Source organism: Canis aureus, chromosome 9, assembly GCF_053574225.1.
Source record: "Canis aureus isolate CA01 chromosome 9, VMU_Caureus_v.1.0, whole genome shotgun sequence".
In the NCBI taxonomy this organism is placed as follows: Eukaryota; Metazoa; Chordata; class Mammalia; order Carnivora; family Canidae; genus Canis; species Canis aureus.
Window position 1 is genome coordinate 55998590 of NC_135619.1, and position 72089 is coordinate 56070678.

A 72089-nucleotide genomic window follows, 5' to 3' on the forward strand; every position below is an offset into this window, starting at 1 on the left:
CAAAACCTCACTTAGGATGGATAACCAGGATTAAATTTATTAGAGATTTATTAGCAATTTATTAGAGAAATTTAGTCCCAACTAGATCCCTAAAGAGGAATGGAATATGGAAAAAAAAAAAAAGATTGGTTTTTAAAGAATGAAAAAAAAGTTTAGTAAGAGGGAGCTAAAGAAAAATAAGGAAAAGAAGGATGGAGATTTATTGACTTATTTAGCTAATATTTGACTGGACGCAGGTACTGAAATGATGCCATCAGTCATTGGTAAAGCATCTCTTTCAGCTTTTCTTTCCTTCACATTGTCTTCAGTGTCATTCCTTAACTCCAGTGAACATTGGAATCTCTTCTTTCTTGTCCCCACCCATACATGTGTTACCTGAAACAGACATTCAGGCAGTTGATACTTAGTCAATATTTAATTGAAAAATTATATATATGAATTTAGTAAATAAACTTTCTTTTTAGCCATTTGAAACCAAGAATCTTGAGTAAAGAGACAAATACATGTCTTTTGTATCAACTGTAGCAGCTTGCATGTTATCTGTCACAGAGGTGATCAATATATACTAGATACACGGAAATTATATCAAATTATTCTTTAGGTGATTAGGATCTTGTATTCTGAGTAGGGATTAAGAATGACAATTTATAGGGGTGCCTGAGTGACATAGTCAGTTAAGCAGTTGACTAGTTTGGGGCTCAGGTGGTGATCTCAGGGTCTTGAGATGAGCCCCATATCCAGCTCTGTGCTCAGCATGGAGTCTGCTTAAGATTCTCTTCTCCTTCTGTCCCTCCCTTCTGTATGCACATGTTCTCTCTTTCTCTCTCTCTCTCTCTCTGTCAAAGAAATAAATAAATCTTTTAAAAAAGTGATAATATGCAATACAGATGTTGGGGTAAAGAGAGGAGACAGTGACAGATTGCATAAAGAATATAAAGGCACTATAATCATTTCTAGTAGTTTCAAGGCTTACAGGCTAAAAACTAGCAATAATGTAGATTTGTTAAATAACAAAATAGCAACAATGGATGAGAATCAATTCCTGGAAGAAGATAAATTCCACTTTGGACACCTTGAGCTTTAACAGCTGATGAAATATTCAAGTTGCTAGTTCATATTAACAAGTGCCTATGGGAGGGGCACCTGGGTGGCTCAGTCAGTTAAGATCCATTTTGGTTCAGGTCATGATCTCAGGATCATGAGATAGAGCCCCAAGTCAGGATCTGCACTGGGTTGTGGGGCCTGCTTAAGATTCTCTCTCTCCCTCTTCTACTGCCCCTCCCACCCTCTCTAAAATAAATTTAAAAATAAATCTTTAAAAACGAAAACAACAATTTCTATGGGAAATAGAAAGCAGATGACCATTTAGATCTGAAAATCTAGATTTGGGATTCACTGTCATTAGCATAGAATTGATGATAATAATGACTAGAATGGATAACATTCCATAAGAATGAATAGCAGCAAGTTTTGCTTTCAGTAATAGGATTGGCTATATATTCCAGAATAAAACATCTACCACAAACCCTGAGAAATTCTGGATAAAATAAAATAAATAAATAAAACAGATAGACTTTAAAATATATAGATAAATAACAAAAAAGTAAGAAAATTTCACAGATTAAAATAAGAAAAGCCTAAAAGTACATGAAACTGAGTGTAAGCAAGTGCTAAAGTCACAAACTGCTCAGGGGCATCTCCTGACAGTAGGAATCTAGATGCTCAGGTTTTAACACTCAAGATCTGGAAGGGTGAGAAAGACCTCAGTCTGAATCACACTAATAAGTCAAATCTGAGACTCCTACAGAAAATTGGGTTACTTGAAGGGACATTCCCTCCATAAAAATGTGAGCCAGAAAAAATTTCATCCACTGGAAAAGGGAGCAACAGAGGAACCAGTTTGCCGTAGGTCGTTGTGGAAAGGAAAAATGAATCTCCCCTGGAAATTCATAATGACAAGCCTGCCCTCTCAAAGGTTAGGGATTTGAACATTTGGTATCTTTGCATTCTAGTAAACTGCAAGCAAAATTAATTTTTAAGAGCTTCCAGGTTATTAGTGGCCCAGGACACCTGGCAGAAGGAAACACGGATCTTGTCTAGAAAAACATTTCCCTTAAACTAGATTCCTCAGAATCTCCATAAATTAATATCAGCCAAGAGGAAAAATAAAATATAAAATGATCAAAAACACAAGTAAACAATACACTAATAAGAGTCAGAGCAAAACAGCCCAAGGTCTTCAGATGTTAGAATAATCGGATACAGATTATCTTAAAATATGCTTTAAAAGTTTGGGGGAATAAGAAAGAATTAAAAGTAAGAAATAGAACATGGTATTTTCAAGAAATAACAAAGAACATTTGAAAAAGAACTCAAAGGAATTTTCACAAATTAATCATATAAATTTTGAACTTCAAAAATCAGTGGATTGGTTAAACAGATTGGATACAGCTGAGAAGAAAAATCAGAGCACTCACAAGAGAGATATGAGAAAAACAAAAGCAATGCAGAACCTTTGAAATAAAAAAGTAGGAGAAAAAAATAAAAAAGTAGGAGATCTGGAGAATGGAATATTGACATATATACATCTACTTGGAAATAACATAGGAAAAACATAAAGAAATCGAGGAGAATTGACATTAAAAGAATTAATGGCTTTGGATTTTTCAGATCCCCAAAAGTCATATATCTTCAATTCCAGAAGCACAGCAATACCAATAAGAGTAAATAAAAGGATATCCTAATTTCATTACATGACAGTGAAGTTTAAAACACCAATGACAAAAGGAAAATCTAAAAATGCAGCCAGAGAGATAAAAAACAAATGGATAATAGGCTGCCAGCAGATTCTCACAGCAATATGGGAAACACCAACAAAATAACATCCCCAAAAGGTGATCTATAATTATTTTCCTGCCTAAACTTTAATTCAAAAGTAAGAGTGAGAAAGGATATCCATAGGGAAAAAAAATAAAACATTTACCACCAGCACACCTTCACTAAAAGAAGATCTAAAAAACGTACTTTAGGAAAAAGAAACTCATCTCATGAGGTAGTCCTTCAAGAAGGATTAATAAACAAATAAATTGATAAATATGTAAGTAAATATAAATGAACAATGTATATGAAATTATAGTAAGTTTTAAAAAACTAAATTAAAAAATTTTAATTAAAAAAAACTAAATTATTACACTAAAATAACATGTCAGAATGTGTGAGAAATTCATTGAGAAAATTACAAATCTGAGCTGCAAAATATTAAAGAATATCTAAATAAATGGAAAGATATATCATGTTCATAGAAAGGTGTGATACTATGCAGATGCCAACTATCTCATAAAATAATCTATAAAGTAAAAAAACTTCAGCTAAGGTGCTAAAAATGTTCTTTCTTGGAACTTGGAAAACTGATTCTAAAATGTATATGAAAGAATAAAGTGCCAAAAATAATCAAGATATTCCTTAGAAAGAAAAGTATATGTGGGAAAAGTAGGGAGAGGACCTTGTAATAACAAAGCTTATTATGAAACTTTAGGGTTAGTTTTAATTCATAAGAAACTGACATTTTTATAGGTCAAAACCAAATATTGGTAACTTCTCAGCCTAGAAAGAACGATGTAGCTTACCGAAAGACAAATAGACAAGGCCAATCCAGAACACAAAGCATAGGGACAGACCCATGCATGCATAGAAACTTGTCAGAACTGGCATCATAGATCATTGGGAGAAAAGGAATAAAAGATGCTGTAATAATTAGTTACCTGATAGGAAGGTAAGGTCAAATTGTATTTCTTACCTAATGCCATAAACAAAATTAGCTTCAGGTGGATAAAACACATACTTGTGAAAGGCAAATATTAAAACTGCTAGAAGAAAATATAGTAGAATGACTTTACAAATATGTTTTCCCCCTTCTACAATCTAGAATTTTCAGATGGGCACATAGCTATCCAGAATAAAGACTGTATTTTCCAGCCTTCCTTGCAGGTCAGACTGTCTGGCCGAAGGGATATAAGTGGAAATGCCCATAAAGCAGTTTCTTAAGAATCTCCTTTTAAAAAGCAGGTAGACGCCTGCTTTGCCTTTGTTTCTCTTTTTTCTACTCTCCTGCCTGGGAGAGGGGTATATAATAAGGACTAAAAGGCATCACAAGAGTGGAGCAGAAAGTGAGAAAGAGCCTAGATCCCTAAGGACTTCATGGAACAGAGCTTCCTTACCTGTTGCAGATTGCCTACCTCAGAACTTTCACATAAGAGAGAAAGATAAACTTTCTGTCATAAGTATTTTAGGTCTCTGCTCCTCACAGGCAGACCTAAGGCTAACTAGTGCAATTTGTGATGACATTTCCTCCCTCCTTATTACAGAAAGACTACAAGAGGGAGAAACAGAATGTATAGGAATAATTACATGGGAACATCCACTTTTAATGGACTAAATAAGACTATGAGACAGTAAAACAAACAAACAAACAAACAAAGACTATGAGACAGTAAAAGAGAGAGAAGGTATAAAAGTTCCAAGTGCTAACTGCTGTGAAATACAGAAAGTGAGGACTGAAAAAAATTACCTCTGGACTTGTCTAGATTAGAAGGAGGTCACTGGTGACTTTAGAAGACTATTTCCAAAGAGTAAGAAGCCAGTGAAGCAACACAGCACTCAAAGGATTATTGCCACTCGCACGTTATTTGGAGGCCTTCCAACTCCAAACAAAACCAGCATACAAACACGTTTAGCGTTTCTGGGTGACTGGTGTAACTAGATGTACCTGAATCATCAAGAAACAGAAATAGCCTTTACCCTGAATAATGTTTTGACGTCCCTTCCACAACCATGGCACATCAATTAGGAATATGGTTGGTCCACACCATCTGGTCACTAGGACTGACATTTCAACTGGGATTCAACCTTTCTCCTTCAGTATGTGAGAGAATTCATTTTTATCGAGGGTTTAAAAAAATAACTGGTTTTTTTTTTCTTTTTGACATAGAGTAAAACACGTTACTATTAATGATATATTTATAGATGTGCGCATGTGTTTACCTATAATATAAAATGACAAAGCTTCTAAAGATTAAACTAAAATATTGGCCCAATATCCTTCACCAATCTCTGTGTAGAAGCCCTGAGCACTAAAACAGGGGAAAGAGTGAATGTAGGCCAGAACTTTGAACTTTGCAAAATAGAAGTGGGCATTCCTTGATGTACCCAAAGGAGGTACTTTTTGAAAGTCTGTGCAAATTAAGAGCACATACATCAAAAGAAAATTTTCCATAAGAAATAATGGTAAAGAATGAATTCAGGGGATTTCAGTCATTACAACATATGAAGAGGAGATGTTTGTCTCCCCTGATGATGACTGTAGGAAATGAAGGACTAGATTTGTCTAGTACCAACAAACTATAAGAATTCCTAAAATTCCCCTTAGGGTGTTTTTTTTTTTTCAATTTGAAGAAACTTTTCTTTTTTTTTTTTTTAATTTTTATTTATTTATGATAGTCAGAGAGAGAGAGGCAGAGACATAGGCAGAGGGAGAAGCAGGCTCCATGCACTGAGAGCCTGACATGGGATTCGATCCCGGATCTCCAAGATCACGCCCTGGACCAAAGGCAGGCGCCAAACCGCTGCGCCACCCAGGGATCCCTGAAGAAACTTTTCTAGTCAAACATTTACCAGGCAGTCCTTCTCCCATTAGAACTGGTAAAGCACATAAACTTTAAACACTTAAGGTAACAAAGGTCACCAAGGTGTCAATGCATAGAAACACAAAAGGTGATAAAAATGTGGTGGCTGAAGTGGGGTCACCTGATGAGTAACTATCCTGCAACATTAAGTGCACCTGCCACGTCCCATGGGAGTGGCCTATGAGGATACAGGCCTGTGGTCTGTGCACATGTCAATAAATTGCTTCAGTTGCCTCATATGTGCTACAGTTTACAACTCAAGATTTTTGCCTGAATTACAAGGGACTACACCAGTTATACAATCTACTCCATCCTAGCCCATCTCCATACTCACTGTAGTCAGGCTACACTGTAGTGAGGCTAAGGACTGTAGTCCTTATTGTTTTCTGAGGGAAAGGGAAAATATAAAAGAGGTAGCAAAGCCAGGGAGGAAACAGAAGTTAAACTCCCTTTTCTGAAGCAGGAGTGGGAATGGATGGGTTCCTGGATCCCTAGCATTCTCTCCCGTCCAATCTCCCTGGTTTGGACCAGTTAAAATGTCCTCGGTTTATCATTAGATACCTGGAATCTTTGCCACTGCTCTAATAGATAGCTACAAGACCCAGAATTATCACCCCCTGGATACCTAATCTACAAGTATCAGTATCCTCATGTGTTCCATGAGGAGCAAAACTCCAACAGGGCTCTAGCCAATCTTGGCTCCTGTAGGTAGATCCCTTGAATGTGTGTGCAGACTCACCCAGGACATTGCATTAACTTAGCAACAATAAACCTTGCACTTCCCTAATTAAAAGTTGCCAAGTGGGGATCCCTGGGTGGCGCAGCGGTTTGGCGCCTGCCTTTGGCCCAGGGCACGATCCTGGAGACCCGGGATCGAATCCCACGTCGGGCTCCTGGTGCATGGAGCCTGCTTCTCCTTCTGCCTATGTCTCTGCCTCTCTCTCTCTCTCTCTCTGTGTGACTATCATAAATAAATAAAAATTAAAAAAAAAAAAAAGTTGCCAAGTTTTTGCACTGGCATATGTTGGGCGTTTATTCTATGCATCTTTCTCCTATATACCTTTTGTCTCTTATACAAATCTAATCCATAGCAGTTGACTAACATGACTAAGCCACAGTGAATCCTCACCCATGTGAAAATTGGAAAAGAATTGTGAATACCTTTGCAGAATGCCCCAATAAAAGGCATTACACTAAGGAATTTTATTACAAATTTTCCTGGAATGTCTTTAAGAGCTCAATGCTGGGTAAAAGATTCCTTTATTTTTTAAGTGCCCTTTTTCTTCCCCCCTCCAATTACTTCTGAAGGTCCTTCTTGATGGAGTTAAATGGCAATACTTCAAAATTTTAAAGCTCGGTACATTTGGAGGCTGTATCTGGTACATTAGACTTCATGTTTAGATTTTTCATTTACTAACAAGACTGTAAACACTTAGTGTGGGAAACCATATTTCATACCATTTGTATATATACCCACCAAATGTAGTGTTTTGATGGATAGTGCTTTATTTACGACTTTTTAGGTGCTTAAAACATCCATTGGTGGTTGCATTTTAGATATTTAAATGTCTAATCATCCAAGAAAGGGAGAAATACAAATAAATAAATAACAAAGCTTCTATCCTCAGGTCTCTGAAGTGGATTGAATTTTTCCTTCTGAGGATGATGGTCATTTTAATGTCTTATTTTTTTGACTATTTGGCTTTCTTAGTCAATTTAATGGGCACTTTGTAAATACAGATTGACTTACTATTTTTTTTTAATTTTTTAAAGACTTTATTTATTTGACAGAGAGATATTGAGCACAATCAAGAGGAGCAGCAAGCAGAGGGAGAGGGAGAAACAGGCTCTCCCTGAGCAGAGAGCCCAATGTGGGGCTCAATCCTGGGATCATGACCTGAGCTGAAAGCACTTAACCAGCTGAGCTACCCAGGCAACCCCCAGACTGACTTACTAAATGAAAGATAATCTATCTTCCTCTTTCTAAATTTTACCCATTCTCTGAGGTCAACTCCTATTTAAACTCCACAAAGCCTCTGAGAGCTCTACCCAGAGTCCCATCCTTCCTTCCTCTGAACTTACTTATTCTTATTGATTGTATATATCCGATCATTTATGTAACCCTCATTATTAGGGAAATTAAAGAAATGGCCACTTCTGATACCTTCTGACAGAGTTAACTTCTGATACCTTTGGACATTCCCAGAACTTCTTGCTCTCCTTTTGGTAGTGACCCTGCTACCATTGCAACACAGCTGGCATGTAACACAAGCTCATCTAATTCAAGTCCTTCTCTGGGGATAGAGTCAAATTCTATCTGAAGCATCTTATAGTTAGAACATAAGTAATGTACAGCACAGTAACAGTAATACTGTGTTACATATTGGAAAGTTGCTAAGATAGTAAATCATAAAGTCCTCATAAAAGCTTTTTGTAACTATTTATCAACCTAAATAAAGTCAAAATTATCCAAAAGATGCCTTTATTCAGGAATAGCAGAGGAATTGTAATTTGGGACAAGCCAACTGCAGCAAGCTACAGGCAAGTCCTTTGAAGGTTTGGGGTAGCTGTGTTTATGGTAAGGAAGGGAGAGCTCAGTTCAGTCTGTTGAAATAAAAAACAAATGAAGACCAATTCTGAAAATTCCCTAAGCATACAAAACCAGTCCAGTCATACAAACAAAGCTCAATTCAGCTCATCTTGTGAGAATAACCTGATCTGGGTCATTTCTTGTTTATGCATCTAGAAACCATAATCAAAACTTCCCAACGTTGATTTGAGGCAACCTCTGACCAATTCCCTATCATTTAAGAAAATTCCAATATTATCAGTTTTCTGTAAATCACGCCTTTATGGGAAATTGTCTCTCATTCCTTGAGTTTTTGTTTTTCTGAGGGCACATGTCTGAATTTTCCCATTTTATATTTTCCAGTTCCATTTTAGGTTGAAGTTCTTTCATACTACACACAGTAACGAGTGTTAACTAGACTTATTGTGGTGATCATTACACAATATATACAAAATCAAATTGCTATGCTGTACACCTGAAACTAATATGATATTACAGGTCAATTATATCTCAATAAAAGAAAAAAGAAGAATATAAGTAAGGAATTCCCCCCAACCAGATCACCCAACATGAGAAGCTGATCTAAGAGAAAAAGGTAACACCCAAAACAAGCAGAAACCAAAGACTTAGCAAGCACTGGAAGTTTCTAAAGCCCCTGGATCCATTCAAGTATCCCTGAGGTAAATTTCGTCCCAATCATTTCTAGGGTTTGTTATATTGGCCAATAAATTCCATAAATTCTAAATTTTTGTAGACTAGTTTGAATTTGTCATTTGCAGAGCCTTGCCAAATCCATGATGGAACCCTGGAGGGAGTCATATCTTTGTGAATTTCATTTCATGACTTTTACACATCCCATTGCACCCAGTACAGGTCATGCCCTGTAAAGAATAGAATCTCAATCAATAGTTGTCAAAGTCAGGGCACCTGGATGGCTCAGTGGTTGAGTATCTGCCTTCAGTTCAGGTTGTGATCCTGGGGTCCTGGGATCAAGTCCCACATCAGGGTCCCCACTGGGAGCCTGCTTCTCCCTCGGCCTATGTCTCTGCCTCTCTCTGTGTCTCTCAAGAATAAATAAAATCTTTAAAAAAATAGTTGTCAAAGTCATGAGTCCTCAACTTTCCAATAAGATTCTGGCATATTACATAAGACACTATAAATATTAATGAAATTATTGTATGCAGGAAATCATAAGCAATTTCAGAGTCTCAACATATATTAATACATTGGTTGAGTCACCTGTTTTGGGGAACACAAAGCACATATTTAACCATGTTGCAAATATATCTCGTCATTAACACACCACTGCCTACAGAAACCATTCATAGCCTTTACACCTTTTCACAAGGCAAAGTACCTGATATAAATGTGTTCAAAATTTTTTCATTCCACATTAACACTGTAAAGCATATTTTGTATAATATATATATCTGTAAGTATATGTACACACAGATTTATAGATGATAGATAGATAGATAGATAGATAGATAGATAGATAGATAGATAGCTTTAACCAACTCCTGGAAAGTTTATTTATTGCACTTAAAAAACCTAGGGTGCAAATATAACAAAGTGAAACTATGCTCCACAGGCTCAATTAGGGCCCTTTCCATGAATTCTGTGTGTGACTTGTTCATGAATATGGAAAGTATCTGAAGATTTTCTTCTAACTTGTCTTGATTTCCTTGAAGACTCTGGCACACAGCATGAGATTAAAATAACCTGGCATTGCTGGCGTCTTTACCCACAAATACCAAGGAATAAATATTAGAATGATGGATTCTCTTTCCCTTGTCAACCATAAATGTGTTCCAGCCAGGGGCAAGGTCTAGAGAGTAATTTAAAAATAAACAAACAGAACCAAAGAGTAACTTTATTCTTTTATCCAAAGTTTATTAAAATACAAGAACAAATTTTAAAAGCACACGTACCACTCAGCACCAATATAATAACACTCTTTCTACTGATAATCTCCAAAGCATTTGTTTCTGCAACTGAGCAGCAGAGAAATACACACGTACATTCTCACCACATTTACCCAGTACCCATAGCATCGTGCCCCAAATATTCTCCTTGCCAGGGAGACAAAGATGGACAGAGGAAAACTAATGTGACTGTATCCAACCACTAACTGAGTCAGTGACTCTTTCATCAGTAGTTATCATTCGCACACTGGTCACCTCTGCACATCCCAGTCTCCCTCTCTGGGTGCCCGATTACTTGGGTTAGTGATAGAGTCTGGTGATAATGTGATGCAAAACTAAGTAAAACTGGCCAACATTCCCTACCCAAAATCTTTTAATTGCTTTGGTTATAAAGTACCGGATACTTATGTCTTCATACTCTTTCATCCTAATACACATAAAAAGTACATGGGCCAGTGATGTAGTCTGGAGAAGTCTTGAGAGAATTTTTATTTATTCCCCACCCCCTTCTTTCATTTATGTGTTTACCTGTTTGCTTTTGGGGAAAAGGGGGAGTTTTGAGCTCAAATAATGACTTCATTCAATATCTCTTGGGTCCTTGAGATCTCCTCAGTAAATATTAAATAAACTCCCTAGAGCTCTGGTGCTACTGCCCAAGATGGGCAGCAAGCCCTGACTTGCATGAGCAGTCTTATTTGGATATTTGTACATGTTTGCTTTCTATTGGTTCAGACTCACCTTAGAACACAGCTGGGTCTCTTAGGTCTGAGACGTTGCCTCTGCTGCTATCCAGAATATAAGGCATTAAGAAGTGGCCCAATATTGGTCTCATCCTAAAGTCATTTATTGACACCTAGGAGCCCTCTTCCACTGGTGAGAAGTTTCTTTTCAAATTCTCCCTAATCGGTAGACCAAATTCCCAGGGCCTAGTTCTTCCCAGTTAGCAACTTTCTGACTCTCCCAGGCCCTACTCCCTTCTTTCATGGAGGACCTCAAGATACTACTAAAAGAATGCTGATCAACAAGCAGGGACTGATACTCATCATGCCCCATTCTGGATGTACATATGAAGACTAAATTTGGAATCTATTTTTAAGGTAAAGAAGAAAGTAAGGAGAAAATTGCAATATAAAAACATTTTTGTTCTGATTTTTGGCAATATCATTTTAAGTTTTTGGAATTGGAATTCTTAATGTTAATCTCCACTGCTGAGAGACATGGCATTGGACATGTCCTGAAAAGCTCTAAGTGCTGGAGAGGTTTTCATTAACCCTTCAATGGGACGGAAATTGGTGTCTACATTTTCCCCTTTGCAATGGCCATTGTGATTCTAATTAAGCTTATTTTGCAAACCATCAATCTGATTTACAGAATGGAAAGTCCTGTACATCAATGCGTTCCTTTTGCTGTGGACATAACCCACAGGGCATGCTAAGAGCACCTTGTATCCAGCTGGGAATTCTCCCAAAGGCACAGATATTGTCTTTAACATGCCCCTCTGGTATTTTATGCAGCAAGGCGTACCCACACATGACCTCACCATATTTCATATTTTTTATTCACGAGCCCAAATAGTGACATATACTTCAGGCAAAATAAAAGACAGCAGGCTTTTCTTCTTTCCTTGGTCATAGAATAGGCATTTTCTGCTTAATGGCAGGAGAATTTAAATCAATAAGCCATTTAGAATTTGATATTACCAAAAATCAAGGGTACATTCTAAAACAAGGTGAAGACATAGTACCAGAGATCCAAAATATGAATATAAAAACTCATATAAGTTAAATGAATGTCAATTTAGTTATACAATGAAGAGTTACTAGTCTGCCTCTAAGGAGGTCAGTTACATTTTAATATTTATATCATACATTTCTACATTATTGTTCAGGCATTTCATTCATGCCCATTCAAGAAAGTCATTGTTGATTCACTAATATTTCCTCTAAGCAATAAAATAAGTTTGAATAGTTCCAAGACATAAGTCTTTCAAACACTAAATGTTTGAGTAAATCCAGATGCTATGATAAGATTTAAAATCGCTTGGAAACTATTTCAATAATAGACAAGCTAATTCAGTTTAAAAGGCTAAACTGATAGCTCCATGTAAACATAGCCTATGGAGGGGAGATATTTAGGTCTCAAAGTTTTATATATATATATATATATATATATATATATATATATATATACACACACACACACACACACACACATACACACACACACTACAATTGTTCAAAGGAACATATTTTACAAAGACAAAATAGGTGGGGTTGGTATTGACAATCTAATAATTTCTCTGAGAATACTAGCTAAGCATTGATTCTCCTCTACTTCAAATAATGAGTTCTTGTGATGTTCATAAAAGATACATCATAAGAAATCATAAAAAAATCATGTTGAGATAAATAGGTTACATAATTACAGGCCTATCATAACTCTGGTAACACCAAGACATTCTACATACTGTAGGATTCCTGAGCTTCGTCAATTCACTTTCTTCATTGGCCCCTAACTGCCTTTCTTCCAGAAAGTCTTCTATGTTCTATTGAACATATCTTTTTCCCTGATAGTCAGCCTATGCCTTTGTATATTTACTTCCACTGCTTCATTTTTCCATTGGAGTATCCTCGTGGAGAGGAATTGCACACACACGACCTTCTCTTTTCCTTAAACATATATCACAACTGGGTGCTTTTTCCATCATTCTTTTTCCCAGACAACTAGCACTGCCTTAGCCAAATCTCATCCCCCCACCAGCTTCTCTAACATCCTGTTCCATTATTGTACATGTAGAACAAAGGGGAAGTTTAAGGTTAACCGGGGGAGTGAGCTGCAACAAAGTTTTCATTTGATTTTTCCAGGGTATCACATAATTTTGACACCACTTTAAAGGTAAAATTCAACAGGGACCACTGAACAATCTGGAATATAGAGTTTAACAAATGAGAACTCTGAAATAATCTATTTTCCATGGGGTTTTCCATAATGTTAGATGATGCCATATTTTCAAAATTTGCTTGGTTTCTTTGTGGATGTGTATTATAGAATTTAAGACACTGGGAAGCTTAAATGTTGCTGTAAAGAAAATTACCAGTTAAAATAGTGCATTAATGTCTAAACAATAAACTAGTAATATGACTGATATATTGCTCCAGTTTTGTTTTTTTTAATATACTTTTGGTTCTTACACAATCAGTTCCCACCTTTTTCTTATGTCAGGCAACTAGTTCCGGAAGATATTTTCAACTTGAGATATTTTTTTTCTATGACTTTTATTTTATAATTCAATTCTTAATGGAATGGTCATAAGAACCTTTGATTGTACATATCAATACAACCATATACTGTGATTTGACAGCATCCTCAAATTTACAATAAAGATTTATAATACAAAATTAACTGGTCTATTCCTTGGGGGTTATGCTATTTAGATATTATATTACAGGTAACACTATAGTACCTTTATTTTAAAGAGAAATATGGTGTGCTATATATATGTATATATATATATACATATATATAGCATTATAAAAATGTACTATAGAGGTCTTAGATTACTAGACCTCAGCTAATTGGAACAAAGGAAGACTCCAGTCCAAATTCAAATGTAAATGGGAATTCCATTTCACCAAATTCCATGCCACTGAGGGTTGCCTTATATTAAAGCCTCCAAAATTATTAATTAGAATTGTCTCTAACTTTTTCTTCCTCTGTTTTGTAACTCAAGAAAACTTGTTTATTTGCACCTATTATTCATTATAGTTCACCTACTTTGGGAGGAGAACAGTGCTATAGCTAAATGACCAGTTCACCTACCTCCCATAGCAGCTGAGAATATATTATATTAATTATATTATATATATTATATTATATTATATTATATTATATTATATTATATTATATTATATATCTGAGCTGAAGAATGTACTTCCCAGCTCAGCATTCAAAGAACATGTTATGGAGACTGAGACCAAGAATGTCTGGAGCCACAGCATAATTGTAGGAATGGAGAGGGACAGATAAGCACCACTGGAACTACTGGTTTTTACATTAAATCAGTATCACAGGGTATAATTCATCCATTGAAAATATACATACCACAAACCTGCCTCAAAAAGTAATTATTTCTTCTAAAGAATCTTCATAATTACAGATAATGAAGTTTTTTTTTTCTCCTTTCCATCCCCTTCCTCCCTCAATCTAGGAGTATATGATAAATATATTGATTTCATGTGTATATTCTCAATGCTAACTTTAGTTGAGCTGCTTCTTTTTCCAGCCCATGTATGTTTTTTGTTTCCATATTTCTGTGGCTAACAAATTAATTCCACTCTCTGTAGCTTCAAGGTGAAACTCTGTGAAGCCTCCTTGTCTTTCTGCCTCTTTTCCCTAGCTTGTCAGTTTGATTTTCTTCTAGGGCTTTCCCCACCTGCCTAGAAAGGATCCTTCAGATTTCAGATAATCATCCTAATCCTCCGGGTAGGGATCATTCTCAGTATCTACAAACATACCTGTGAGTTCTGGGATATTTAGACTGGCATAGAGCACCACATGGCTAGAAACTAGAACAGCAGAAACTACTTGAACATTGTTAAACACAAAGTCCTAACCAAAGAACCAGGCTCAAGGACTCTTTATAAGTTAATATTTGGGAATTTTCCAGTTGGGCTCTATCCGTGCTGAACAAAGCCTAGGCAATACCCCTTATATTAATAAGGACGATAATTCCCTAACATAGTAGTTATTCAGGTAAGTCCTTTCTTCAAGTCCCAAAGCATGCATCAGCTGTATTACTTCTTTCCCAAGGCAGAATGAACATATGTTGGAATAGGGTTTCATCCTCTCCATCTTGGGATCTTTTCACTAGGAAGAGATGTGCTGGGGCTACTATTTAGCCAAATGTCATTTGAGTGGTAAAAGGGGTATAGAGATGTTAGAGATGTTTATGTTCTTCTGACATGTAAATTCCTGTCTTTCAGCAAGGCAATGGGACTCAGTTGAAACAGTGGATTCAGTTCTTAGTTTCCTTTCCTTTACATAATTTAAAAAAAAAAACAAAAAAACTCTTTTACAATCATACCTTTAACCAGCTAATCTAGATTTCATCTTTTGCTGAAATTCTTCTCCAGCCAACGCCGGACTTCTTGAAGGTTGTAGTAGAAGGGGCCCTTTCCTCCCAGATAAGCAATTTTCTGTCTCTGCACAATACACACACGTTCAAAGGCTACCCCATAAGCTACATTGGCATTATTGTCCATGCGGTCAGCCACAACTCGGCACTGGGGCGGCAAGGAGAAACGCTCCAGAAGCTGGTGGGCTGCTGCACATCGGTCTTCCTGGTTCCGGTGTTTCTTCACTTCAAAAGACAAAGAAGAATCACCAGGCACTGCCCAACCATCTGAAGGATGAGCCTCATCAATGTAAACCAACAGGAAGTCAGCCACTGATGAGAACTCTTCCACCAGTTTGCTGAAGGCTGGCAGCTGGCTAGTAAAAGGAGGTCAAGTGGCTGAGCCAAAGTTGACCACCAGTGGGCGCTCAGGGCTGGCAAAGTCAAGAAGGTGGCACTCGGCTCCATCAACTATCTTCACCTGGGCACCATTTCTACTGTTGTCACCTCCTTCAGAATTGGAGACATGCACCACACTGGAATTGGGGGCATCTTCACCCAGTTTCACCTGGTGGTGAGAAAAAGAAAAAGGGGAGAGAATACCATATGAAATGCATTGTCGCTCAATTTCACTCTATACAAAAACAACTGGCTCTAATCAAATGTGGTATTTCCTTCTTAGGATGTGCTAAACACATATTGATTTAAGAAAAGAGGCATCATGGCAGGTAATGCAAGAAATGGTCCTAAAAAGAGTAAAAATCTTTTTCATTCTATATATCACTGAGGATAATTGTTTTCATCACTAAAGTCATATTAGTTAGCTCTCTTCGTAATTATGTTGAGGCTGGTATTCTTTACTACCCTTACTATGCTGTTAATGGTTAGCACACATTACATAACAAATGATTAATTGACTTCATTTTAAAATGAACGACCATCTCAACCAATGGACAATGATCCCAATGAGATATTTCTGGCCAGAGCTAGAAAACCTGGGGTCTGCCATTTACCAGAAGGGCTACTCCCACTTCACCTCTTCACTGCCTCAGCTTTTCCATCTGTAAAATGGTGATAATAGTACCTACCTTCCTTGGGCAGTTATAGGGCAATAACATCAGAAAATGAGCGCTTGTGTACTACAAATCATTGTGTGGGTATAGGTTCCATTATTAAATGCCACCCAAGCAGCATACCATTTCTCTAGGAAATTCTATGTTTTAAAAAAAAGATTATCCTTAGAAGTGATCTGAGCTCTTATCAATGATATCTTTCCTGGAGGTTTCTCGAGCTGCTGCTTTCTTTCCAGTTCCTATAACTAGGGCCTCACCAATTTCATAAAACAAATGAAATAACAAAAACATACATTTATTCCAGAATTCTTTTAATTCCTCATTTATCAGGTAACTTTTGGTTTTGTTTTGTTTTTATTTAGGAAATCACAAACCATTAACCTGTCTATCATATATTCTATTAACAAGCTCCTCTGAACTATAAAATATTCAGGTAGGTAGAGAAGAAGGTATGCAAGAAAATTGTTCCACGTGCCCCTTTGCAAATGGTTTAAATAGCTGAACACAGACTGTAGGAAAATTTGCTGGCCTTCGGATCTGTAAATTGATAATAAAAAGCTGGCAACATAAAAGAACCAATTACTTCAGTTTGAATTAACACAGTCGGATCTTCCCCTAGAATGGTTTAATCAAAGCCAATAACATCGGGGACAACTTACAACAGCCCAATTGATTTTTATACACTATACTTAATATTATAAAACACTTCCAACTGGATCGACTCATTCCCTTCATATAAATACAGCCACATATAACACCGCTAGTAATTGAAGTCACTTAGAAGTAAATTGTTAAAGACTCAACAATCCAAACTGATGTAAAATACTCAAGGGCTTTTATTCAGACGCTTCTACCTAATATGGATGCATAACTCATTTTAACCATAGAGAAAGAAGAAGTTCTTTCTCTTCCTTCTGAAAAATCCTAGCAATGAAGATTTGTAACAATACTATTAGTTTTCTTTAAAAAAGAAAATCTTGGAATAACAACCTTCTTTCTTAGTAAAGGAAGCTATTGGTATGATTTAAATAAGTACATTTGTTTTCAGTTACTATCAGGGAGAAAGTCACTTTATTTATATTAATTTTCTTGATTAATTTGCAAGTTACACTAGATAGAAAAATATAATAATCCACTTTCAGCTGGGTTATTTTATAAGAGGTAAAATAATACCTCACTTGTCTCGGAGGTATTGAAATACACTTAAAATTTAAAGATACACATTTTGAAGGTACTATAAACTTTTTAATCTATAGGTACTTCTTGCATTTTTTTTTTTTTTAGATGGAGGTGGTGGGTAGCATTACCATTATCTTCTCGTTAGATTTTTCCCACTTAAAATATTGTAACAATCCTAAGAGGGCTGCTTTTAACGATATTGTGCTGTGTTGCTCAATTTACTGTGATATGAAGATCTGAATGCATTCAGACCAGTCTAAATCCATTAGCTGTTGTAGTGACTTCTTGTCAAGTGAGCAACCCATATACAGAAGAAAAATCATCTCTGGACTATAGACTTGTAGGTTCTTAGTAGGTGAAAACAACCATCTGCTTTTTGGAGTCAATTTAAAGACCTCTGATGCCCCTGACTCTCACCCAAGCAGAACTGCTGATACTTGCATTATTCTTGATTATTCAACTGAATAATCTAATCTGATCCTTCATTCTCTTATTACCTGTAGTTAATTTTCTTGGAAAGTTAAAGCACCTTCTCCTTCTTCTCAGTGACATAGTTCAGCCACATAATCCTTTTCAAAATACAGACTAGCCTACCTCAGAAAATTTCAAACAAGTATAATACATTCACTCTAGAATTAAAAATTAGAAAGGTTACCAAATACAAAATGCTTGTGTGTGTGTGGTGCTGGGGGCAGGGTTGGCATTTTGTTAAGCTGGGAATTTTGTTGAATGAATTACTGAATGAATGATAGCTGTTATAATACTGAGAGTAGGGGCCAATGAAGAATTTTATATTTAATAATAATCTTGATCTACAACGAACATAACTTTGTTTTGGCGATGGATATGCTCACTGAGTCAGATAATTTAGAAATGTGAATCCTGGAACCCGATTGTAGAGTTCTGCCATAACCAACACCAAATATCTGTTGGTGATTATCTGTTTTTGATTATCTCAGCTGGTCAGTGTATGAAATGAAAGTAGCCAATCCTTGTTATTTTGCTGAACAGCCACGGGGCCCTATTACAGATTGGAATGTCATAAACAGATATCCTGTTCATGAGGGTGACTATGTTAGAGAAGATGTGTAGGTTAAGACCAATGACATTAATAAACTTATGAAGGGAAAAAAAAAATACAGCCATTATTGTTAAGTCCCAACGTGAGTAGACCAGTAGTCTGCTTTTGTAAACATCATCTACTAATTGTAAAATTTGTCCATTTTTGCTAAAACATGCTGATGATAATTTAGCAATGATAAAATAAAGTTTTAGAAATTTTTTAAAAATGAAAGTCCTCTTTTAAAAAAGAACCTTTTAAAAGGACATTATTGTCCTTTCTCAATTGATATTTGAGACCAGTGTCATTTCTCATCTTCACATTTGATCTCCATGACAATTAAATTCCTAGTATGACCAGAGTTTCAAATGGAGAATTTCTTGGTTTGCTCAGTTATATGCCCTGCTGAGACAGAATGGGAGAATCACCATTGTCTTCAATGATGGAAGAGTCTTTGCTTTCCCCAGGAGCAAAGCATTCCTTGACAAAGAGCCAAAATGATGAAGAAAATAAAGTTCGTCCCATAATAACATTTAGGCTGCAGGAAAGAAGCTCAACAAAAACAAGTTATCCCCTGGTACTCCCAAACTTTGTTTTAATTTCCCACAGTGGCACAGAAAGTCTCCTGGCCACAAGTTACCTATCATCTTAATTTCTCCTTCTTAGAGGGTTTGTGTTTGGTTTTTGTCCTTAATGAGACATATTTGCCAAAGAGGCATTCAAAAGGCATTTTTTACTCTTGCGGAAGAGTAATTAGGTCGGTACCTCTTTCCCTGCCAGCATTAGCTGCTCTAAAGAGAACCCTGCCCAGTATTTAATGCCCAAACACAAGAAGCATCATTTCCACTAATTGGTCTTGAAGTTCCGATGTTCCCAAAGGGTCCCTTTATTTTGCAAGGATCAGAAAGGACATACGTAAAATGTAATATCGTCATCACTGACTTTATCTCTCTCATCTGCGCTATTACAGTTGTCCTTTCTTATGTTTGTGTAATCAACATCAACACAACACCAACAAGGGAGGTAAATAAAGGGTTGCATTTTTACAACACAGGGCATTACTAGGCAGAGCAGAGCACAAATGTTGTGATAGCCATATTTATAAATATGAACAAGAGTGTAAATATATGGCATATAAATTTGAATCCCTCGATGATGGTATCCCTTTTTCTGACAGTGTTCAGTGCATGGGGAAAAAGGATAATACTGCTTTAGCATGTGGACTGTGAAATGCAGGGCAAGGGAAAAAAAGAACCATTCATCAAGCAGAAGCTGGAAATAGAGCATATACTACTAACCTTGTTTTTTCTTTTTTTTTTTTTTTTTCTTTTTTTTTTTTTCTTTTTCTTTTCCACAGCCTGAGAAAGGCTTCTGGACAAAATATCACCTAATCTCATGATAAGAAGTAAGGCAAATGATAAAAATGGGGTGGTGGGTATGTCACAGAACAATATTTACACATCCTTCCTGCTCCCCAAAGCCCTGCAAGGCTTTATTAACCATCAAGAAATTTCAAATTCTTTGACTTAACGACCAGGCTACATCAGTGTCCTTACAAACGTGTCCAAACAATTATTAAGCAGCGATTTACCCATTTATATTCATATTGGCCAAATCCACCAGAGTTGAAGAATCAGCTACCTACTCTTTCCTCTGAGTTCGATTTCCTTTTGGCCATTCTCTTTTTGATTTGTACGTTGAAAATGTAGCTCTAAGATCTATCATTTTCTAGTGTTTTATCCAAGCGATGGACTAGCTCTCGCTATGGCCTCCTTTGTGTTCTTTTGGGACTATTTCTCTCTTAAAAAGGCTATTTTCTATTGTAGAAATTAGTGTCAAAAGGTTTGAGGTGAATGAAGAAGAGGAGGTGGATGTTAGAGACACTTTAAAAACCAAAATTATATGTTCAAATGAATATGTTTTCTGTGCTACTGCAACGTTAACCGTGCAGAAGCTAAACTGCTTGTCAGCATCTATACTGTGTGTTTACTTTTACACTTCATTTAGGTAGGAGCCAGGCTCCCAGACAGGGTAGTTTGCTTATTGGTTGCATTTTTGAGTCTTGGAGTGCCAGCACAAGGATGCAGTGTTAGATGCAATGACACAGATTAGGAAAACTTAAATAACAAACATCTGTTATTCACTTCTGTTACAAGTTTTCGTAGACTTCCTTTTTCATCAAAAACATGCATGGAACTCCATCTAACCAAGGGCAAGTTGTCTTTAAAGGTTTCCCTCTGAAGTTAATTTCAAATCCCATTCAATGTTTTAATATAGAAGCGTTGTTTTATTTTGTTCTGTTAATTTCCTTGTCACCTCCTATAGGAGCCAAATAGGGATAGCACTTTTACTGCACTTTCTCTAAATATCTTCCCAAATATCTGACCTTCAACAAGGGGAATTAGAAAGGACGTGCCTAATGTATCACAGGTGCATAAACCCCTTATCCTGGAAAACTCTGCTTCTGTGAGTGGCAGCCTCAAAATAATGCAAATCAGGATTGGGAAATACTGTGGTGCCGTCTCACACAGAACCTCCTCCAGTGTGGCTCTAGAACTGGCTACACCCAGAGACAGTGTCACAGATGACAACAGCCTTCAGGGAAGTGATTCAACCTGTTTCAGAGATTCTGAGTGACCCTTAAATTTCACCCAAGCCACTACCACCCTTGTCATACTTGGGAGACAGAAGGAAACCTAAAATCAAAGCAAGCTATGTTCACAATTTTTTATTCATTATACACTCAGTTCAGTCTTGTCTCTAGATATATGGGCTCTTGGTGGCTTCTTCTCATGGTATCTATTACATAAATCATAAAAAACAAACATAATAACGTCAGTTGTGAACTTGGTCACTAATCAAATCTATAGAAACAGGAGAAGAATACGTAGCCATATGCAAAAACAAACAAACAAAAAAAAACAAAAAACAAAAAAAAGAAAGAAAGAAAAGAAAAGAAAAATTACTTGTCCCTGTCAATTTTCTGGAATACAAGTCACAAAATATTGCAACAGAATGGAACACTATATATTACTGAAAAAAAAAATCACGAAGTTTATTGAAGAGGCATTTGTTTGCTTTCCCCTCTTTATTCCAATAAGATGCTTAAGAGGAGAAACACTCTCACTTAATATTTGTAGGTAACAGCACAGCCCCCATATTTTATGTGAAATATCTATGCAAGCATATATGCATATAAGTAAAATTCTCCCAAGTAGTGACTTTCTTTTTATAGCAGAAGTCAATTATCTTTCAAAAGAGTAAGAGTTCAATATGCTGAGTTCAAGCCACTGGCATTGCCATGTTATCTTCCTAACACCAACAAAATACAGATGTAGACAAGGGAACTTGCTAATTAATACTGTGCCTGACACACTTGTGCATTCTCCACCCTCTTCCAAATTCTTAAGTCCCAAATCAAAGCATAAAAATTTCACATTCAATGATAGATTTGTGGGAATGAAATGGTCATCTCAATATTTCCCTCCCTCAACTTCCCTTCACCCCACATATATAGTATAAAGGAAATTATATGGTTAGAACTTTAAGCATTGTTTCATATTATTATAAAGGAGCTTTCACTTTCTAACAAGAGCTCTTACTATTCTCTGGCCTTTAGGACAACACATGCAGACCTTCTGCAGGTTACTTTCAATAATAAAGACATGCGTTGTAATAAAACATCCCTAAGTCACAATGAATATTTCCTTCTTGGACACTTGTTTAATTTTCAGAGAAACAAGCCTCCTCTGGATTCTTTGTGACTAGAAGTTACTTGTTTTCCTAGTGCATAGATTTATTTTTCTAGAGTTTATGTATGGGGGACTCATTCCCTTTCCTCTCTTTGATTCTTAGTTTTCATCCTGTTTCTGAAGTACTGATTATCCATAACGTACCACTTCATTGGCTTCCATATTCCTCTCAAAGTCCTTTCCCTGGCATCTCAGACAAGGTCCCCCAATACAGTTAGGGAAAACCAAGACTGTCTACTTTGACCGCAACTTTTAGCCAAGTGAGTCCATTCTTCTCAAGCCCAGAGATCTTTAGGAGTCATGTGATTATGGGCAAAGGGGACAACCAACAAAGGACCAGTTCTCCTTTGCCCCTTGAGATCTGAGTTGGGAATGTCCTACCAACATCTCCAAGCAGCCAAAAGGCTGGAATGTCAGTAAGTCTTAGAGAAAAAAAAAGATCAACTCTGGTTTTGAGAAGCAGTCCTGAGTTCTACAGCTAAGCGAGGCCACTGCTCCAGTGCTCAACACACGTGTTCTAACAATTCTGAGACTGTAAGGAACCATAGACTTCTCTGCTCTTTCTAGGACAACTCATTTTACTTTTGAGAAAGCAAATGTGGTTTCCTCTACAAAGTCTGGATTTCTGACAGCTAGTTCTCAGCTTTTTTTTTTTTTTTTTTTTTTTTTTACAAATTGATATCTAGTAACCCAGGACTCAGTGACTGATAACCACTTCAAAAGGGTTCAAATCAAATAAGTCATGGGGATGAAAAGTGTAGCATAGGGAATATAGTCAATAATTCTGTAATAACTGTATGGTGACAGATGGTAACCACACATATCATGGTGAACATTTCTTAATGTATATAATTTTCAAATCCCCATGTTGTACACCTGTTCAATGTATGTCAACTATCCTTCAATTAAAAAAATATCCATGAGGACACTGCACACAGGGCTGCTTTCATTAACTCTTACCCCTACCAGAAATGAGGGGGCTATTATGCCAAAGCATACCGTATGTGATCATTTTGTTACACCTTGCCAGCTCTGAGGGTTCTGAGTAGCATTTTCTTTTTTTCCCTCGCTTCTCAGTGCCCACCATTGAACTACCTTTCCTAACGTACCTCTGCCTCTCATCAGGCAAATCATCAAAACCCCAGTTTGTGACAAGAGCAGGTTAAATAAATGCAGCAGTCTCCCCTCCCCCAATATTTTCTGACTTTTCCTAAAGTTATTCAACCAGCACAAATAGCCTCTACTCCAAAACTGCAGCAAGATATTAATGACCCTTATTAGAAAGCCTCCTTACTCGGTCACCCAGAGTCATTAGGGCTTAATACCTGTCACCCCCAAATCCAACCTGTGTGACAGGTGTGGAAGGTGCAGGAAGGAGCTCCCTTGATCCTCACCACCAGGGCCCCCCAAATAGAGCTCCGCGATCCCAGCCCAGGACTCCCCACGGCCTGCTGTCCCTGCCTTGCCAGCCCCTGTCCCTGCTGACCACGGGAGAAAAACCCCTGTCAGGGCAGCTCACCTGCTTGTAGGCATCGAGGAGGAAGCTCTTCCAGATGCAGCGCATTCCCTCTGAGGTCAGCATGCGCCTCCACTCCCCGCGAGTGGACTTGGAGCGGCTCAGCAGCAGCACCACGTGCTTGAGGAGAATGACCGAGTCATAGAGTGCCAGGAAGAGGCAGTTGGAGAAAAAAACTGGCAGAATTTGCAGTGTGATCAGCAAGTCTACGCTGAGGATGCCCATCTTCTCTGCCTCCCAGTCAGTTCCCTTGTGCGCTCTGGTTCCCCTTCACCCTCTTATTTAAAAGGGGGGTGGTGATAGAGGGGGTGGGGGAGATAAAGGGGAAGGCCGGGGGGTGGGGGGAGAAGGAGAAAAACTAAATTAAAAGGAAGCCCAAGTTGTCTCCTCTTTCAAAGAAGCAGAAATGGCAAGACCAAGTCCAGTCTCTCCAGCCCAGCAGTTGGAGTGTGCCCATCAATTCATTCAATTCGGAGCTGCTGCTTTTTTTTTTTTTTTTTTCAGGATTTAAGATGTTAAAAAAAAAAAAAAAAAAAAAAAAAAAAAACCCACACACACAAACTGGCGTACCCGTCCCTAATCCAGTTACCCCTCTCAGAGTCGGTTCAAGACAGGCAGTTCTACTTTCATTTCTAAGCACCTATGAGACTGTGGCAGAGATTGCAAAATTTCCTTTAGCTTTTCATTGTCTCTATGTTCAGAAACGTAGCCTGTTTCTTTCTTGAATTGCCAGAGTTTTAAAAATGTGCTTAAAGGGTAGTTTTCCCCCTTCTTTACTCCGTTTTACACACACTTTCTGTTCTCCTCCCAGGCTGTCTCTCTCTCTCCCTTCCCCAGGAGCGACTGACTCCTCTCTTCCTCACTGCCTCTGGCTTTCCCTTCGTGCTATCTGTCTGTGGTGCAAAGTGCCTCTCTCTCTGCAGCCCAGTGAGTCTCCCTGAAGCCTTTTATACATTCCCTGGCTAATTGCTGCAATAGAGAAATGAAAGCCTAATCTTGGTAAAGATCTTGACGTCATTGAGAAAGAGGGCTTTACTTTGGCCAGAACTGCAGTGAATAGAAAAGCAAAACTCGACAACTTTTTTTTTTTTTTTTAGAAGGGGGGGCGGGTAGAAGGACAGTGGAATTTTGCTTTGTGATTTAAAAAGAGGAAGAGAGCGAGAAAAAATTAATACCTTTGACAGTTTTCAGGAAATGCTTCCAGACTTTGGGAAAAGTAATTTAATGTAACGTCTAAATTGATAGGGAAACACTCTCTCCTCTGATGATTATTATTGTTATCCTTCATTTATGAGGGGGTTTTGGAAAGAAAGGATTCTGGAAGGCAGGTAGAAAAGAGGAAGAGTACTCAGGGATGGCCTCTGTTTTATTTCTTGGAAGATGTGGATGCTTACATCTGGTCTTTATACCTTTATACTGTGACAGTCTCTCATCAGGTTTGTGACCTAGGTTCTTTAAATATTTTTGAGTCATGATCTTATTTAAGAAAATTCAAAATGACTTGTGAGGTGGAAAACTTTTAAACTCGTTGAATACCATTCACAGCATTTCTCTAAAGCTTCTTGCAGAAAATTAATACAAGTTTTCTTTTCAGTGTTATTGAAATTTCCAATGCAAAAAAGAAAAGAAAAAAAAATCCTCCAGACAAATAGGAAAATAGCTAGGTGACCAGACCTTCTTTTAGTTCCATTTTGCTTATATATAGATTAAATTAAAACTTTCTATCAAATGGCATTAAGATGCCCTAAGACTGAGAAATAAATTCTTTATAAGTGAGCTCTCTAAATTCTGCACTTTCCCTGCTTCTGTTAACATAACCCTTAAGAGACTTGAAGCTTTAGGGAATCTTCCTTTTTCTTTGAAAAAAAAATTTAATTAAATTGGTAGGTGGTAAGGAGCAGACTTTGAATTGGTTCAAGAGCCACACTGAACTTTGCTCAATGGCTCCCCTCTGCCATTAGTCTCCAAGACCAATGGCTATTTAGGCAGACAATGCTCTGGCACAATGCCATAGCCCCCACCTCATTCTAGTTTTCCTTCCTCACTTACCTAACCGATCACTTCTAGGAATTATATTTTCTTGGAAGAAGGAGCAGTAAGTACAGACACTGAGGTAGGGAAATAGAATTTAAATTGAAAATTAATTAGCCAACTTTCCTATATACACAGTACTCTCATTAAGCATGAGCTAAGCAGGAGATAGAAACTTGCAGTCAATACATTTCTGTGTTTTGTCCCTATGGCTATAACCTGCAAGATTACAGAAATAATTTAAAAGCCTAGAGCAGGGGTCATTAATTGATGGGCTAATGGGCCAAATTCTGCATATATATGCATTTTATTTGGTTGGCCTAGTGCTTTAAAAAATATTAATAATACAATGAGAATGCTTTTAGCTTTCATGAAATCAGGGATTCCTATCTGCTTTCTCTATTGCTATCTTCCACCAGTAAGAACCATCCCTGGCATACAGTAAATCAAGGATACATTGAATGGATCAATGGGCAGGGTATGCAGTGCTCCACACTAGGGGGCATCATTCACATACAATATGAAATGGCTAGAGTGCCCCAGAATTATACACCTGGCTGGTCTTGAATGAGGCCCTCCCCCATTGACACAACCCTGACCATTCCCTATTGTCTTAAAAACCTGATTCCTTCATCTTTCTCATGAGTTTAGCCCATTATGAATCTTGGATTTATATTCCATGGACTAAATTTTGAGAGATTTCAGAGCTTAGAAAAATGAATTTAAACTACATAGAAAAATATTTTTCCTATGACTATACATTGTTGGCTAAAGAACTATTCATATACATGATATACATTTACTCCATTCATTCAATATTCTCAATGTCCCTACTGAAGAAAAAAGACAAAGAGAGGGAAGTGACAACATGGCATTTTAACTAGTGTAGATGGAAAAGCTAAAGTGACAGATGAAGTCCCACTCCACAGTGACAGAAGGTCTAGAGTCAGGAAATGATGTTTCCCCTCACTCTTCAAGCCTTAAAATCTTGCCCCTTCTCAGACATTCATTTTGACCTGTTTGAATGAAAGCAGTGCTTATTTAAGGCAGAGACTTTAGCAGCTATAACCAATTCTTCCTCACTTGTCATTTGCTTTCAAGGAGAAAGATATGATTAGAAATGGCAAGCTAAGGAGGGGAATTGGTAGAAAATCAGAAAAAATGTTTTCTTCTTAAATGCAAAGTTCAAGGCATATCGAAACTACAAATGATTGTAAATCAGAATGGCTTTTTTTTTTGGTCTTTTTATTTTCCTTTCTTTGGAAGTCAGATGTGTTTGAGGGTTGTTTTTTTTTTTAATAGAAAAACAAATAGACACATAACCAAACTGTTCCTATCATTTCTCAGATTTCTTCCACCATTTTTTTAAATGAGTAAATAAATGAATCACAAAACTGAGAGCCATTCTTTTACCTGTTGGACAATCTGTCCCTTCTAGAAGTTACAGTTCTCCAAAGCTATTTCTTATACGGTTTGCTTGCTCTAATTATTAACAGTATTCAGCACTTTAACTTTCAAGTAACTTTGTACCCATGAAGTAAAAAAAATAATGTATACAGTGATAGAGAATGATTTGTCCCATCATATAGGTGAAAGAAAGTGGATCATGAAGGCTATAGAGTCAGAGCTCATGCTGATATTTTCTCTAAAACTGAACCTCACTTTTTTCTTACGTAACTGTTTTGTGGGTCCTGGTCATACTCTGAAAATTGATCCCCTTGCCAAAAGTGGTTGTGCTAAATTATTTTACCTTCTAAATTGCAAAGGATATCTGGGATTTCACATCTGTTTAATATTGTCCTAATTCAAGCTCCTGGTTTAGATTTCATATGGTCATTTCAAAGGCTTGGATATCTTCTTGGCCGTATTAGTGTTCTTAGCAATCAGCATTGTAATCAGCTCATTGCAAACCAATGTGTGGCGTGTTGGTTGAATTTCTCCATATAACACTGTACACAGGTTTTAAATTCTAAACAAAGGCAGCTTAGGGCAAAATGCTTTGAGTTTTTCAGTAAGTGCAGAACTGCTGTAAAATTGTTTAATTTTTTTTTCTCTTTCTACAGTAAGAGAGCATCATGTCCACCATTGCGTCCCTCTGGTTGGAAAAATAAGAATATGAGTGATAAGTCTTCCCTTAATTCGCTCTTTGACTCAAATTGAGACTGAGAACATGAAGCTGGATAACCTGAAAGCAGATTTGGAAATTCCAAGGATAGAAGCTATCGCTGTTATCTCGTTATTGTTCTATGAAGGAGCCAAAGAGCATCCAAAGAATTCTGTGGATTTTTAAGAAGTCTTATTTCACATAATTTTATTCCTTGTAATTCAAGCAATTTGTTAAATATAGTTTAAAATGGAGATTAATTCTTCCTTTATTAAAAACTTGTCAAGTAAATAGATTATAAATCAAAAAATGTCTGGTCAGGACAGGTGTGTTGATTTGGCGTTTGGGAATATGATTGCCAAACACACCACCCCCCAAATAGCGCAGCTCTTATCAGAGAAGGGAATAAAACACTGCATGACCTTCTGTCTCTGCAAACTCCTACTTGTGCCCAGGAGGGAGTTATAATGAAGGGTTTGTACCACCACTACTGAGTCATTCAGAATTCCCTGTGGGCGCATCCATTTTACAAACACAGCCGTGTTCCCTGCCTTGTGATGAAAGAAGCTCAATGGATAAAATAGACAACCCCAGAGTAAACTCTGACACACCTTGAGCAAAGCAACTTCGGGCTGGGGCAGAGAAGGCAGACACTGTGGGAGGTAGGAGCATTCTATCCCAACAGCTGGTCTTAGGTTCCTTTGCAAGCCTTGGCAGAAAACACAGGCTGAGGTATTAATGCATTTTTCCCTCAGGAACTGCTGCTACTCTTTTGTTTCCAGGCCACCTACTGGTAAGACAGAGAAGGAAAGGAAAAGGGAAAAGACAAGGGGAAAAGGAACGCAGAAATGAAGAGAAAGAAGATGAGGGGGTAGAGAGAAGAGACGAAAGGAGAAAAGAGAAGTTTCAATAGCTGCCTGCAGGAGGCTGTGAGCAAGAGAGCCTTAATGCCAATTGTGGCAATGCTTTCTGTGAGGAAGACAGCTGTCCAGAAACTGGATGGAAGCCACCACCTCATTTCACAGAGGCCACTGAACAGCTGTTTCGAGACAACAGCCTTCATTTGCTATTGACCTGGTCTAGATCTCAATTGATGGCCAATACCCGCCCCCAGCTGCCCAAACCTCTCCGGTGCTATGAGGCTTTCTGAGTGTTATTTACTTTTGAGAATAGTTTATTAACCTCTAGAGACACCCAAGGTTGGTGGTGGGGAAGACAAGAGAATAGAAAAGAACACAGTAATGTTATACAAGATGAATTCCTTCAGGACAAGAAGCCCTCAGAATGGATACACTGAACTCATCCTCTTTTCCTAAAATTTGACTCAGTGTCTTCATTCTCTCTAAATCCTTGACACAATGCAACAGACAGAAAGAAACAGAGGAAAACAGTAAAAAAAATCATCATCTTTGGAACACCTTTTCTTCTACTTTGTTCTACTCTATAGCTCATAGGAAACCACCAGCTGACATTAAGTTTTAAAATAAAATAGGCCATTCTTTATAAACAGTTTTATAGTTGCCTTTTAAAAAATCATTTATACATTGCCTCACTCATATACTGAGTACATGAACAGAGCATAACAAAATATATTAAGATTCATGCTGGTTCATGCAATTCCAGAGGCAATAGTAACTTGTTCCCACTGAGAGCAAAGGATGCCACACCTCCTCTCTCAAGAACTGGTAGCCACTAATGCACAGAGAAAATAAGCTAGGTATTCTATTCTAATCTCACCATCTCAGTGGAGATGATAAAACTAATAGAATTACTACAGCATCAAAAAAATCCACACTTGACATGGGAATAAAATACCTGCAATGAGAATGACTATACAATGAGATATGTTACCAAGGGAGGTTATGAAAATGTTATCAGTGGACTTGTTTTCAAGATAGGGAGGGAGGCTAATAAGACAATCTCTCAAAACCTTTTTAAACCCATGGTAATCTGAAAATAATAGTTTAGAATAGTTGAAAATGTAACAAATACATAAAACCATACAACTGGGTGAGTAGCAGAATACCATAATCATATTGTTCTGTTTCCATGTAAATTTTGAAAATAATTTTTTTCTAATTCAGTAAAACCTTTTGTTTTTCTAAGAGGTAGTAAACAGGAAAGCATTTGTTCATCGTCTAAGGACAAAATATAGGGCTTAAAATCAAATCTATTTTTAAAATCCAACCTTATTTATTAGATGGATGCTAGTGGTCTTTTATCAAGACACAACCACTTAGATAAATGATAATTTAAAAAAGAGATGTGTACTAATTCCTGAATACTCTTATTTTGTTTTCTCAGGAACATCTTCTATCACTCAAAATCTGCTTTCCCAAAATAAAACCAATACACTTTATGATTTTTGTATCAGGAATGAACTAAGTGATACACAAATCTAAGATGCTGAACTCCTCAGCCCCAGTATCTCTATTTCTTCTTGATAAATGTTAAATAATACCAGATCACTCAGCAAATTGGCATTCACCTCTTGTCAAGAAATGTCTCATTCTAGCAGACTTTAATCATCAGACACAGAATCTATTTTGGGGGCCATACAGGCCCATAGGATCAGAAACAAACCTCTGAATTGATTTCCCACCTATAAAATAGAGCTAAAAATGTCTTCCTGTACTGACCTCATGTTTGTGGCTAACGTATCCATGTTTTTAAGAAAGTCTCATTCTAAGAATATTCAAAATAAAAAGCAATCTTGGTTGGAAAGTTTATTTGGACCTATCTATATCAACAGATTTCTTCTAATAAAAACTCCTGGAAAAAATATTCCTAGCAGGCCAGATCTGATTTTAGTATGAATTACCAATCTGTTCTAAATGACTTTAAGGAAACTCTGGTTACTTAGTGGAAAACAGGAATGATTACCTGTATTGGTGGATATTAGGGATGCACAAACTTTGCCTAAAAGATAATAATAATCAACCTGAATCTTTAACCAAAATCAACCCCGAACTGAATGGTTTGAGAGCCCTCTAGAGAGGCATGTTCCTTAACTCTAAATTATTCATCATGTAACTACTCCTGCATCTTCCATAATTCTAGGGAGCCTAGAAAGAAAATCTACCCAAATGTCCCTGGTCCTAGAAAACAATTGTTCTCCTAAGCTTTCTTGGGCCAGAATGGACAAAGGAGGAAAACCACTGATATTTTAATGGATAATATTTATCAAACTGAAGCTTCAACAAAATCCATGTCTGCCACTATCTGTGGCATTACTTTGTATCTTTAAGAGACCATTTACTCATCCTACACAGAAATATTTCTCTTCTACCATGGGACCTCAGAACTACTGGTCTTAAAAGAGCTATCAAAGCTATTTGTTTTTGTTTTTGTTTTTTTAACAAAATTACTCTTCTATAAGGGGCTAGCAGGCAATGGGAGAAGGGAGACAAGAGATAAGGCAGAAAAATAGAAGACAAGGCTGGATTTAGAAGGATGAATATAATAAGGGTTAGGGGGTCGTGCACATCCAGTAATATTTGATTCCTTGATCACAGATTTTGGATCTGCTAATATATTAAATATTGGATAAACAGAGAAACATAAAAATGTAGAGGTTAGTTCAGTGAAACGATAGGAAATTGGAAGTCAGAGTGTAAGATATTTTCCTCTTCTGTGTGTAGCCCCAGTAAAAGGATATGGGAAATGTGAAAAAAGGGATAGGAAAAAGTCAAAGGCATCTGCTTACATAGTAAAATAAGCTCAGATACACTCAAAAGATCATCCACCAGAAGACATTTATTCAATTTGCCAATTTATTTTCAACAAGCATTTATTAAAACCTACAAAGTGCTTGTCATTTTGCCGGTCATTGAAAAGGATTACTGGTCTCAAACAAATTTGGAGTCCAGTAGGGGGAGACAAACATGTAAACTAAAGAAGGCAACTCATGGTATAGGTGCTATAATAAATAAAACTGCAACATACAGTATGGTATTAAAGAAGAATTAGCCAATTCTATGTGGGATAAGAGTCAAGAAAGTATTTTTTAATGAAGAAAATACACCATCTCCACTAAATATAGTACTGCAAAATCAAATTTAGAAATGTGGTATTTGATAATAGAACAAGTTCAAAACAATGTTTATGTATTACTTTATCAATAATCAAAAGATTACTTTATCAATTATCTCAATTAGAGTTATAAATGCATAGTATTTTTTGACCTTGGAACTAAATTATATAAGTATATATAACCTTCTCTTGATAAACAGTGTGTAGCTTGTTATAGCTACACAAAATGAAAAAAAAGATTATTAAAGCTTTGTTCTGACAGATTCTACCAGTAATAGCAAGGAACAGGGACCTAAATATATTTTTTCTCTCATTTTATAATTGAAAGTTAGTATGTACAAGTTCAATCTGAATGTTATGGATGTATTATGGAAGATTAGAAGTACTTCTTGATAATGCTGTTCACATCCAGTTAAAGAATAATCAGTGATGGGAAGAACAGTGACCAGGTCAATTCTAGTCTTCCACTACCACACTTGTATGATTTCAAGCCATTCATTTCATTTTTAGCTTCTTCAGGTATGTCATAAAGGCAAGCTCAAAAAGCACACTGAGATTCCAAATTAGTGAGTATCTAATATTGTAGCTTTTGGAATCTTATGCTGCTACAGGGGAAAAAATGGGTTGAGTAACTCAGAATCCAAATTTTCTTTCTTCTAATTCTGTTCAGTCCATAGCGTAGGGTATCCCTCTTGCTTCTTTATTTGTAATTTTTATTACTTTTGTCTTCTCATGACAAATCCCCCAGATAATGAATAGGATGCAGGGTCAGAAACATTGACGATGTTTACTTGTTGGAATCATCTAAGCTAGTGCAAGAAAGATGTGGAAATCAAGATTTTATGGAAGTAGGATATATTTATGAAATATAGAGCCTGTAGTATATATGCACGAATGAACATTCTTGTTTCCACATTTGGAGTATAAACTCCTGCTGGGAAATAGTTAAACCTTGGGATTTTAGAAAAACTTATTATGGAAAAACTCAAAGACATGGAAAAGTAGAGTGATGAGAATAAAGAATCCCATGTATCCATCAACCAGCTTCAAAAGATATAAACTCATGACCAATCTTGTTTGATCTCTACCACTCTCACCTAGTTCCTGGCTTTCAATGTAATTTTGAAGATAGTTCAGGTCAAGTTTTTTATTTTCCCAAAATATCTATGATGTTTCTTTGCCTACAGAAAGCATCATATAAATTAGCTAGCTAATTGATTTATTCTCTTATGTCTACCTTTTAACTCACTGTGACATTTATCTGTCGAGCTCCTAAGAAAGAAATGGAAAACAGATATTCCTCCCCATCATTTTTGAGCTTGAATCCAATTTTTCATCTGAGTGCCCTGGTGCTACAGTGATGGCTATTGTAAAAAAAAATGTATAAACAATAAAACTGTAACATTTTTCATAAATTATTGAATGAGTCATTTCCTTTTTTCCCCCATTTTTAATGGTAGGCAGTACACATGTTGACTCAGAGTAAGATTGCTTTTTAAATTATGAGGTGGTCTCAGTTTACTCATTTACATTCATCCCAAAATGCAATGTACTATAAGGTACAACATGAAATTGCCAACTATGTCATAAGAATCAGATTGTGATAGAACAAAAGCTGATAAGAACTCATGGAAGTGATCAATGACAATCTGATGTGCTTCTTAATGTGAAATTTCTCATGGGGAAACTTCATTAATACAAGAAAATCATGATATTTACTATAAAAAAAAATCATATGAATGTAAAACTTAACTTCTTAGTGAAACCCATAATAATAGGTCTGTGTGCCTGTTCCCTAAAGTCATTCTCCTTTCCTGAGTCATCAAACACTCCCCCAGGGTAATGATCTTTTCCATTAGAGATTATTCCATCTTCCCAACTACTTACCATTCCAGAACAACTCTCAGCCTAGAAAGTGATGAAGAGATGTTTGGAGGGTTTTATGGAAAATATAATGCTTTTCCCCATATCACTGATCACTAAGGGAGAGTGTAGAGGATGGGAGGGCAGCAGCATGTGCATTTATTTGGGTGTTTGCATCTTCTCCAACAGAAAGTATAAATTTTTAGCTGATACTATGCCAGAATAGTGTACTTGCATATGCATGTACATTAAATTTTGTAGGTGTGCTTTGCTATATTGGAAAACATATTCAAATAATAAATCTCAATAAATGAAAATGACTTTCTTTTCCTACAGTATATAAAAATGCCAGGGCAATCTGCTTTCCATGTTCAGACACCAAAGAGCTAAACATTGAGTGATACCCAAGTTTATGAGACACATAAAAATGAAATAAAAATGGGTAAGAAGATAAACATTTAAAGAGATAAACATTGTCAAACAGAAATGATTACAAAGTTTGTAACAATCTGCAGTTTTCATTGTTTTCTGTTTACCTAGCTTTCCCTACTATGAATTTCTTTTGCTCATTTCCCTTCTTTTAATAATGTATGTTCCCATAATCATTGACATTAAAGTAAAGGATGTGAAAAAGGACCCAGTTTATATTTATTGGGAGAAACATCAGTAACCTGAAAATGCAAAAATTTCCTTATATACTTGAATATTTCATCTAGCTACTTTCTTTTAATAGCTCTGGAAAATTGAGCTCCTTCTTCACAGGGGTACTGTCTGTTTACTTTGTACTATATGAAACCACCATATGCAACCTTTTTTGACCTACTAAAACAGCAATTTCATGTTATTTAACCTAATAATATTTAAAATGTCAAAAGGTCTACAGATTGCTGTTACACGTGAGCTTACATACTGTTATTTCTTGGTGAAATGCACAGAGAAAAATGGAAGTATTTCCAGTGGTGCACCCTTGACATTATTTGAAATTTTATTTTTAAAAAATCATATAAACAATGGAAAATAAATTATTTTTTAGTCTGGCTTGTCATTGTCTCTCTCAGTGGCCTAATGTAGCCCCTGGAATAAGTTACATCCCCTATCCATTAGTGCAATATACCCAATGGTTCCTTCTTCAAAACGATGACATCTAATGTGTGTAAGAACACAGAATGTTTCTAGAAGATCCAGTAATACCTTTGGCTAGAAAACATGTTGTAGACAACATGTTGCTTTATTACTAACAAATTAGACGTTCTTATATTGCAATAATGATGTGGGGGCAGAGGAAGGACAATCTAATGTGTTAGAAGTAGAAAGGCCACCTTGAATGTGAGACTGATATTCAACAAGCCAAGTTCTATAAGGATGGGACTCAGATTTATAAAGGATTTTTATTATAATATAAAAATTTGAGATTTTACTTATGTGCATAAAAAGTTGAAAGAATGACTCAGACATTTTAAGATTATAGAATAATTTCATCTCTGAAAGAATCCTACATCTCTGCTATTCCTAAAGCTATCATTCTTAATGGGAACCTCAGTAAGACTTGGTTTTTAAGTCGCCTTCTCAATTTGGGGGTTAACTTAGTCTGTCCCTATTGTAGAAAAAGTTAAATGAACTCCATAAAGCAGTGTTCTGTAGACACTAAGTCACCACTTTACTTCTGTGACTCACCTTCATTAAATATGTCAAAGCAAAATAAAGTAACAGTAAAGAAATGTTGATTATATCATAGGCCACCAAGCAAGTACCCAATTATCTTCTCACATAGTCTTCTTTTTTCTAATATTAATATCAACACAAACAGCACCAACAAGTAATGATAGCTGACACTTAGTGAGAACTTCTTAAATAACAGTAACTCTTCTAAGCATTTTAATTGCACTGAGTCATTTAATATTTGTAACAATCTTATTGGCCTAAATACCAGTATTAGGCTCATTTCATAAGTGAGAAAACCAAGGCTCAGGGAGGGATGAAATAAATTGCCAAAGGTCACAATCTTCGGGGCACAAAATCCTAATGCTGGAAGGTGTCCATGAAGCAGGCAACCAGTTTATCCCTCAATTTTGTGTGATTGGCTAAAAAAAAGAAAAAGAAAAAGAAAAAATCCTCCCCTTCTGAAAAAAGAATTTTAAATCCTAATCCCTAGAACCCATAATTGTTACCTTATTTGGAAAAACGGTCTTTGCAGATGTGATTATGTCAAGGCTCTTGAGATGGGGAAATTATCCTGAATTATTCAGGTGGGCCCTAAATACCATCTTATATTCTTGTAAAAGAAAGGCCGAGGGAGATTTCATACAGGAGCTTGTACACATGCACACACACAAAAGGCAATGAGAAGACCACAAAGGAGATTTGAAGATGTTGGCCTTAAAGACTGAAGTGATGAGGTCACAAACCAAGGAATGTTGGCTGAAAGAGGCAAAGTAAAAATTCTTCCTCACCACCTCTGATCTGACCAACACCTTGATTTGTGGCCCAAAGATACTGATTCCAGACTTCTGGACTCCACTTCTGGACTCTGGAACTGTGAGAAAATTATTTCTATCAGCTAGAGCCAAACAATTGTGTTTATCTGTTACAGCAGCCATTGGAAACTGACATAGGCCACAATAAAAAGAATATCTAAACTGTTGAACATAACTTAAATGTTCTGGTTTTTAAGAACTTTAAAAGAGCATTATTCATCTTATGGAATGTAACAGTGATATGAAGTTACTTACAGTATGGAAGGATGTCATAAAGGACAGAAATAAACTAATATCTGTTCCTTTAGAAGGCAGAGGAATAGTAAGTGAATGATTTACAAATTAGAAGGGATTATTTCCTGAGATGATCAACTGTGTAACATGCTAACTGAAGGAAGAATTGTAAGTCTCTTTTTTTATTTAGTCTCTTTATTACAGGACTAATTTCTGGTGTTACAATTATCTGTCTAGTTTTCCTCTGATATCCCACTGCAGTTGTGAAATTCACAATGGTCCCAGAATTCAAATAAACTAGATTTTCTTCAAGGACTAAGTATAATGCAGAGACATGGAATGGGATGAGTATGGTTGTAAGATTTTCCAAATCAATCATGGATCTTTAACTCAAAAACACTTAGAATAATTCAGTCAAAATCCCTCCAACATTAACAGTGATTATTTATTCTATAAACATTCCTATCAATCCACAAAGTTGTTTTTAGTCATCCATATAAATTGAAAAAAAACTGTTGAATATCTGTTATTTCTATATTAGGAGTTTAATCTGTAAGGTAGTATTACCAATTGAAACAACCAATATTTACTTAATCGTATTAGATAAGAATTTTTGTGTAATAACAAATTCAGGGGACATGAGACCTCTAGTTTACTTATGGAAATTATAAAAATTACAGATACACTTACTTGCCCCAAGCTCTAGCAGATTTTACATCTATTTGACTCCTCTAAAACAGCAACTAGACTATGCCATCATAGAATAGCAAGCAGAGGTCAAGATGTCCACCCCAACCCATTTCTCTTTCCCCATGAAAATAAAAATTGGGTTCAGCAAACAGAACCTGTTTTACTTGAGCAAGCTGATGTAGCCATAATTAACAATGACACAAAAGACTTAGGAGCTCATGGTGGAAGGGATGCATTTTCGGGTTGCCTGTAAAACTTTTTCAACACATAGTCATCAAAAAGATTTCACATGGGACACCTAGGTGGCTCAGTGGTTGAGCATCTGCCTTTGGCTCAGGTCGTGATCCCCGGGCCTGGGATTGAGTCCCACATCAGACTCTCTGCAGGGAGCCTGCTTCTCTCCTCTGCCTATGTCTCTGCCTCTCTCTGTGTGTCTCTCATGAATAGATAAATAAAATCTTTTTTTAAAAAAAAGATTTCAGTTTTTTCTACTTTATGTGTACTGTTTTAGACAATTTGAGCCAGATAATTTGTTTTGGTGGCAGTCCTATGGATTGTAAGATACTCAGCAGCATCCCTGGTCTTTACACCTTACCTGATCCTCCCATCAAAAATGTCTCCAGATATTGTCAAATACCCCCAAGGAACAAAATTACCTTCAACTGAAAACAACTGTTGTAGAGCAAGCATAAACACTAATGAATATAACTAATTGGCTGAAATGAAATAGGAAACAAAGAATGGAACTACTATGCCTCTTTTACATTGGTCTTGCTTTAAAAGAAACCATAAAGCGATAATGCAGGCCAACAAGGAACAGTAAAGATAAATTTCTTTAAGAGAACAATTGAGAGTTTATTTTTAATCAGACAATTTTGTACCTGATCTTGAGGCCAAAGCACAGCTTGTTCATGTTTGATATCTCTTCAATACTTCTTAATTCGGATTTCTGGGAATGAGGATTTTAAAGCCAATCCTTGATTTACATGGATTATGCTGACATTCAGGGCAGGTGTGCATCTATTCATATATGTATCTAGAGCATATGGAGGTGATGTTCCTGCATCAGACATTAGCAGTTTCATTAATTTAAGTGGCCAGTAGGCATATTTTTAATTCTCTCAGATATTTTTAATTCTCTCAGTGATTTAGAAGTGGAAGTAAGGAGAAAAGGGCTTAGGAGAAGGTCAACTGAGATTCTTTTTCCTTGTTTCACCCCAAAACGGGATTTTTGATCTTTCTACAGCAAATAAAAATAAAACTAAGGCACATGGGTGATAGGGCTTCCAATAGTGATAATCTATCATGAACTTTAAGAGAAATAGAAACTTGTGAAACAGATTTTCAACTCTTTGTTTTTTAAAGATTTATTTCTTTATCAGAGAGAGAACAAGCAAGTGAGCACAGGGGAAAGGGCAGAGGGAGAAGGAGATAAATTCTCAAGCAGACTCCCCTCTGAGTATGGAGCCCAATGCAGGGCTCAATCTCACAACCCAGAGATCATGACCTGAGCCAAAATCAAAAGTTGACACTTAAGCAACTAAGCCACCCAGGAATCCCCAGCTTTTTATTTTCAAAATAATAAAATAAATGTATAAGCACCAAAATATTTTAAATCTACCAACAAAGTGAATTTTTGTGAATGTTTATGGAAATACCATCTGAGCTACCAGTTTCAACTTCCACTGTGATTTCTGTTCAAATCATGTAAATATGTGATATTTTTAATAATACCAGAGGTTATATGATACTCTCTAGACTTTTATTTATTAGGGTCAACAAATTAAAAATCTGACCTCAGATCTAAATAATCCTCACAACCCCAAAAGATAGTCCATTACAGTCATTACCAAGTGAGGGCAAAGCTTAAAGCTGGCTTTCATTTCTAATACCCTCAGCCAGCCATTCATTTCTGCTCATTCTGCAAAGATAATGCATGTATAAACAAATATGGGCAAGTGTTTATTGTTGTTATTTTTAATCAGACATCATTTGTGAGAGTATATGGGCAAAGTTGTTGTAACGCTCCCATTCCTGGCATCACAACCACTCCCTCCCAAGGCAGAGGACACAAGCCCTGCCCTAGCTCTTGTACCAGCAAGTCAAGGACTTCTGCTGAGGATCACTTTCACAGTCATGAAAAAATTAGTATAAGAAGCTCTGTAGACTGAAAGTGGATGGGGCCAGTTCTGTTGCCAGAGATATGTATTCCTGCCCCTCCTTCTGATTAAGTGTTTTGCTCTTTTGACTGAGGGAGTTTCAGCTGGTGAGGAAAGCTACCCTTGAACTGTCATCTCTTAAGAGGAAACTGACAGTGCTAATAGTTCAAGCACAGGTTGATTGATGAGACTGTCCCAGCCTGAGAGGCTAGCAATCTTTGTCAGTGTAAGGATCAGGTAAGCAGTTTCACCTGCCAAAATTCTGGTCTCTCTCTACCTTATCCTGCCTACCCTAAAATAGAGGGAAGCAGTTCTGTTACTGAAAATAGAAGTTTCATGTGATTTGAGCTTTCTTGACTTTACAAATCCAACGGCTTTGGGTTGCAGGTTCGAGAGTACTCTACTAGTTCTTTGTAGTGAACAAGATAGCATAAGAGAACACAGAATAAATGCAGATTTTATGAGGCCTGAAGTTTCTATAGTTTGGGAAGGCTCTCTTTAAGAAAAAGAACATGTAGTTATAAATATAAAAATTGGGTACAAAAGTGAATCACTATTCAGAATATTTTAAAAAATCACAAAAAATTACAATTTTAAAAGACTGAGAAAAACCACAAACATCACAAAATCCAGAAACATAGCAGAGGGTTTTTTTTTTATTAATTAGCTATAGGATACATTTCTTAAATTTTATGACTGTATATCATCTCTTCATAATACAATACATAATTTTATATAGAATAAAAAGATAATAGTCTTTTACATAAAATTGCAAACAGGAATAAAATTTCTTCTTATTTATCATTTTCTTTCAACTTTATAATTCATTAAAGTCAATATAAAATTTTAGGAGGGATGTCCAATGTTCTTTCATATGAGAGTTGTAAGGCTGGGCATTCCAGCAATAAGCTTCTTTTTTGTATATTTCCAACCTTATTTTTTCTTCCACAATCATATCTTTAGTCCTTTGATCCTGTACTTTGCTGTCACAATGCCGTTGATTTGTTATGGAGAGTAACATTCCTAGAAACAATTCCACACCAGGACAGCTAGCAATAGCTTAATTATGCACAAGTGACTGAAAATAACATAAATACATCCCATTAAACCTGAACTAAATCCATTTCTACTAAACATATCTGCCTGCTCTCCAACACCACTGAACACAAAAGTATGAAAGAATAAAAGCCAGGTTGTAAAGAGACAGTTGATTTAACTAATTGTGATTAAAATACCTCACTTGTGTAAAACTTTGAAAAAAATACATGACTATCTGAACACATTGCAAGTGAAGGGCCTGAGGCTTAGCTTCATTTAACAAACCATAAAATTGCCTTGTGGGGAACTGTGAAGGTTGTACCCTCTGTCCACACATTCCTATCCCTCTCTTATTTTCCCCCAGATACTTCACAACTCTTCGTACTTCAAAGTGACTGGCAAAAAACTTAGGTATGTAGTTTTCATTAGGAAATTTTCTAATACTAGAATGACTATGTTAATTGTAAAAAAGAAGGTGTCATGAGGATTTAAAAACAAAGGATCTCAGGAACAGGGTAAAGACATAGAGATGGTGTAGTTGAAGAAATACATACACGAAGACAATTTCATTTGGTACACCTTCATTAAACTACAAATATGATGTACCTGTTGGTCCAAGTACTGTACTTCGTGTAAGAGACAAAAATAGAACTACAATCTGGACCTTACCTTCTGAGGGGTCCTCATTTTAAAAATAACATGTATAATCAAATTCACATTGTGAAATTTGTCTCTATAAAAAATGTATAAAATCACCATAAAAACTATGAGAAAAGATAGGTAATTATTTAATTCATCTCTTTTAGAGGATCAATAATTAAATCATATAATGGAAGAAATCACAAAGGAAAACCTGTAGATATTATATTGAAACACTGTTCTACTTACAAACTATTATCTACCAAGTTAAAAGGTAAAGGATAAGTTGGAAAAAAAGTCCAACATTTATTGCAAATGGAGGGTAAATATAATTTCTCTATAAAGAGTTATTTAAATTAGTTGAAAAAGATCAACCCAATAGAAAAATAAGAGACATAATAGGCAATATAAGAAAAAAATATAGCCAAAACAAATATTTGAATATATATTTAAACAAATAGTAATCAAAGAAATAGAAATTAAATCGATACTATTTTTTCACTTATAAAATTACAAATATCCTTTGTTTTAAAGACAAAATTAACCCTGATGAGGATATATTGAGGTGACAACTCTAATATATTATTAATAGGAGTGTCAATTAGTATAAATATTGTAGCAGAATGAATAATGGTCCCCAAAGATGATGAGGTAAAAAAATGAACAAAGACTTCTACTAAAGGTAGAAATAAGTATCCTAAGAATTAATCAAAGATGTTTTTTTAAAAACTGGAGAAATGCTGTTCATAACAGCATTACTTCCAATGGTAGAGAAAATAGTAGAGAAAAACTACATGCCCAGTAACAGGGTATAATACAGTAAATTATTATGTATGGATATAAACAAATATTTTGCAATCGTGGATTTTTTTGAGGATTATTCAATATTAAAACTATGCCAAAGGTATAATATGAAAATATTTTAAAGTAGGTCATAAGAATATGTATGTATGAAAAATTTTACAGTTCAGGTTCATCACAGCAGGCCTATCATAAGGGAAAAGGTGGGAAAAATATGAATGTGCAACAATAAATAAATTATAGCCCACGACATGATAGGATATTATGGAGCTATCCCAGGGACTGTAAGTTACTTGCCTAATTTTTATTTCTTAATATCATAACTCTATTCTATTTGAAACTACTTACTAGATAAAATTCTGCATTTACCATTTTATAGCCAGGTGATAATGACACGACAGCCTAGCCACTGAGATAAAAGCAAAATTTGTTAAGAACTTCTGAGAATATTCCCTTTAGGGTCAAATAACTGGTAGGTTTTCTTTTTCCCATTCTTCCATTTATGCTTCTAAAAAGGACATTGTGGCTAGAGTTCTGGCAGCCATCTCAGACTCTGTGACAAACTTGAGGATGGAAACTACATGCTAAGTCTAGTAGAACAGAAATATAAAAACATCCTGGGTCCCTAATGACCACAGAAATGCCAAACAAGCACTAGATGGATTTTTTCTGGTCTTCTTTAATATAAGAGAGATATAAACCTCTCTAGTGTTTAAGCCACTGGTGTTTGCTGTTACAAGCATCCAAACTTAACTAACACACTAATTTTTTTTTTTAATTTTTATTTATTTATGATAGTCACACAGAGAGAGACAGAGAGGCAGAGACACAGGCAGAGGGAGAAGCAGGCAGGCTCCATGCACCGGGAGCCCGATGTGGGACCCGATCCCGGCTCTCCAGGATCGCGCCCTGGGCCAAAGGCAGGCGCTAAACCGCTGCGCCACCCAGGGATCCCAACTAACACACTAATTATTTTTAAATTGTGTTTGGCAATTACTGCCAAAATGGGTAATTCAAACAAAAGCTCCCACTGAAAACAAATAGAAAATTTAGACAAATTTTTTTAAAGATTTCTTGAAGCTATGAGACCTAAGGAGACAGTAAAAAATTATAAGTCAAAGATTTAAGAGAAAAGGTCCCAGAGAGGTGTGTCTGACATTTGGGGCCACTTTAATTATAAGAGTGTTTTGTAGATTCTAGAGAGATAGCACATGCTGGGGAGAGGGACAGATAGAGAAGGAGAAGTAGACTCCCCACTGATCAGGGAGCCCAATGTGGGGCTCAATCTCAGAACTCTGAGATTATGAACTGAACCGAAGACAGACACTTAGCCAACTGAGTCACCCAGGTGCCCTCAGTAGATAAACTTAAGAAGAGCTTAAATTGCAGGTGAAGAGAGGATTAGGGAATTCAAATACAGTTTAGTGGAAGGAAAGGGTTCAGAATAAAGCACTATAATAAGCATCTAAGGAGATTAAGGTCTAATGTACCTTCAGGACTTCTAAAAGAAGAGAAAAAAAAGAGCTGAGAGCATTCCAAAAATGATGAAAATGCCATAGTTTAAGTTCATAATTTTTCTCATATTATCTTGACTGGAGCATGCTGAACTTCTTAAATCTCTGGAGTGCTATCTTTTATCTGTTTTGGAAAATTCTTGCCAATTGTATCTTCAAATATTGCTTAAATCTCATTCTTTTATTTTTTTGAGACTCTCCTTCTATGTTTGATTGTGTCCTCCAAGTCTCCTAATTCTTTTTATTCATTCAATTTCTATTGACTTGCTTTTGAATCCACTAATTGTATCTAGCATGTACAATCTAATACTAAGCCATTCCCGTGAAATCTTAATTTCAGATATTGTTTTTGTTTTCAGATCCATAGTATCTGCTTGGAAAAATTTTTTTAATTATATTTATCTCTCAAAATTCTCCATCTCTCTATCAAATTTGTCCATTTTTTTTTGTATTTTTCATACAAATTGTAATAGTCATCTCAAAGTCCTTGTCTACTAATTCCAATATCTAGGTCATCTGGGGGTCTGAGACATGTATTTCTCTTTGATTATGGGCCACATTTTCCTCCTTCACGTGCTGCATAATTGTTTTGTGTATGCCGAAAAGGACAATAGAAACTGGAGTCAATATTATTTTCCCTCAGAGAGCGCATGCCTTTTATTTGTCATGCAGACAAGGAGTGTGACTGGCTCTTTTGAACTAATTAGGAATTGAGCTGGATAAACATTATGTTGCCACTTTAATTAGACTAAGTCACAAAGGTGTGAGCTGTTCTGTGTTTATTATAAACTTTAACAGCTCACAGAACTTTGGCTTCTAAGTATTGAAAATAGAAATAGTTTTTATTGAGTATTTCAGCCCAGTGTCCCTCCCCCGCCCTGCAGAACCCTAGACAAGAGTCTTGTGAAGAAATACAGTGGGGGAAAATAGCTATGCATTTAGGACTTATCTAGTTTCCAAGTGGCTATACCATCACTCCATTAAAAGTTCCTCTGATTTATCTTTCCCTCGGCAATTTCTGCCTGTCTGTATAGGAACCTCAACCTATGACTGGACTTGGTAAAAGTTCCCAAAGGAACATGGATGCCAAACTTTGTCCACGTTGAAGGTATCTTCAATCTCTGAAATTAATTCCTCTAGATCTCTACACAATTTTCTGATGACTTTGTAGACATAGATACAGAGATAGGGATAGAAGTAATAGGTATAAATAGTTTTTAAATCCATCCAGGTTTTTCTAGTTGTTACAGAAAAAATAATGTTCTGCCTCTATATCTTAAAGGAGTGTAGAAGTTCCTATAATTATAAAATAATCTAATTCAATTAAATTTTTTTTGATTCAGAAAACTCCATGCCTACATGACTTAGTAGATAAATTATACCAAATATTTAAGGAAGCACTAATACTGATCTTAAATAAATCTTCAAGAGAACAGAAAAATAGAAATACTCTCCAACTCATTTTTTTAAGCTGCACCACCTTGATATCAGACTTATAAGAAAAATTATAGCCAAATATCTCTCATGATTATAACTGCAAAAGCAAAAAAACAAAAATTGTAAAATTTAACTCTAATCTCAATTTGTTTGCAAACACCAAAATAATACATCACAACTAGTTGAGTTTACTTCAGTAATGTGAGGCTTATTATTTGAAAACGCCATGTAACTTCCCACGTTAACAGAGAAAGAAGTAAAATCATATTGAATATCTCCATATATGCAGAGAAAATAGTTAATAAAACTCAACAATTCATAATAGATGTTCAACGCAAACCAGGAGAAGAAAACTTCTTTAATCTGATGAAAGTTATTTCAACAAAATTACAGCAAATGCCCTACAAAATAGTGATTGATATCTTGAAAGCTCTCCCTCTACTATCAGTAACAAAACAAGGATTCTCATTATTACCAATTTAATAAACATATATGAGTAGTAGCAAAGAAGAAATAAAAGCTGATAATATCTTATACATAGAAAAGTGAAAAGATTTGGTACAAAGTCAGTATATAAAATCAATAGTATTTTTTAAACATCAATGAACAGAAAATGAAAATTTAAACTATATCATGCATAACAACATCCAAATATATTACATATTGAGAAACTAAAGAAAAATGTAAGGAGTCCCACACAGAAAAATATAAAATATTATGAAAAGAAATAAGCAATATTCAAATAAGAGGAAAGCAAATATTTTCTGTAAAGGGTCAGATAATAAATATTTTCCCCTTTGCAGGCTAGATAGTTTCTGCCGCAACCACCCAACTCTGCACTGTAATGCCAATGGAGAAATAGACAATATATAAACAAATGGGTGTGGCTGTCCTCCAGCAAAACTTTATTTTCAAAAACAGGCAGAGGATCATAATTAGCCAATGGGCTGTCATTTGCCAGCCCCTGGTTTAAATAATCAGAGGAATAAAATATATTAAGATATAATGAAGACATAAATAAACATATCTGTTCTCCCCAAATTGACCTTTCCATTCAAATTTCTTGCAGTCAAAAATCAGGAAGTGGGTTTTGGTTGCTGTTTGGTAGACATTGACAAGCTAATTATAAAATGAAGTATATGTACAAAGGGCAAAATTTGTCAAACTTGAAGAACAAGAATTAAAGGACTTTGGGATGCCTGAGTGGCTCATCAGTTGAGCGTCTGCCTTCATGTTCAGGGTGTGACCCCAGAGTCCCAGGATCAAGTCCCACATCAGGCTCCCTGTTTGGAGCCTGCTTCTCCCTCTGCCTGTGTGTCTGCCTCCCTCCCTTTCTCTCTCTGTCTCTCTCTCTCTCTGTGTGTGTCTCTCATGAATAAATATATAAAATCTTAAAAAAAAAAAGAATCAAAGGACTTTAACAGATGCTGAGGCTTATTTTAAAGCTTCAGTAATTAAGAGAGCATGTTATTGCCAACAGAACGGATGCTTTGATCAGCAGAACATAACAAACAGTCCATTAATACCCTTACATACCCAACAGGTTCATGACAAAGGTCGTACTCTAAAGCAGCGGAGAAAGAATGGTCATCCCAAAAAATTATTCTAGGTCATCTAGATAGGTGTATTATAAAAGAAAATATTTCTTATATTATGCAGAGAGATCAACTAAAGGTATATGGTAGAGCTAAATGTGAAAAATAAAACAGTGAAGCCCCTCAGAAGAAACTATGGAAGAATATCCTCAGTACTTTGAGGTAAGCCAAAATGCCTTGATCGGAACACATAAAACACCAATGCTAAAGGAAAAGACATTAAAGTTAAAAACTTTTTGGGCAGCCCTGGTGGCTCAGTGGTTGAGCGCCGCCTATAGCCCAGGGCCTGATCCTGGAGACCTGGGATCTAATCCCATGTCAGGCTCCCTGCATGGAGCCTGCTTCTCCCTCTGCCTGTGTCTCTGCCTCTCTCTCTCTCCTCTCTGTGTATTCTCATGAATAAATAAATAAAATATTTTTAAAAAAGTTTAAAACTTTTCTATTTATCAAAAGATATTTTAAGAGAGCAAAAAGGTAAGGCACTGATTGGGAGATTATTTATAGAGACTTGGCACACAAAAGAAGGCATCAAATGAAAAGACATTCAACGTTATGACACTTTAGGAAAATGTAAACCAAAACCACAAGAACATATCAATACACACCACGTTGGAATGGCTAAAATAAAACTGGTAATCCTAAGTGTTGGTGAGAATATGGGACATCCAAAATTCTCAGAGAGCTGGTTCTACTAAGTAGAACCCCTGTGGAAACATACATTCTATGCTAATGTAGAATATATATAAATATATATATATTCAATTAACGATTCCATTTCAGATGTATTTCAAAGAGAAATACATGTATGCACACATAAGAATATTCATTGCAGTACTACTCATGATAACCTCACACTGGAAACCACCCAGATGTTAATCAATAGTAGAGTGAATATTTTGTGGTACAGTTATTCAATGGAATATTACACAATAATAAAGATGAATAAACTACTGTCCCACATACAAGGTAGATAGAGCTCACCAACATAATATAGGAAATAATTTGCTAGACACAAAAAGAATGTATATTACTTCACTTAAATAGATGTTTAAAAGACAAGTAAAATGAACCATTATATTAGTCACAATAGAAATGTTTGGAGAAAGGGAGAAAGTAGTCATAGAGAAAGCATATGAGGATTATCTGTGTATTTGCCATACCTAGTTTTTTGACAGGGGTGATAATTACATAGATACATTCTTTTTATTATTATTTCAGTTATATACATTCATATTATACTAAAATTTTTGCTTATTCAGGTAAGTGAATAATGATTGTGTTTCTCTAATGCATGAAACAATGACCAGAAGGATAAGTAGCAATATAAAATTCTCATTTCTAGATGGAGGTTATGAGTATTTATTTTAATTTTTTTTGTATCATTATACTACTCATTTTCTTCTTTTTAAAAATAATAGGATCCTACATTCTTCTACACTAAGAAAAAAATCAGTATGATTTTTTAAATTAAGAAACAACTACTTCAAGTTTGTCAGGATTGAGTGTCTGAGAGAATGTTAAAGTCATTAATCAGTATGGATAATAATAAAGGGAAAAGGGCAGGTTTTGACAAAAAGCAAATAGCTTAGTTTTGTGGAGGGTGAAGTAGCAAAATGGAGGAGTCAATCACAGACAAAAATTCAGTCAAGGCTGAAGATATAGATTTTAGGTCTTGCCAACAAAGATGTGACAATTCACTGTGAGAATGGGGAAATTTTTTTAAGATTTTATTTATTTATAAGAGACACAGAGAGAGAAGCAGAGACCTAGGCAGAGGGAGAAGAAGTCTCCCTGTGGGGAAGCCCAATGCGGGACTCGATCCCAGGACCCCAGGATCACGACCTGACCCAAAGGCAGATGCGCAACTATTGAGCCACCCAGGGGCCCTGAGAACGGGGAAGTTTTTAAAGGGAAATGTACATTGTAAATCTGTGTGCCAATTTTTATCAAATATCAAAAGTTTTTTATTATGAATGGATTATCTACTCAAAAGTCTTTACTCTGGAGTATCTCCACTTTAATGTTTTTATTTACTCCTGGGGTGAATATTCCATTATCTAGCACATTACCTTATACATGGTAGGTTTTAAATAAAGACTTGATTAATGAAATAAGTGATAATGCTGATAATGCAATAAAAAGAGAAAGTTTAAAGAAAGTAAACACACAGATGTCAGAATCGGGACTGAGAAGATCTCAGTAGGCTAGAACAATGTAAGCAATTTCCAAGATAAAACAATAGAAATAAATGTGAAGTCCCAAATACAGTTTAAAAAAAAACTAACCTCACAGGTATAGGATGAGAAAGAAAATCTTATGACATAGACCTTTATGTGCAAAGACTTCAGGTTTGAAATGATGCAGAGTCCAAGATAAATTCATGAGGTGTACAAGGCTACAAAAACCTAGGTCAGTTTTAGGCTATATCAATAAATGTAGTGTCCCAAACAAGAAAGTTAATAGTCCCATCAGACATTTTGCTGGCCAGAACAAACTGGAATGTTGCACTCAGTTCTGGCTGCATGTCCAGAGGAAGGTAGCCAAAACGGTGAGGTATCTGGAAACCTGATTTAAGGACGGTTGATTTTTGGAAAAAAAAGAAGCGTAAAAGGGGACAAGGCAACTCTCTTTGAGTACTTAAAAATCTGTCATGCATAAGTGGGATTTGATTCTCTGTGAAACTTTATAGACCAAATAAAGAGTAAGTGCTGAATGTTCCAGCTTAATATAAGGAAAGAGATTATAAGGTAGACATGTCCAAAACCAGAATGGGTTATTCATGAGATTGATCTGTCACTGAAACTTTTTTTTTATTATGTTGAGACATTTCATAAAGTGGTACATTAAATAAATTTCGATAGTTTAAACAATAATAATATTTGAAAACCCATGTATTTAGCACCAAGATTAGAGAAAAAATATCAGCAATATTTAGAAGCCCCTGTGGGATAGAAATATCTTGAATGCATATTTACCATATCTCTGTTTTTCTTAGTTTTACCACCTATGTAGGTTTCCTTAAATAATATATTATTAGTATTAAACTTTGTAGGAAATAATAATGCTGAGGAATTTACCTCAGGGTTTTTTTCCCCTTAACTTAAAGTTTTGAATCCATGCTGCTGCTGATTCATAGTGATGGTTTGTTTTTGCTACTGAATAGTACTCCATTTGTAGGAATATCTCACAATGTATTAATCTACTGATATGCATTTCAGTTGTTCCCAGCTGCTCTTAGACAAGACCCTACTGGAACGTGTTTATTTTGTATATGTTTCCTGGTGCACAACAAAGAGTTTCTTTGGATTACAGAGCAAGGAACAAACACACAAGTTCAAAGTTCAGCTTCACTTGGTAACCCCAGATAGTTTATTTTTTTTTATTTTTTTTTTATTTTTTATTTTTTATTTTTTATTTTTTTCCCAGATAGTTTCAAAGCAGTTGTGCCAATTGACCATCCTGCAGTATCTGATGAGTCTCCATTGTTTCAAGTTATCACTGGTCCCTTGGTATTTTCAGACTTTTAAAGTGGCCCATCTGGTGTGTGAAATGTATAATTGTGATTTTAATCTGTTATTCCCTTAATACAAATGAGGTAGAGCAGCTCTCATATGTTTACGAAGCATTTGTGTTTCATAGTCGGTGTAAGCCTCTTTACACTTTTTGGTTTGCTTGTTGGTTGGTTTCCTATTTCTCTACTGAGTTCTTATCTTTCTTTCTGATACTTAGCTACTAATCCCTTTTTGGTTGTTTGTTTAATCTTCTCCTAGAATGCGTCTTGCTGTTTTGCATTTGTTATGGAATTTTTAAATATTAATTTAACATTTAAATGTTAATTAGTACCATTTTACAGTCTTTTCCTTTATGGTTTACCTTTATTTAATTTTTAAAGAATTCTCTCTCTGCCCTGAATTAATAATATATTTTTCATTATGGAAGCCTAAAGTATGGCTTTTTTGGCTTTGCCACTTAAAAGTCTTTATTCAATCTAGAATTGATAGTTGATTATGGTATATGGTAGGGATTCAAATAATTATTTTTATATGATAACCACTGATATAAAAGGTCACTATTTGCCATGTTCCATTTGCCAATGAGTCTTTCCCTGCATATATATCACATATGTGGCAGGGGAAAATATACACATACATACACATATACACACACATGCTGGTTTTCCTCCTCAGGAGCATGGGGCCTTAGTTTCTTGGACATCTGCTCTACAATACCTATTTTAAAACTAGCTTATCCAATACCATAAAAATAGAACAATACAATACAAGAAATCTTACTGAGGTTTTGTAGAGAATTACTTTTAACCTATAAATCAACGTGGAGATATCTGACAGTTTATACCATTGAGTCTTCCTATTCGAGAACATTATTTAGGTTGGTTTATTTGCTTTACTGTTTTCCAATAACTTAAAAAAATTGTATCATAGAAATTTTAAACACCTTTTGTTAGATTTATTCACTTCCACACGTTTTGTTGTTAGGTTTCATAGAACATTTGTATCAAACACCTCTTGTGCATCATTTCATGACCCCATGACAATGTAATCTCTAATCAAAGTTGGCAGCTTAATTACATGCAACCTTATACATAGTACAGTACCATTGTTGATATTTCACATGGGCTAACATCTGCCCTGAGTCTTTCTGACATACAGTGGAAGATACTCATGGAAACTCATCGCACTCATCTGTAGGCAATCTGAAAGTGCAAGGGACTTAGCCCTCATTGGCTCATCCTTGAGCACTGGTTGACAGGAGCATATGGATAAATGCTTCCCCCTTTCACACCAAAGGAGGCCATTTCTGAGATGTGTTGCATAAGATCTTCAGAAGTTCTTGTGGCCAGATCACTAACACAGACTTATCTTGGCTTTCTTTTCTTTCTTATTTATTCTCCCGTCTCTCACAACTGCTACATGGCATCACATTTTCCACTTCTCTAATTGCACAAAAACCTTTGTTTCAGACTCTACTTCTAAAGAAACCTAGGCTTAGACAGTAATTTCAAATTACATTATCTAGTTACCGATGTACAGGGAAGCAATTGACTTTCACAACAATAACAATTCTACCAATTCTACCATTGGAGTTTCACGTGATAAGTACTTCATGTACATTACCCACATTAATTCTCATGGACTCTATTATGCAGTTATGTTATCATACCCAACAATAAACTTTAGTATATGACTTTTGTATCTAACAATGTTGCTAAATTCATATTAACAATAAAATTCCCATAGAATTCTTATAATTTTCCATCTAAACAATTTTTTACTTCATTCTGAAATAAAAAGGGATGCTTTCAACATTTCATGGTTAAAAATTATGCTTACTACGGGATTTTTGAAGATCCTTAGATTAGATTACGGAAAGTTTCTCTTATCAGTTTGCAAGGAGTTTTTATTTAAAATGGATAGTCAGCCCACCAAATGTTTTTCTTTTAACCTATTTAGTACCTTGACATTTGGTTTTCACTACTCTGTTAATGTGATAATTTATTTAATTGATCTTAGACTATCATTGAGATAAACCTATCTTAGTCATGATTATCTCTTTTACATACATCACTTGATTTTGTTATTATTATTGTGTCCATGCTTAATAATAAAATTGACCTCGTATTTTTTAATAGTCTTGCCTGATATTCCATATCAAGGTAATATTAGCCTTATTAGATACATTGGGGAGTAATCTTTTTTGTCTTCTTCAAGAGTTTGTGTGAGTTTAGAATTATATTATCATTGACAAGTTAGTATAACTTGGCCATAAAGCCATCTGAGCATGGTGCTTTCTTTATGGAAATGTTTTTAAACTCTAATTCAACTTCCTTAATGATTATAAATTAGTCATATATTTCTTCTTGGGTCAGTTTCAAAAACTGTATTTTTCTACAATTTATTGACTTTACCTAGGTTTCCAGATATTTTGGCATAGGTTATTTATTATTTGCATAACATCTGTCCCTTTTTTCTTTTTTTTAAGATTTATTTATTCATGAGAGAGAGAGAAAGAGAGAGAGAGAGAGAGAGAGAGAGGCAGAGACACAGGCAGAGGGAGAAGCAGGCTCCATGCAGGGAGCCCAACGTGGGACTCCATCCAGGGTCTCCAGGATCACGCTCTGGGCTGAAGATGGTGCTAAACCACTGAGCCACCCAAGCTGCCCCCCTTTTTCATTTCTAATATTGCTTATTTGTGATTTCCACCAAATTTTTCTTGATTAATCTCATCAGTGTTTGATTTATATTTTTCAAAGAACTAACTTCTAGTTTTACAGATTTTCATTGTATTTCCTCATTTTCTATTTTATTACTTTCTGTTCTTATTTTCTTCCTTCTACTTTTTAAGGATTATTTTGCTATTCTAACTTTTTTAAGTTCAATGCTTAAGATACTTGACTTACTAACTTTGAGCCCTTCTTTCAAACTAATAATTGCTTTCTAATACCACCTCAAATACATAACAGGGTTTGAGAGTAGGAGTTTCATTATTATTAAATTCTAATTATATTCCAAATTTATGATTTGTTCTTTGACCCATGAGTATATTTAATAATATGTATTTTAAATTTCAATTTTTTTTTCTATTTTGGGGGAATTACTGACCTCTGACTTAATAACATTGCAATTAGATGATGTGGTATTTATGTTATCAACCTTTGAAATTAACTGTGGTTAACTTTATGACAATAGCACATGATCAGTTTTCATAAATGTTTTATATGTGCTTAAAAAGAGTGATTGTTATCTAATTGTTGGATGCAATGCTCCATATAGGTGAATTAGACCAATTTTGTTGATTTTGCGGTTCAAATCTTCTATACACATAGATATAAAGTTATTTTAGTTGGCCTGTGCTATCAAAGACTCAGAGATATAGTGCCAATGCTGATGGTTTTGTGTGCATTTCTCCCTGCAATTCTCAGTTTTCAAATCAAATTTTTGAAGTAACTGTGTACATAAAATTTGAGAATGTTTTAACTTCTTTCTAAACTTATCCTTTCATCATTTTTTGTATTTCTCAAAATCACAAGTAATTATTTTGCTTCGTGTTTCCTTGGGATGACACTGATATTGATATTGATATGGCAACCTCTTTTGGTTAGTATTCAACTTGAAGTCTAGAGGAGTTGAATGACAGGTTCAAGTTGACACAAATAATTCACAGAAGTAGAACTAAGACCCACACTTCCTGACTTTCAGTCCAGTACTCTTGCTAAGTGTCCCAACAAAATGAACATGATGTGGTACAGAGAGCAGAAGAGAGTCAGAAGAGAATGAATGATATGTGCCAAGGAGCAATGGGAATAGCAGGCAAAGCTATAGAAAAACAATGGGGAACAACTAAAGCTGGCACAAAGTTTGAATTTTATGACAGGTGTTATGACAAAATAGGATTTAAAGATACCTGTAATTTTAGCAATATTCAGGAGAAAGAGAAGGAAATGAGATGGTTTAGGAAGGACCTTGCCCTCTAAATCCCATATAATGTAATAAGAGCTCTAATCAAGGCAGTAGGAATGAAGAGGAAAAGGTAGACTCAAGAGCCACCTGATGGAGAAAATGACACATCAAAATGACTTCGTGGATTTTAGAAACGTAGAAAATCGTAGAGTCAAAGATACTACCTCATTTATGTCTGTTGTACCTTGACAGCTTCATTATTTCTTAGGCTAGAAACCTGAGTTAGAAAACAGTAGTTGGCCTAGAGGAAGAGAGAAAATAATGAGTTTTCTCTCCATGCAATGAACCTGGTATTTCGACAAGTGAAAATATAGAACTAAGAACAGATCCAGATCCAGATCTGTAAGGTTTTTTGTTTTCTTTTGTTGCTAATGATGAAGGGGGCTATTTGCATGGAAAAGATAGTTTGTTGTTTGTATTAGGCTCTATATTTCTTAAACATTCCTGTTTTTTAAACACCAAGTATCATTTTTTGCCAAAATTTTTCAATTAAATGTATCTGTAATTTATTACTGCTATCTTTTAAAATGGCTGCATGAATAAACGTCTGGACAACCCAGAGAGCTTTCTTGGACAACCACTATACTCCAGGTTACTCTTGAGCACCACTGTATTAAAAAGTAAGGTTTATTGCTACAGACCTTTAAAATTCCTTGTAGACCTCCCCTTAAAGTACTGACAAGGCTCAACCCTATTTAATTCACAACCATTAAGATCAAAGCTTTACATGGTACATCTGCTTGTGTAATTATCACTAATGCCAGAACACAGCTTTGTGAATTTGGTCACAATGAACTCTGAGGGAATAAGCAGCTGGAAAGGCTCTAAGAGCTTTCTCCCCAGAAGTTTAAATAACTGTACTCAACCCAGTGAATTTTTTTTTCAGTGAGTTTGGTTTTGTTTTTTGTTTTTCCAACTGGATATAATAAAAATGTCTGAGATTTTGCTACATAATATGATCTTTTTGGAACGGTCAACACTAATGTTTTAGGCCAGTTAAGCAGGCTTGAGTTCAACTCTGGAAGTGTATAAGTTTCAACAGGATTCTAACAAATCAACCCAAAAGAGCCGGCATTTGTCCATGGATTATTTATGTTGACCTCCTCCACTGGTAGAGTAGGCAAGTCCTAGGGGAATCATTTAGTTGTCTGAGTATCAACTGTAAAATACTTAGAAGCTCTGAAATCACAAATTCAAATCCCCACAAGGCCCACTCAGCCCTCGCTACAAGGTATATTCATGGAGTATAATGCTCTCTGCTAAAGAAGGCTTCAGGACAAAACTTTTATGTTAATACAGAGCACATGGAACTCTGGTTTTAAAGATCCCAAGCCATTTTTGATATCAGGGGAGGCTTGTCTTAGTGCTCTCAGCCAAAATTTCTGGGACTCAGCCAAACTTTTGAAGCCATTGAAAACTTGGCACTATATATATGTAATCTCAGATTAATAATAAAAGACATATTTCCTTATTTAAATATCAAAATGTATTGGATATCTAAAGTAAATAAAATGCTTTGAGAATGTCTCCCTACAACAGAATTCTAAGGCTCTATATTGGCCAAGTTTTCACCTCTGAACTTTATATAGAACCATGAAGTGTTTCCAAAAATTTCAGCAAATAAAAAGTTCTTTAAAGTTTTTCCTAAAAAGAGATTTTCTTCTGTTCACTGAAAAATCTGCTAGCTGTCCATGTTTATCTTAATGCACCATCTCTTGCTACTCTCATCCCTCTTCCATGTAAGAATGAATGGGAGGGACATGAATGAGACTAACTGTAGTTCTTGTAAAGTCTGTCTGTCTGTCTCTCTCTCTCTCTCTCTGCATTTTCATATGTGATTCCTCCTGTTGCCTAGGTTGATCTATCCTACACTCTCTTTTAGTTAAGTCCTAAGGATCCTTTAGCACCCAGCTGAGCTTTCCCTTCTTCTAGAAATCTCTAGAAACCCTAATTGTCTTTCCTCTCCCTTGACCAGGTTAGGAACCTTCCCCCATCTTCCTCAGTCACTTTTCCTTATTTCTATCATTCATAACACTGTTTATGTCACCCTCCAGGGAGAATTCCTCAAATATAAACTGCCTTATTTGTACCTGTAGTCCCAGCATCTAGTTTAATAGATATTTGTTAATAAGTACATAATGAAGCTCTGATAAATTACTTTTCCACTTATTTAGCAGAAGTACAAAACAAATGTGGATCTTTTAAAGTGGCTAACAGATTGCCTTCATTCATTAATCCATTAGAGATATTTACTGAGAAACTGTTATGCGTCTGACACTTTAGACACAGAAGGCAGAGTGATGAACAAACCAAAAATGTCCCTCTTCTCATAAGTTTGTATTCTAGTGGGGGAGACATACATTCAAGCTAACCAAAGCAAAACAAACAAACAAACAAACAAAACAAGTAAATCCACAATATGGTATCAATCAGTGTTAAGTGCTATGAAGAAAAAGCATTCAGAGCCAGGGATAGAAAGTGAATGTGTGGGGTGGGGTAGGGTGTCATGGGGATGGGGAGCTTGGGGAAGCCCTTTCTGACCTGAACAATGTAAGTGAATAAGAGCTAGCCATGGAAAGAAGAGCATTCCAGTTAGGGGAACAGCAAGTGCAAGGATCCTGAAATGTAAGCACATTTGATGCGCTCTTGTAGAGAACAAGGAGACAGTATGGCTAGAGCAGAGAATGAGGGCAGAGCGGTAGGAGATGGATATAAAGGTGATTATAAAGAGATAGATACAAAGAGCTCAGACCATTCCTCTTAGGCACTTTGCATGGGATGCCTATAATGCAAATGTGAAGGGACCCTTTGAAGGCTTTGATAGGGGACATGATATGGTCTGATATATACCTTAGAGGGAGCACACTGGCTGCTAGGTAGAATCAGAATGTAGGAGCACACAGAAAATTGTAAGAAAATTCTTAGTGTAATCTGAGCAAGTATTGATGGTCACTTTAGCTAAGGTGACCATGGTGGAGGTGGTGGGAATTAGATTTCAGATCAATTTTGAAGGCAAAGAGAATAGAATTTGGAACTTAGTGTTGTGAAGTTATGTTTTAAGTTTATTACAAAGTAAACTAGGATCAGGTTAATCCTATGATTAGCTGTAATACTTACAACACACACATACACAGACACACATGCATAAGTACAACACACATCAGATAGATACAGCTAATGACACAGAATACAGGAAGCCCTTGGTTTGGTCTGATCCAAGGCTTTAGGTACCATTTTCAGATGCTATGAGTAACTTAGGACAACTGCTGAACAATTGCTCCAAATGAGCCACCTCTGGACGCTCTTCCCACCTGATTTTCTACAACCATAGTTTGCCAGGATTCACTCCACACATGCATTGCCCTATGTGAGCCTGTATGTTTGTGTGCCTATGGGAGTTACTTCTACCCCTCCACTCTCACAAAAACCTGGTTTTGTATCAACCAGGGAGGCTGGGCCACCCCGAGCTCCACTTCAGAGATATAATGGAAGGAGGAGAGGCTTGAAATTTAAATCTTGACTCTGAGACTTAACTGTCTGAGTAACCTTGGATTACTTACTTAACCTCTCTAAACCTTAGTTTATTCATTTGTGAAAGGCAGATGTTTAACAAACTTGAGATGCAAAGATATTCTTCCCCATTCTGTCTCCTGCGCTTCTGGTCCTCATTCAAAGTTTTTCCCAGAAAAGTATGGCATCAAAGTAACACTGGTAAAACCATGAATAGGGACCGCGGTGGCATATTCAACATTCACAGCCATGTTCAAGATCAGAATCTGTCTCTGCTTTGAAGACCTTAGTTTGGAACAATTCCCGTCTACAGTGACATCACTGGGACTGCTTGCTGTCTCTGTAACAGAATCCAAAGACAGCTTCCAGTCTCAAGTTTCCATTAAAATCTTTGGTGCTCTTAAGGGTAATAATGCTGTCAGCATGGCAATCCACACACACAGAGGAAAATGATGTCTCAGAAAGGAGCCATCAAACTGAGATATTTTCAAGATTTGGCAAGTCAGTCTCTTTATCCTGCCCTTTTGGTCACTGAAGGGCTAAGGCTACTTTAGTTTCATTAATTTTAAAGTAGCCTTTTAGGATAAAGGCTAAAATTGCTCCAGTGGGAGGGAGAGAGAGAGGGAGTAGACAAGAGCCAAGGGTTGAATGTTGAGCAATGTGTCAATACAAACAATGGAAATCATCAGCAGACACTGAGGGCAAATTGCTTTCATATATAGAAATTATACCACAATAAAAGACTGATAAATGGTTACACAGCTGTGGTTATTAGGGCGACATAATAGCGTTTGTTCAAAGCAAATAATGGAGTAGCAGCAGGCTCAATATGACAGGCTTTCAGACCTTACCAACAATAAAGAAGGGACAAGTACCAGATAAAGCAATAAAATAATCAGGGAAAAAGAATAAAGATTGAGCCCTTGGTTGATGTGATAGAGTGGGAGTGATTTGAGAAGGGTTTTTAACAAGGCTACTTTTCTAGTGTATGAGGTTAATTCTAAATATCTAACAAGTTAACAATTTTCAGACAATTTTACAACCTGTGCAATTGAAGTGGTGTTTGTGAGTTATTTGTTTTGTTTCTAATTGAAATTTGGGATTTGGACTGTGTAATGATTGGTGTCAGAAGAGAGATGGCACACATAAAGCGCTGACAACTTGTACTTTTTAAAAGGATATTCCTATAAGCCCAACAGATAATGTAACCTAAAAAAAATTAAAAACTCTCTCCTGGCAGTACCTTACAATGTAAAATTTGGATAAAATGTATTATTGGAAATGGTGGTAAAGAATGAACTAAAGTAAGTTTGTGTCTCTTCTGTTGACATCATCTTTTAATACACCCCCTCAAGTAAAAGTAGGCTTTCTCTTCCCAAGAAATGATACGTGTTATTCCATTCCTTGGACAATTTTACCTGAGGAATAGCACTTGGTTTTTATAAATATACCCTCTGATGCCATAAGAAAGGCAATCACTACATTTACTACATGTCTCAACCTGATATGTGGCTCTGGAATGCTACTCACTCAAGGTGCCAAGAAGATGAACAACTTTACCTATTATATAAAGTTGAATATTGTCATATAGTCATTATCACATAGTCATTTTAACAAATCTGTAGCAAAAAGGAGAATCCATAGTTATTGTTAAAAGTTATTTGCATTATCAACCAACTAACATTAATTCAACTAACCCTCTGACTATAATCCTCTGAATATATTTTCTGCAAGCCCTATTTCAGGCCCTATGACACACTTAAAAATGTCTTATTTCTTTGGAGCCTGAGGGTCCACTGGCAATGGAAGAGTTAATCATGAGTTTGTAAAGCTTAAAGGCTCACAGTTTCATTTCTTTTTGTTCAACAGAAAGAGGCCTTGAGAAAGTTTGACTGACATTTATGATAATTACATTTGAAGATTAAAATAATTTAGGGTTTCGAAAGGTTTAAAAATTATACACCATATTGGGCCTCACATGATTATGGCTTCCTCCATATCATTTTAGTCGGGTGTTGAAATCCATTTGATGTGAATGTAATAGTCATTTTAATGGATATTGTTAATTCCTTGTTTTCAGCATAATAGATAAAGGGGATTTTAATTAAATTCATTGTGTGAGCACTTATCGGGGGTAAGAAGGTTCACAGAATTATTATTTTTCTGGCATGACACGTAAAGAACATTGTAAAAGGGAAGAGAGAAATATCAAAGTGTGGCTGGCATGAGAAGTCAGGCTAGTTTCATCTCCTGTGTAGATGATGTGACGAGTCTTCAGACACTGAAAAGTAGAGCCTTGAAACTGTACTTTCCGTAAGGGACCAGCATGATGTAACAACATTGTTTTCTTTCTTCTTCAAACTTAATGGAAGTCTTTAGGTCAGAGTTCCAGTGTCCCCAAAAGTCTCAATAGAGGGCCAGATCCTAAATCCCTTAGCAGTCAGCTAGAAAAATGGTAAGAAATGGCAAGAACTTTTGTCCCAGTGGCTCTACTTCCTGTGCTAGTTTAGAAAACCAGAAGACAGCCTTTCCCCCTTTCCCCGCAGGGTTTTTAGGACACTCCTGGCTAGAATCACTAGATGACTGAAGGTCTCTAAAAGTCATTGGCCTGGTTACAAAGGAGCTATGACATCATGGAGGGTAGCATTCAGGGAGTCAAAGGCCCAACAAGAACTGCTGAGATGGTGACTTTATTTTGGTAGAAGAGGAAAGCCTGAATTATTTATTCCATAGAATTTTTACAACATATTAATCGACTGACCATATCTCTTTGGGTCATTAAGCTCAGAAACACTGCCCTTAGTTTGCTACTCACAAACCTCTGTCATAAATTCTTCAGTGTTGTTAGGCTATGTTCAAACAGTATAATTATTAAATGTAAAAATATACTAGGAGCTTCCACTGGAAAAAGATAATTATAAGGAACCCAACCAGCAACCATAGCAAATGAACTCTACAGTAAACAAACCCACTACTCTCCTAACCTTTAAAATTTTGAGCTAGGATACTAAAATTAGGTCATGAATAGGTGTACACAAACACACACACACACATAATACGGATATGCTAATAGTTTTCTGTAGAAAGAGGAATTCCATGTGATTTTCTTTTCTTTTCATATGACTATATTAAATAATAATGAATATATATTACTTTTTAAATCTGTACAAATGCCTTGACAAGTTGAAAAAGTAACTAACTTATATACAAAGGTCTCCCTCTCTCTCTCTCTCTCCAACACTTGGGTGTGTGTGTGTGTGTAAAACACTTGTATATATGTATATATACACATATGTATATGTATCGCTTTTCCCAAACCAAATCCAACTCCTTACACATTCGATTTATCCTAGCAATCTCTTCATGATTCAGAAGTAGCACAGAAAGACCTAAAACATAACTCCATCACATTTTTTAACTTTCTCAAATTAAGTGGAAGGGTTGGTTTTAATACATATTTTGAGGGGAGACTTTCTACTTCTAACATGAACTCCATGATATCACTCTTTCTTTCTTGATTAAAATTCTCAGGGGCACTTTTTGTTAGTCTCCTTGCCACCCATTTCTCAGTGTTTACCATAAGGCTTCTACCTCCCACTCACAAACCCCTTAAAACTCTTCTCCCAAACCTCACCAGTGACTTCCTAATTACACAATTATTATATCTTTGCTCACTCTCTCTTTTTCTTGATCCTTCTGCTATATTTGGTACTTTTGTACTTCCCCCTCCTCTTTAGAAACCAAAGGTAAACTTATTTTATTATTAAACACCTTGGTCATTCTTTTCTAATTCCAAGAACTATTCTTATCTTCTCTAATTTTGGTGGCTATTCTTTCCTTCTTTGTTTCACCCATTCTCACTCTTTTCCCGGCTCTGCTTTCTCATTCTACTCCCCATGTGAAAGCTGTTTCCAAGTCTGTTTCCAGTCTTCATGCCATTTTATTTCAGCAAACATCAATTTAAAGACTTGCTATATATTTACCACTGTGGCAGGCATTGGTTGTGGACTGAAAACAGAGTGATATGCATACAAAGGAGAAGGTGGCAGATTCTGCTTGCAGAGGTGTGTGGAATGACCTCTGCTAGGAAGGGACAAATCCCCTGTGATAATGAAGAGATTAAACTTCTTAGACTTCATCCCATGGATGAAGAGAAACTGAGGATTTTTAAGCCAGGAAGTAATACCGATTAGCATTTTAGAAAAATTGTTGAAAGGAGTGAAAGCAATGGAAGAAAATAGCTAGAGATGAGGAGACTTATTGGAACTGTTGGCTGGGTGAGAACTGATGCAGGCATTACCTAATATAGCATCACTGAGGACAGAAAAGGGGAGATGGACAGGCATGAAGGAAGTGGTGAAGAGTCAGGATCAAAGAGGTAAAATCCATAGGATTTGACCCTCATTCCATATAAAAAGGAGGAAGAGAGAAAAAGGAAACAAAGATGACTCCCAGGATTCTGAATGGATGCCGCTGGTGCCTTATCTTACAGATAGGCAATATAGGAAGATGTCTGTGTTGATGGGAGAAATGGTGGGTTAAGTTTTAGAAACATGAGCTTGAGATATTTCAGGGAAATCTGGGGAGTGTTGGCTAAAGGGTCTGGATTTTGTGCTTTGAATTTGAATATAATTTGTTACTCATAAGTATAAGAGAGTCCAATCATGTTATCATAACAGGAAAATATATGAGAGAGTCAGGGATGAAGAACAGAATAAGGAGAAAACAATACCAAACCAGAATCCAGGAAGTATCAGCATTTAATTGGTAAGCAGAAGAAAAATCAGCAAAGGGAAAAGAAATGATTGCCAATTCTATAAACCTATCTACACTGGCAGTCATATTTCCTGTTTTCCTTCTTGCTAGAAGTATCCCACTAATATTTCCTACCCTCTCAAGCAACCTTTCAAATAACTCCAAAATCTATATCAACAAGTCAACCTCTCTTCTAAACTCCTTAATAAGACTCTCCAAATCTGAATCAAGTCTATTTTCTCCAGACTTTCCTACCATAACTCTCTCACATAAGCCCTTATTTTTAGCCAATCAAAATTACCCCTTTTCTTCACTATTCTGCCATTCTGCTTTTATTCAGGCTGTCCTCTCTTCTTAGAATTCCCACATACCCTACACCCAGCAACTCCACCAGCCATCACTCATCATCCTTACCGATGGCTTAAAAGAAGCTAAAAAGAGCCCAACTGTCACCAACATCAAAAGATAAAGGAGGAAGAGCACTAATATTTATTCAGGATTTACTCATATGCTAGAACTGTGCTAGGCTGTGGACGTTTGAGTGCTTGTGAATAAATATCATTTAATCTTCACAGAAACCCTAGAAAATTCCTTTTACATATGAAAATACTGAAGCTCCTTAATGACTTAATAAGCATTTATCAAACAAACACCTATGATATGTTAGGCACTGTGCTAGGTGCCAATAAGCAATCATGAACCAAAGAGAGCCTCCAGGTTGCCCCTACAAGGGCTAACAATTATGTAAGAGACAAATATTAAAAATATAATTTTGCAAATAATGTATAACAGAAACTTGGAGCAAGAGCCATTATGTAGGATTGGGAAGATAACTTGGGAAAGCAGGTCTCTTTTCTAAGATAGGAACACTTTAGCTAAGATTTCAACAATGAGTATCCAGGTGAAAGGAGAAACAATGATGTGTCAGGCTAAGGAAAGAATCTGTTGGAAATGTAAGGAACTAATGAAAGGACAATGAGGTTGGCGGGGTTGGTGCTCCTTGAGAATGGAAAAGTAGGCAAAGACAAGATTTTGCATGTCCTTGTAGGCTGTGTTCAGTAGTTTAGATTTCAGGGGCACCAGGGTAGCTCAGTCAGTTAAGCATCTGCCTTTGGCTAGGGTCATGATCACCAGGTCCTGGGATCCAGCCCCACATCAGGCTCCCTGCTCCGTGAGGAACCTGCTTCTCTCTCTCTCCCTCCGCCTGCTACTCCCCCTGCTTGTGCTCTCTCTTTTGTTCAAAGAAATAAAGAAAATCTTTTTAAAAAAGAGTTTAGATCTTACTCACCAGGCAATTAGAAGAGATTGGGGGATTTTAAGCAGCACAGTTATATAAGGCTAACATTTAAAACAACTCAGAAAAGCTAAATAAATAAAGTCATCCAGTTAACAAATGGTAGAGTCAAAGATTAAATGCTGGGTCTGGTGCCTACCATTTGCAGGAAGCTTGTAATCTCAGTCCAAACCTAATCTAAAAGGCATAGCCACCCCCTGTTTGGCATGGGTGGTCTCAATTCAGATTCTGATGCTTCTTGCTCAAACACAAAATTTTGGTGACAATCTGAATTACAGAAACTTTTCCTTTGCCATAGGGAACTAGAACCCTAAGGCTATCCTCAAGTGATGGGTGCCTTAAAAGGGCATTAGCCTTTAGTAAAGGCAAACCTGTGTGTCTTTCAACTCAGCATCATCCCCTAGAATGACATTTGTAGTTCAACAAGCTGTTTGGGATGGTGCTGCTGCTGTTACCATCAGGCTTGTCATTATCATGGCTTAGGAGAAATAGAGCTAGCTAACCAAAGGCAGCATAGGGTGATGGAGCCTGATTGCCTAGGCTCCAAATCTGGCTTCACAACTTATTAGCTGTGCTTAACCCTAGGTTAAGCACTAGAACTAAGAGAAAAAAGTGTAGCCTTTTTCTCATCTATAAAATGGGGATGGTGATAATAATTAATAATAATAATAATAATAATAATAATATTACTTAACTATTAGAATTGTGAGGATTAAATGAACACACATATATAAAGCACTTGCAGTAGTACCTAGCACAGAAAAAGTGCTGACTAAGTAACAGCAGCTAAATCCCAAGACCTGAGCTTTACTATCCACCTACTAGTACTCACAAACCTTTGCCCCACATTTTTCCTGAAGCTCTTTTTATCCAGCTTATCTCTTAGCTCAGGCAAATGGAAACTGAAGCCACTCCTCAAGATATAGTTACTGCCCTGACAAGACCTCCAGCCAGCTCAGACTACCCAGACCAGTTAGAGTGTAGTCCCCTGCCTTGTGCATGCAGATGGACCACTGGAGTGATATCTAGAATGACTGACAACTATCTTTACCTCACTACAATAGAAAATCTCTACCCAGGGAGGAGTACAAGCCTCATTTACATAACATATATGTATGTAAAGGTATATTTCCTTAAGGCACATGCATGGCCTTATGCCCACCTCTACATAGATGACAAGGCTTTCCTATCTAAAAATTCATCCTAACCCTAAACAAAAGGAACCCATTCACTCTTGTTTGGGGAGTCATGGCTTTAAAACTTCTTCCCCATGATCTTATTTGCAGCAAATGATGTTTACCTTGTGAAACAACTCCACCTAGGTATATCTGTGACTCACCAAGGAATGAATGAACTCATCTTGGTTGGGTTATATTATTACCAATAGTTATGAAGGCATTCATACATTAAGATGTTTCTTAGGAAAAATGCATATATTCATTTGTAACCATTGTTTATAAATAGACTGGACTTTTAAGGTGGGGAATCTAAAACAAAGAGACATGTTCTTTCATTTCCCTACTATAATATGTAATGCTTGTGCTTGCCAGATGCTTCATGATCACTTTTGTGCTTCTGTCCCTACATGAGAAGTAAGAAAGCCCAAGTGAGTGAGCTCTGTTCCATCCAGAGTCTGGTGGAAGGTATACCCTCACAGCACCACTTCTGATAACCCAGTGGCTAACAGGATCTGAAAGCTACCCAGAAACCTTCTGAGATGGTTTCTGGTGCTTATCAAATCAACAGCCACCAAAAAGGAACAGAAATAAATCTTAGAGGCCATATCAAGTTGAATAATTCACTAAGGTGACAACTCCATAAAAGATTCTAACTAGACCCTAGACAAATTACAGGAATAATATTACAAGTGACTTCCATATCTAATCCCTGCAAGAGAGAATGCACAACTGAGGGAGGAAGGCTTCCCTGACCCTACTACCACACAGAAGAAATGCAAAGGCTTTGAACCCATTGGTTATTTAAATGGCATGAGTTACTCTGGTTTATGTTTTGCCAAATGTTGAATCTAACCCTAAATTGATGTAGGGAGAGAAAAGAAAGGGAGGCCTCCAGAATATTTCTAAAACTAAGAAAAAAAAAGTAGAGCAGAGGGGGGAAGGTAGATCAAATCAAGGTAATCTCAGTTGGGAGGGGTGAGGGGGTGTGGTAAGGAAGGAAGAGAAACTAAGCACAAACACAATTTTCACAATTCACATTTGAAAACTGATTTAAAGAACAACAAGGAGGGAAGGATGCTGGAGAAAAAGAGAATGACAAAACCCTCTCCAGCCAGATACCATACATGAGGTGAGGGGGAGATCAGAGACTGGCTGACGTGAAGGCAAGATTGAGACTTAAATGCATACTTTGGAAGTCTGACGTCCAATTCTACAAATTCAACTTCCTATTTGGAATGTTGACATTGCAGCCAGAATGACACCTTTGCTGGGATTCTATGTGTATATTTCTAGTTGATGGTATATGAATAGAGTAGGTGGTAGGTACATATTTTTGCATATTTAAATTTTTTTCTAATAAGAGAAGTGTTTTAGAAGGACTGAAATACTATCACATGAAGTGTACCCATCAATTAGAAGATCCTTCACAATTCCAAGAATAAAAATACATGGATTGGGACCAGCAGGAAGGGGATGGACTGATGTACTGTCAAGAAGCAAGTGTTTGCAGACTTCCTCAAACAGCATCAACCATGAACAGACCAGAACCTACAATTTTTCTTTTTTTAAAGCTTTTTCAAAATCTGACTTGGAATTTTCTTAAAGACAGGTACCCTTGGCTCATTTCTCCTGCTGCCTTTATGTCAAGCAGCTTCCTTCAAACATGTCTAAAAAATGAATGAGTTCCTTTCATGGTTTACTTGGAAATCTGATACAAGTTATGGACAAAACAATTGAGGCAAAAAAAATCATGAGAATATATATATATTACAATATCTAGTCCAAACTAAAATTAGGTTGGAAAAGATAAGCTGAAAAATGCCCAAGAATTCAATTCCTTGTGTGACTCATTTGTAGATTTTAAATTAGAAAACATTTCTTCAAAAATCTGCAATGTTAACATTTTATGTTACTTATTTAGACCAAAAAGGAACATGAATTTCTAAACTTTGGTAAACTTATATAAGTTTATAAGTTATATCATAAACTTAGGGACTACAGACAAAATTAAGGAAAAAATTTAAGTCTTCCATAATATGGCTACCTGGATAATTGTTAGCCTTTTGACATGTATCCTTATATTTTTCATAGATATATTTATATATACTTAAATAAAATTAGACTTATCTACATATTGTTTTATAAGCCTTCATTAATGCTTAAATTATTAAATTATCATTTTTAATAACTACAAAGAATCTCCTTATATGGCTATACTCTAAGTTATATAATCAATAACCCCTTTTTGGTCATCTTAATTGTTTACAATTGTCATAATATTGCAATAAGCATTCTTGACATAATTTTGGGAATATATCAGATTATTTCTTTATACTAAATACATGGAAGAATTGTTAGGTTGAAGAATATAAACATTTTTAAAACATGATATGTATTGTAACTTGTGCCATTAAAGTGTACCAATTTGCCTTTCCACTAACAGTATAATCTATATTGAATAAAAAACAAACTACAAACCCTGAAGTTAAAGCTACATAACAATTTCTGCTTCTAGCTAGAATCAAACAAGAAGATGGCAAAAACAAAAAGTTATAAGTAAAAGTAGTAAGCATAGCTTTTCTTAAATCAGTGAGTACAGAACATTGATACACTTATTTATGCACTCATCCTAATGCTCTCTAAACTTTTTAAAATCTCATTTAGTCTTTAAAAACATGGTAGAGAATGACTCGGAAAGGCTTTGGAGAAATAAGTAGGTTCAAGTCCTAGTTCTCCATTTGAAAAGTGTAGGTTAAAGGAACTCTGTGAAGTTAAATTCTTTCCTATGTAAAATGAGTGAAAAACAAACTTCTCAGCGTTTTAGGGAAGACTGCAGGACAAGATGAATGGAAGTTGCCTAGCATGGTGCTTGTCTTAGTAGGTCTTCACTCCTAGAGAATCTTCCAACTCTTTTTAAACATATTCCATTCATGGTATTTTTAAATACTATGGGAATATGATGGGAAGTTGTTGAAAGGGATCTAAAAACTTTCGTGCCCAATTCGTTTGTTAATTGGCTTTCAGCAGGCAATATTAAGAAAAAGGCCATAAATCCTGACATAAATATTTAAGAGAAAGTTTTATTCATTTGATGTTTGAAAAATTAAAATTACCAATTCAAAGTGGAAAAATGCAGGCTCTATTCAGCAAAAATCAACTGTGTTATCTAAACTCTTTCTCCATTACATCTCTGTGGTTGTGAATGCCTTTTCCTTGGGGACTCTGCCTACCAAAACAGCCATTTTTGTCTCTTTGTCCTCATTGTTTTCATATATTTTTCACATCTTCTCTAATGATTAATCTTTCCCATAAAGCCTGTGCATTCTGATTTCTTCCTTTCTGCTCCATTTTGTGATTTAAATTCTATCAGGCAGGAGGGGTGGGGGGCCAAAAAGCTTATAATGAGAGACACTGAAGAATAAAGTGGTAGAGACTTGTCGAATACACTGATGAATAGCTAACATAATTGACTCAAACATATGAACAAAAGAAAGTCATGAGAACTAAAAATGTGTGGGCATTGAAATATGTCATAAACAGAAGATTAGCCCAATGAGTCACAGAACAATGCTGTCTGAAAATGAGAATATGGATCAAGAGAGGAAAATAGATGAATTTCCACCTTTTGCTACAGAAATTTTTTTTTTCATTGTGAATAAATTGAGCTTTAACATTTTTAAAATTCTAATACTGAGTGTGAGTGTATGTGTTGACTTATGCCATCTTGACAGCATTTAATGTTCACTGCAAAGTTACCCATGGGAATCAGCATCTTACTCAAGAAAGCTACGACTGACCAAATGTCCAAATTGGCCTCTGTAATGGCATAACAATGAGTGTATTTCAAAGGAGGATGCTTGTCCTTTGGGTTTATATGAAATAAGGGATTTTTAAAAAGAAATTATTAAATTGTTGCTATAAACTGAATGTTTTTGCTCCTTCCTTTAATTTATACCTTGAAGCCTAATCCCTGATATGCTGGTATTGGGAATAGGGCCTTTAGGAAATAATTAGGTGTAGATAAGGTCATGAGGGTTCAACCCTCATGATGGGATTGGTGTCCTATGAGTACATAAAGAGTGCAGAGTAAGAAAACAACTGTCTATGCACCAGGAAATGGGTCCTCACCAGACATTGAATTGATTAGTGTCTTGATCTTAGACTTGCCAGCCTCCAGAACTGTGAGAAGCATCCATTGTTTAAGCCACCCAGTCTATGATATTTTTGTGGTAACAGACTCAACTAATCAAGGCATCTCTCAATATTGATGAAGTTTACCATTGTACCTCAATAAAGAAAAGAAAAAATAATAGGGTAAGGGATTTATTCTATGTGGTTATTAGAAAATGGAAATAGGTAACCTAACATTTTCTCAATGAAGTCTATTTTAGTCTATTATATAAGCCAGATCACACAATTGCCAAACCTCACAGAGGTTTTGAAGGTAAAAATGCAGACCACACTGTAGCCCTAGACCAAATACTGTATTTCTGTTACCAACATATCCAAATAGCCTACTAAAAAAAATCTATTGGCCCCATACTTGAGTGTCCACGTTTTTCAATTCTCAACTATAAGTTAGTGCCAGAAGTTACCCGAACATGCAATTTATATAAATGATTAAAATCAAGATGATCTTCACTGAGATGGTCACCCATCCCACATGTTTAATCTTGAATATAAAACACAAATCTTGCATCTATGCAGATAGACACTACTGGTGTTACCCTCTTTTTTGCTAAGAGAACCCTGATTTTATTCTTGTCTAGGAAAAGAAATATGTTCAGAGAACCTTCTCAGACATTATTGTTCTAAATTAAGCATAGCAATTCTACTTCTTACCAGTAATTATTTAGAAGTAGATATCTGAACTAGTTCTAGCTCACGAGATAAAAGGAGTGACCTAAAAAACAAAACCATCACACCAAGCAGGCAGGATGGATAAGTAAAGCTCTAGGCCAGTATGCACATCCTTCTAATACCGAAGGAATCCTAAAATTCACCACCTTAAGACTTCTTGTGTAATGATATAATGCATGTTTTTATTTTCTTCTTTAAGCTTCTTTTAATTATTTTGTTAATTGCAGCTGAAGTTATCATAAATTATAACTAGTTAGACATTAGACATTAATTTCAGAAATGGTCATAAACTGCACCCTTACTTAGCCTCTAGTCTAATCCTTTTCTGTATCATTGTGTCTTTGTCTATTATGTTCTTTCTATCTAGAGTGCCCTTCCTCTCTTTCTTCCCTGAGCAAATGGCCCCAAAGTCCCCTTTGTAATGTTGTCTACATCCCCCTGCAAGAATAAAATTACTCCATTACCTCTGTTTCTACATAATTTAGCCATTGTCATTATTATTGCTATTATCATACAATTACCAAATAATATATTTGTACTCTGTGCCAACTTGTGTTAAATGCTTTATATGTTACATCTTGTAGCACAATATTCTATTTGTTCACAAATATTTATCTGCTTCTCACCTGTGCCACGCTCCTAGAAGGCAAAGTACTCTTCCTTATCTATTGACTTTGGGCTTGGCCATGTGCCTTGATTTGTAATTGGATCCAGGTGGAGAAGGAAGGATTAAGGGGAACACATACAGTATATATTAGGATTATCCAGAGAAACAAACAGGATGAATGGGATGGGTGAATGGATGATGGATTGAGAGATATTGTAGGGAATTAAGTCATGCGATTATGGAGACTAAGAACTCCTGAGTTTTGCAATTGGCAAGCTAGAGGTCCTGGAAAGCCAATACATGACTCTAGCCTGAGTCCAAAGGCCTGAGAATTAAGAGAGCCAATGGTGTAAGCCCCAGTCCAAATGTTGGCAGGCTGGAACCCCAAGAAGAGCTGATAGTTCAGGTCGGAAAAGAACCATGTCCAGCTCAAGCAGCCAGGAGGAGTTCCCTCTTACTCAGCCTTTTTGCTCTAGTCAAGTCTTCAAATGATTGGATTAGGTCCTCCCACATTAGGGATAGCAGTCTGCTTTACTCAGTCTACCAATTCAAATGTTAATCTTATCCAGAAAAACCCTCACAGACACACTCAGAATAATATCTGGCCAAATAGGCACTCTTTGGCCCAGTACAATTGACACATTAAAACTACCCATCACACAGTATTCCCTCATGTAATGAGTATACACTCAATGTGTTAAATGACTATTCTATGTACTTGAAATAAATCTTCCCATCAACATCCTTGTAGTAACTGAACTTTCATCTTTCATCAAACAATTTTAAAAGTAAAGTCATCTTAGAAACTATGTCGTCCAGCTGAATCATTTATACAGGTAAGAAAAATAAGTTCAGAGATACTAAGTGACTTGCTCCAAGCAACATAATTTTACTGGTAAAGACAGAGGTAAGACTAGAGCCAAGATCAAGAGCAAATGTTCTTTCCATTATACTGTACAGTTCCACTTCTCCTTCTCAGTATTTGATTGTGAATCCCAATCCCAGAACAAAAAAGAAATTAACAGACATACACATAGAAGTCTTGTGAAGTGTTTATCTTGCTGCAGACTTATACACACAAGCATTTGTGACACAGGGAGAGATAAAAGCTTTATTATATCTTCCAAGCAATAGTAAAACACATTTTAGGTATAAAAGACAAGATTCTCATAGATAAAAATGCATCTTTTGTAGTTTTTCATCCATTAGAGAAAGATATAATAAAACATCCAATTTCTATTCCTGAATGGAATATTTCAGAAGTTTAATTTTTCTCAGTAACATGCAAGTAACCCAATGATGTTCATCTAAAAATGAGGGCAAAAGGTTTTAAATTCATCAGCATATAAATAACTTTTCTAGAATGTAAAGATGGATCACAGTGAAAGACATCCATGATTACAAATATTATTACTTACCAAGGAAAAATAAAATCGAGTTTTTCATGCTATCATATATAAATTATTTCACTGAACTGTTCTTATATTATCACTTTATGTTTTATTATTTTCCCTCAGAGAAATTAACTACAAAATAATATGTATGACTCAATATTCTTCAAATCTTAACACATTTCTTCTCCCATTGTTTCCCTAAATGATCCTGTTAGTAAAAAAATAATAGGTAATTGACCCACACCAACTGAATATAAGTGGCACCACTCAGAGTGAATTTCAAAATGGCTATTATCTTGTTTCCATGCCACAGAAAACATGATGTAACCATGAAGAAAAGATGAGAATAAATGCCAGTAAATGCTTAAATACTCTAGTGTAATTTTAGTACATAAATAGTTGAAGACTATTATTTTATGATCTCTTCTGAACTGTTTTTTTCTTTTTCTAGATTTTTATTTATGAGAGACAGAGAGAGAGAGAGAGAGAGGCAGAGACACAGGCAGAGGGAGAAGCAGGCTCTACACAGCCTGA

General features: G+C 36.0%; 1 protein-coding gene and 2 long non-coding RNA genes across 3 annotated transcripts; 2 read left to right on the forward strand and 1 right to left on the reverse strand.

The window, feature by feature from the left end:
- Window positions 1-10118: 10118 nt before the first annotated feature.
- DIO2 (iodothyronine deiodinase 2) lies at window positions 10119-36227 on the reverse strand. The gene is given in 4 exon segments (XM_077910219.1): window positions 10119-15283; window positions 15286-15856; window positions 23872-24145; window positions 36067-36227. Coding segments are annotated over 3 exon segments (816 nt in total). The 5' UTR covers window positions 24094-24145; window positions 36067-36227; the 3' UTR covers window positions 10119-15260.
- On the forward strand, window positions 23775-28257 carry LOC144320977 (uncharacterized). The gene is made up of 2 exons (XR_013386589.1): window positions 23775-24108; window positions 27963-28257. It is a non-coding gene; the product is annotated as an uncharacterized LOC144320977 (long non-coding RNA).
- A 90-nt stretch (window positions 36228-36317) lies between the features above and the next one.
- Window positions 36318-53389, forward strand: LOC144320160 (uncharacterized). The gene is made up of 3 exons (XR_013385723.1): window positions 36318-36774; window positions 40858-40904; window positions 52480-53389. It is a non-coding gene; the product is annotated as an uncharacterized LOC144320160 (long non-coding RNA).
- Window positions 53390-72089: the final 18700 nt, after the last annotated feature.